Source organism: Pyrus communis, chromosome 14 (assembly GCF_041283825.1).
Source record: "Pyrus communis isolate YQ-2024b chromosome 14, ASM4128382v1, whole genome shotgun sequence".
Taxonomy (NCBI): Eukaryota; Viridiplantae; Streptophyta; class Magnoliopsida; order Rosales; family Rosaceae; genus Pyrus; species Pyrus communis.
The window spans coordinates 1,450,268-1,522,356 of record NC_142578.1 but is presented as its reverse complement, the minus strand read 5'-3'; the positions used below and the strand labels follow the sequence as shown (position 1 = coordinate 1,522,356).

Here is a 72,089-nt window from a genome sequence, read left to right as displayed (position 1 = left end):
ATTTCGAGTATCTCAACCCTGCGATTCGTCTTCTTCCTTATCTTGATCGCCACGTCCTGTGGGATAAATCTGCCACACACACTCACCCGGCACTCCTTCTTCTCTATCAAATGAGTCTCCAACTCTGAGCAACAAACTCAGTTTTTTTTAATGGATAATAATGGATTAGGGTGGTCGAGTTATACATAAGGCTTAGTAATTGGTCTACCATATATAGTAGCCATATTCTCTAAACCCACACAAAATAGTCAGAAACAACCAAGACATCAACAATCAAATTATATACATATTTGTGTACGAGTGTGACGAATTTTGGAGTTTTTTTTTTCTTTCTTCAATTGATATTACAACTTAATTCCCTCTAGCCAACTTTGCTAAGCCGAGTTTTGAGATTACAGAAAAGAACTGTTCTCACCTCGCATATCGAGAATTGCTCTCCTTACTTTTCTGTAACAACCACTGCAGTCCATATGGATTCGCATCAGCATGTAGCAGAACTAAACATGCATGATCAACATAAGATCACACAGATGGTAACTAAGTTTAGAAACTAATGAAGTTCTCACCCCCAAAATAAAAGGAAAATTAGGTTCACATCATTCTTTTTGTTATTCCATTGATTAAAATCCTATTCATTTTGAATTTTTGATCAAGGTCCTTGGGTATTAATAACATCATTAATTATTTGAATAATAAAATATTTTTATTTTTAAATATATTCCTTTAGTGTTAAATTACGTATATTTATATTTATGGCTAAATTTTTTTATCATATATTTTTATTTTTAGTTTGTACCTATTTTTAATATGCAAATATTTTTTAATTTGTACAAATTTTCTTTTCATTTTTAATTTGTACCCATATATTAGTTTCTTTTTGTGCCCTTATTTTTTAAAGTTTTATTTGTGTTTGTACCCATGTGTATACCGTCACGTGACATTGTATATTTAATCAATGATAGAAAAATTACATATGGTATATTTATGTTTTATGCCTAAACTTTGTATCATATATTTATATTTTTAGTTTGTACCCACTTTTAATTTGCAACATTTTTGTTTTTTAATTTGTAGTATTTTCTTTTTAGTTTTATTTTGTACCCATGTATTAATTTCTTTTAGAACCTATATTTTTAAAAATTCATTTGTACTCATATTTTTTAATCTTTTATCTGTACCCTAATTTGTTTATAATGTACTCATTCTTCTTTATTAATATACCACTTTGTTATATGTGAAATGTACCAATTTTTTTAACACTATGGATACATTCTTTTGCCATTTCTTATTTCTTATTTTTACATAGTTTTTATCCATTTATTCAATCAAAATGTTTGAATTTTTTTATTGTAACCGTTTCTAATAGTATTATAATGAGGGGTTTTCAATTTATAGGATTATAAATCTCATAAAATATCAAACAGTCAAAACTATAAAAATATAAATATTAATAGTAACATAATAAGGTGTACAAAGTCAAGTGACATTGATCAAACTTTGAATACTATTAAGGTTTTAATTAAAGAATGTTAAAGATTAGGGATCGCATTCAAAGTATCTCCAAAATAAATATCAATTGAAACGTTCCTTATCTGTCATTAAATCGTAATGAGAGAGAGAGAGAGAGAGAGAGAGAGAGAGAGAGATGTACTGTTGCTGCTGAATCCAAAACTGTCGAATGGACGACGAAAAATAGTGATATGAAAAGGTAATGATGCAATGTGATAATATAGAAAACGAAAAAGGATCAATCATCCATGAGCTGGTTATATTCATTCTATTGATTCATTAAGTCATGGCTGTTCATCTTGGAATCTGATTCTTCCCACGCAAAGATATTTATATGTGCGTGTGTGTGTATACATATATGCTGGCAATGTGGTTAGATTTTTTCATTATATTCTTGACTTCTTTGCATTGTTTTAGTACTTCTCACATGCACTAAGCTTAGAGCATAATTACTTTCTTGCTTTCAGAGGCGCAAATAATTATATATGCCATTAGAAAAGCATCACCTTTTTTTTTTTTTTTTTTAAGTACATCGACATTTTTACACTAGAGAGATGAAGTGTTCGGTTAAGTCACACAATGGGCAACTTAATTTGGTATCGAATTCATCATCCACGAGATTCAAACTTAAGACCTCTCACTTTCAAGTAAAGATGAATATCTTTATACCATAGTATTAAGTGGCAAAATCATCACCTTTCTGAATACACCTTTTTAACAAATGCATGGCAAATGCCTTAATCCAGGTGAAAATATGGAAAGTTAAGTTGACACTAATTGAGAACTTCTTTTTGCGATTTCCAATTGTCTCTTTACCGTTTTCTTGCCTTTGGAAATAAGGAAAGGCCAATATAAGAAATGGCTGTATAGGCTTGTTTTTCAACGTAATCATAATGATGCTTTTGAGTTATATCTAATTGTATGTTAAAAAATTCTAGGCTGCTTGTAGGGAACCTATTAATAATGGGAATCAAAGAATTAGTAGTTTTGTTTCCACCCAAAATGGAAATGGAAGGTTTATTATGAACTCATAATTATAATCTAAAGATCAAGTCGGTTTCATGATTATAAGTTCATATTATATAAGATTAGACTCAAAATATATACATATTCTAATTATGAGCAGCCGTATTGGAGCCTATTTTAATAGGTACCATACCATGTTTACCTATGAATCCTAAGCTGTTACATACCATTTAGGATTAAGAAAACATGTAACCATACCTTCTTTTTACATACGTATCTCGTTATTTAGGATAATCTACTTGGATGTTATTGAGTAATGTTACGCTTACTACATATTTGCACAATCATTTTGTACCCTCTTTTTAATAAAAGTAAGATGCACAGTAATACATATGAGTTATATCTTTATTTGAGAGATATTACAAATATACGGTAAGAATAATATTTCGATGTTATTATAGTAACACCACCTCAGCCAACATTACAGATATGTCGAATGTACCGCTCAGTTAATTTCTCCACTGTGGCTGCAGGCAAGTTGTTTGTGGCGGCAGCGACAACGTTCTGCCATTGCAAAATAGGAATTAAAGTTATGCTTACTGTTTGTTCTTTTAATCTATTGGGCCTGTCTACTTGTTCCAATTTGTTGTGGGCTCTTTACTTATAATGTTTATTGGGCTGGCTGACTTTACCTAAATGTACAATTTTTTTTTTAAAATCTAAAAAGTATTGGAAAAATGCGAAGGATATAATTATTTTTCTTAATTGATCGAATTGAGTTAATTTTGCCTTTTTTCCATGAAGAGGGTTTGTTTTATATGATTTGGAGTGGCGAAATATTAGCTTGCAAAGACATAAGCAAAATTTTGAGGTCAATTTACAAAGTTTATTTGGAAGTTACAATTGCCACTTCAATAAAATGATAATGTCATTTTCAATGTGTAATTTTTTTCTTAAGAATGTAAACTAACATTATTGAATTGTCAATAACAGTTTTTTTTTTTTTTGTTAATCTTTGAAGTTGAATGTACAAGTTAGTGTTGTACCTTTGGAAAAGAGAACAAGAAGTGCGTGTAGCAACTGACACTAAGACAGCAAGAAGTGCATGCAGAGAATAGCACACACCATACATGTAGAAGAAACTCATCACATCCAAAACATGCACAATTCATCTATTTAATTTACACCTTAATTGGTAACTTTCTAACTCTTCTACATAAGAACACAATAATGGCTTCCTCTAACAGCTGTCTGCTTCAAAATCATTTCGCCATTTCCTCTCTGACTCTACTCCTCTCTCTCATTTCCCTTCCGCCATCCGTCCTCTCACAAAACCCTACCATTGCGCAATGCACCACACAGCTTCTTCCGCTGGCCGCTTGTGCACCATTTGTGCAAGGCAGTGCCATGTCACCTGCACAATCATGCTGTGTCAACCTCAAGCTGCTATATAGCCAGCAGCCAGAGTGCCTTTGCCTTTTGCTCAATGGCACTACTTTGAGCGCCTTCCCTATTAACACAACTCGCGCTCTCCAGCTTCCCGTTGTTTGCAGCCTTCAAGTCGACATCTCTACTTGTCCAGGTAACTTCTGATTTCGAAGAAAAATAGGGATTTGTGACGATTCTGATCCAAATCTGTTCGCTGTTCTTTATTATTGTGTAATAATTTACATTAATTTATATTAATCTAATCTTTTTCAACGTTTTCGCTGCAGGGGTGCCTGTGCCTCGTAGTTCACCTAGTTCTCAAGATCCCACCCTTGGGAATAACACCAGCTCGTCTGCTGCTAATTCTACAATTGCTGGTACGCAAAAATAAAAATATCCAATTGTTACACTCCCTCTAATTACGTAATAATACCTCTTGAATTCTGACATGGTATTTTTTCGGATGTCAGCCACTCCAATGCCTCAAACGGCACCAATCCCCACCACGATGGGGTTGAGGTTTGGGAGAACTACAAATGCCGGTACCAAATTGAAGATGGGAAGTTATCTTGCAGTGGCTTTCGCCGTGGCAGGTTTTCCAGTGACCGGCGTTCTATTTTAAATATGATAATATTTATACCACCAGATTAATATATTGATGGCTTTTTATGTTGGGGTTAGAGATTTTACTAATTACTTAGGGCCGAGAATTTATTCCGTTACGGTTTTATAGATACCATCGAACTTCTATTGATTTGAATAAAAACAGTGGTGACTGTCAAATTATATATGGCCTCTCGGCTTACTTAGGTTTATGTTTCAGTGTCATGGAACCGTTTTTCGATGGTGCAAACCAGAGACGACAGACAGGCCTACAGTGAGGAGAGGTTAGGCCATGTTACCGGAAGTATACACCCGTGTGTACTGAGAGATGTAGACACACGTGTATACACCCAGTGACATGCACAAGTTTTCTCTACTTCAAACAGATAAATCCACAAAAAAGGCTATCTTTGACAATTTGCTAAACATCGTACAGGATACTAAAATGAAATTCAGAAAAACAGATGTTTAGACATGGCAAGTCACCTTACAAACAGAGATATTTACGTATGACAGAATGTTTGTTTTCCTAGGATTGTATCATGACATCATGTATTCAGATGCTTCAGATGTACGTAAGGTCATTTTATTAAGAAACTATTCCAAACTAGGAGCCACTTCAGTCGGGTTGGATTCGAAGACATCCTGGTTGGATGCCTCCGGTTCTTCCAAAAACTCCCGAGACTGAAACGAATCTTTGTAGACTGGAGTCTCCTTGAAATCAGTTGCTCCTTCATTGTAAGAAGTAGCAGCAACTAAGCAAGCAATAAGCTGGGAAATACAAAACAAACAAACGGGGGGTCAAACATTAGCCTTCAATTTGTAAATAACACAAGTGCGAGAGAAATTTACATAAAAATGGAATGTCACAATTACGGTATTTCAATTTATCATGTATTGCTGTGTATTTTAACTTATCCACATGACGGTGTATTGACTTAGAATACCATTATTTGTATGCAAGGGGATGCGGGGTATGTAGTATTCACTTATGAGCTAGACTTCCCTAGACTTGTTCATAAAACTTGACTAAACAGTTTTGGTAACCGTTATGATCTTCAAACTTGAACCGTCCATTTGGTCGATATATATGAACCGCTAAACGATTTTCAATCTAAATGTGTTTTTTTACTTGTGATTTAGTAAATGACAGGTTACGGTTGTGATATCAGTAAAGTGTTGTAAACACAATTTGGATGGACAACGAAGTACACTTTGAAATGCACTTAACTATTTATTTATTTATTTTATTTAAGAATCATTCTAGCAAAAGAATTAATCAAATTTCTAATCATTTAGTTGATTCATAAGCATTCATTAAAATCTGAATTATTACTGAAACCGTCGATAATTTGTTCGATACATCCGAATGACTGAACATAAACACCCAACGTAAATTAGGGATCAAAATTGATGAACGAATTAACAAAGAGCAGTGAACATACCGCAAAGCCAATACCAAAAGCCCACAAGTACTCCACAAAGAATCCAAGCCAATCCCATTTTTCACCTTCCCAGAAGCAAGGCTCATCCCCCGGAAGCTTAGGCAAGAAATACCCATCATCAACGTTTCCCACAACCCCACCACCTACGTTTTCAATCTCAGCCGTCCGTTGCGACCCCATCATGTCTTGTTCTTGGTCTCTGGTAGTTGTGGTGCTCTTCCTGTTCTTGCCGTCGGTCCTCCCAGTTCTGGAAGTAAACCTCTTGGCTGAAACCACGTAGAGGGCTCTTCTGGAGGAGGAAGGAAAGAGGAGGTGGCGTTGAAAGGAAAGGTTGGTGTAGGGGTACTGTCTGGTGGTGGTGGAGCTGCTGTAGAGGACTCTTGCTCCGCCAGTGGAACTTCCACTGTTGGCTATGGTAAGAGCCATGAGGGGAGGAGAGTGAGAGTCTCTGTGTTCGTAGCAGCACAAAGCTAAATGAGCAAGGTGGAAATATCTCTTCAGTATGTGTGGATGGGATGGGGAGATGCTAATGGAAGTTTTTCCATAAACTTGACCCGAATTGTTTCCATATTGGACCATCGGGTCCATCCTTTAATAAACTATTTACATCACATGAGCCCAAGCAGTGAAGTGGTGTTGTTTCTTTTCTCATATTTTTTTATTCAAACATATTTTACATTCGGATGTCGTAGATTATATAAGGATATTTTATGCTAAGAGGTAGGAGATTTGGTTTAAGTTGCATAATAATTCACTTACAAGTAAAAAGAAAATTTATTAGACTGTAATGTTACCGCCAACCAATTTTCTAGCTCTTATTTATGATAAAGAAAAATAAGTATTTCTAGTTATCCAAAATGATGAAGGTTGGAAGGTTTTTTTTGTATTTTCTATGAACAAAATATATTATCTATACTAAGGGATGGAGAGTAGGCTAAGCTTTACAGTGATCTAGCAATAAAATGTCAAAGACTTTGTATTTGATAGATAAACCCTTTAGCGTTTGTCTCTAACTACTACAGCTTAGTTGTATTAATTTTGATTTGTAAATGAGAAGTTTAAGGTTCGATTCTTGCCAAAAACGAATTCAAACCAAATTAATATGATTAGACCATTGTGATGTTTATCTCAAGTAAATCACCCTTCTTCCTATGGGAGGCAAATCTCCTTTATTTATATGTATATATTGTAGCCCTGAACCTGAACTTATAATTGGATCGGATGTTATTGGATTTTTAACTCAAAGTGAATGGCATTAAAATGTGCAGATAAAAAAAATCCTACTTATGAGTTACGACTTGACACATCCCGATCGAAATCAAGGCGTGCTGACCATCACGTGAGAGTGACGTAACCATGTGCACAATGCGGAAGCAATATTGATATAGAGAAATGCGAATAAATAAAAACCAAGTTACCGGCAATACTAGCTAAGAAAAGGTGCTAGTGCGAGATTAAGTGTGAAATACACAACCAGAGTATAAGTAACCTAGGTGCAGTCCAATAGGACAAGTACTAATTAAACAACACCCAAAGGTGATCCTACACTTGTGAATTCTGTCAGAACCTTCGCTGGAAACCTCGTAAGCCACCAATGATAACTCCTCTTAGAACCTGGAGAGGCGTAAAACATAAAGTGTGAGTGGGCAAAGACAAAGCTTTTCAAAACCATTACATTTCTCAAATGTTCTAACCCCTCGCCGTAAAACCTGTATAATTTCCCAGAAAATAGAATATATATATATATATATATATATATATATATTTGTATCTCAAAACCATGCTCAACAAGCTTTAATCATAAATATGTCATGCCAAATATCTCAATACGACAGAATAAGTAACTCAGGTAAAATAGATCAATGAGAAATAACATATCAGTCGGATCCACCTAAAGTGGCATGTACGACTGAACTTCTAGCTCATACATCATGCCTGCACATGAGTCGAAACCACCTATAGTGGTCTGTACGACAGGACTAGGTATAAATAAATACGCTTTAGTGCTACGATCACGTGAAGACTGTGCAAATAATCGCGGGTCACCTACGAGTCGGAACCACCTATAGTGGTCTGTACGACAGGACTGTGCACCTAACTTGGATCCAAGATGAGCATATGGTGGGGAGGTGAACATCATGTGAAGGACTGTGTCCTAACTTTGGGCGAGAGCATTAACACTGGGGTGCAGGTTTATGAGCTCTCAACACATCTCACGTAATCATCAATTTACATAAACAATCTACAACTCACCTAGTACTTACCTAAGTGTACACATCGTCAAATCATAAATATATGCAACTACTAATGCATAAGTAAAATAGGCATACACTTTGCATGACATTTCAACAAAATTCATTTAAATCGATTTTCTGGGAAAAATCTTAAGTATATAGGCATATGCGGAAAACCAAAAGCCCACTCACTGGTATGTGGAAAGGTCGTAACCCCCAAACCTCGATTGACTACACTCGTCCTGAGGATAGGTCTCACCTATATGCGAAACAACTATAAAAACGTTAATTTAAAGCACATAAACAAAACTAGCTAATAACTTCTCATACATTGCTCAAATGAGGTGTTTGAATATATCAACGTGATCTACTTAACACCACGAACATCCCCATATTTTTAGAAAAAATTTTCCGACCACTCATGCGCCGACCAAGGCACGGCCAGACGCGCCCCCACGTACGGCCATGTGCCTGACACGCCTAACAGAAAAGTTAACGCCGTAAGGAATATTCCGTCAACTTTGATGGAATATTCTCTTTTCTTCTCCGATGAACCACCGGCTGCCGTTGCTGTCGTCGGAAACTGGAAAAATATTCAAAACTTCATATCTCACTCAATTTTCAACCAAAATTCATGAAATTTTCATCAAAATGAAGCTTAGGATGAGGAGAACACATTCTTACCAATTTCAAGACCTACAATCCCCGAAATCTCGCCGGAGAACCCTCGATAATCCGACCAAAATTGAAACTCACCAAACTCAACTTCCCGACGTCCAAAACATCTATTTTTCTTCTCCGAGCTTCGTGAAGATGTTCTAAAGCTCCCTAGAAGCTTAAAAACTTCTAAAAAATTTACGATCACGATTGCATGAACAGTACCTAAATCGGAGCTCGCGAGAAACTAGGGTTTTTGAATGTTTCACGTCCAACCAAAGGTATGGATCGACTTCTGACCTTGCAAGGAGTTCAAAAACACCAACAACGATCTCGATCTGTGACTGGAAAGATTGGTTTGAGGTTTTTCCGTACAATTGTACCGAAATGGGAGAAAATCCGAGAGAGAGGGTCAACGGGAAAATGGTTTGTGTGTGTGTGATGTCCAGCTGAGTCACCAACCAAAAACAAATAAAAATAAAACCTAACTCCAAGTTCCTAATTGGTTCCCAAATGATAGGACTTAGCATAAATGGTCCACGTCCAAAGTAAAACCACACGACACCACAAACATTCAAGGGTACTTTAGGAATTTCACGCCATTGATACAAATATTTCGGGACGGGCTGTCACACAACTGACCTTAGATTTAGTTACCCTTTTTAGATTGATTTACTCTTAAAAAAGGGTAACCAAATCACCATGAATTTCACTACTAAATTATAGCTTAAATTTATTGTTATAAAAAAACCCAACAATTTGTGTGCATATCACCAAAAACGTTATCTTTCAAACACTTCGACGGCGACCAGTAAAGCTATTGGCTCTCTTCTGGATGAGAGAGGATCCTCATCGGATTCTTTTTGTGAGGATTTCGGGGATCCTCCGTTCATCGTACATTATGCTGTCAGTTTTCGTTAGGTATTGTTTATATTCAATTTTAAATAAAAATAAATTACAATGATTTCTGACTGCACGATATACAATGAACGAATATGATTTGAGGATCCTCGGGATCCTCACTCCTTCTAGATGGTCTTCATAACCCTTTATCCCTTTGATATGTAGCACATCTTACGTCTCATATGTCAAAACCAAATACCTATTAGAAACAATATGTGGCAAACTAATTACCACCTATTCCCTATTTCGTAATCTAAAATTGTAATTGATAACAAATATAATGTATATTTCGGCTAATGACATTTTAATTAATCAACAATGTAGCGATCACATTCCTTTAGACCATCTCTGACACATCCCGATCCGGAATGTCCACTAGGACCCCAAATCGAGCTGTGTTGGCCGACACCTGGAAGGTGACGAAGCCATAAAGTGTGATAGTGTATAAAATGTGAATAAATTTGAACCTAACAGTGTCTAAATACCAGAGTGCGCTACGAGTGGGAGCGAGCCCATTTCACACGCGATGTCAGAGCATAAGTAAAGTACAGTAATGTGGGTAAGAATCATACCCTTAAAAGTAGCCACCAATACTAAGATTAGCCATATATCCTTGTCGATACGAACTCAGCAGTTAAAACCTGAAGGGGGTACAAAACAAAAAGTGTGAGTAAACAGTAAAACCAAGCTTCCAAAAACTATTACATTTCTATCAGTAATAACCCTTCACTGTAATTCCCTTATCGTTTTCTATAGGACAGTACAACACACACACACACACATATATATATATATATATCCACCTATGCTAAAAAATGGCCAAAACCACGAGTATGCCATGTCTATAGACTCTACAATGCATTAACAAGTAGGCCAAATGAACTTAATCAATATAAAATGATACATCAGCCAGAATCACTTAACGTGACTCGTACGACTGTACTCATCTCATCAATCAATACTAACATATAAGTCAGGAGTCATCTCTAGTGACTTATACGACTTATCCATATCTCATCAAGTATCCCTGCACACGAGTCGGAACCACCTCTGGTGGTCTGTACGACAGGACTGGATGTAAATAAGTACGCTCAAGTGCTACGATCACGTGAAGACTGGGCAAATAATCGCGGGTCACCTACGAGTCGGAACCACCTATAATGGTTTGTACAACAGGCATGTGCACCTACCTTGAGTCCAAGGTGAGCGTAAGGTGCGGGAGGTGAACATCACGTGAAGGACTGTGCCCTGACCACGGGCTGGAGCACTAATACCGGGGTGCAGGTATCTATATCTCATCAATCAATACTAGCATACAAGTCGGGAGTTACCTATAATGACCTGTACGACTTAATCTATAGCTCATTAAACATCCCTGCACACGAGTCGGAACCACCTCTAATGGTCTGTACGACAGAACTGGGTGTAAATAAGTACGCTTAAGTGCTACGATCACGTGAAGACTAGGCGAATAATCGCGGGTCACCTACGAGTCGGAACCACCTATAGTGGTCTGTACGACAAGCCTGTGCATCTACCTTGAGTCCAAGGTGAGCGTAAGGTGCGGGAGGTGAACATCACGTGAAGGACTGTGCCCTGGCCACGAGCGGGAGCACTAACACCGGGGTGCAGGTTTATGAGCTCTCAATGCATCTCAATATAACATGTGCAACTCATGGCAACCAGTACGACAGTATCGGAGTTGCCTAACACATAAATGTAGTCATGCTATAACGCAATCGATTCAACTAATACCATAAACTCACCTGAACTTACCTGGGTGTCCTACATTCACATTTGCACTTGAAAGCATTCCCAATAATTATATGCAAGTAATATACATATGGATATACCATGATGCAATCTAATACTCAACCATGTCGTAGCATCTTCAATTATAAACAATAAGGTGTGAAGTGTACAATCAATAACGCCCTACTCCCGAACTACTTATTTTCAGGGATAATTATCCATGACAACCCAATTAACACTAATTTAACTAACTAATTCACAAAACTAAAACTTGCCCTTACCAATTTCCTTCGCATTACTCAATTTCTCAAATAAGGCTTTTGTCTCAATTATATTATGGCTGCATCTAACGTCTCGTTAGACTACTTACGTACCCTAAACATGGATCAAGCCATTCGTAGTTCATATAGTACTTCAAGCTTTCACAATAATTATATATGAAAGTAATATACCTAATCAATTTAAAAGTGTCGATAGAACTCTCAATAATATGTACGATAAAAAGGAAAATATCCACTCACCTGGAGTCCACGCTATGATTCTCTAGCGCACGAATCGAGGCGTCCTAAATGATTGGTCCTTGTGACCCATTATCAAATCACATCTCAGAACTCTTATCCGTAGAATACGTAATTCACATAAAACACAACCTCAATGACATTCTAAAATAGTTTGAGACCCATTGACCACAAATCAACAGTCGATCAAAGATCGACGGTAGGGTCTACAACCCTGTATAACTTGACCCGGAAGATCCGCATATCAGATTTCCAATCCGCAACTCCCAACGATCCACAATATGTTTCTAGAATAACATATTAAAGTTTCATTACGATCCAATGGTCAGATCTCCGCCAATTGCCTAAAACAAGTGGCCGTGAACATTTGTTTTACTAACTTACAAATCCAATTCAGGAAGATCCGTAAGTCCCGATCCATAAATTCCTATGATCTTTAAATATTACATATTATAATGTATCCAATTTTGGTGACGATCCAATGGTCGGATCGTCGATTCATATTTTTATCAAGTAACGTATCGTAACGAATTTAGGTTCCAACGATCAACCTACATCATTCAAATGACAAAACTGAATTCAAGACATTCGACATAGCCTAAAAATAGCATTGGCGGCTCACTGGCCACGCGCCGCCGCACGCGCCACTGCGGGTGGCGGTCGACTGCCCCGACTTGCCGAAAAATCCAACTATTTCCAAAAATTCTCAAACTTCACAAAAATGAAGATCTCAGTGAGTGGAGCAACTTTCATACCTGCCATGAAGTTCAAAAGTGGACGGAAGATGATCAATTTTTCCCATAAAGCTGGCGGGTGCCTAAAACTTCCCAATGTCGATTCGTCTTCTACAGTGGTCCAACGGGGTCAAGGTTGGTTGGGTTTTGCTCCTAGGATGATGGGCTACAAAGCCCAAGTGGTGGCATCGGCCATCACTTTGCCGATTTGCCGGAAAATCAAAAAGGGTGCTTGGAGCACCGTGAGAACCGCCAACTTTCGTGGCCTCAAACCGCCACATACTGTGGTTAATCAAGGTAGTTCTTGGGTGGGTTTTGTAGAGGGGAATGATAGCTTCAAGATGTTGGTGGTGGCATCGAAAAATTCCATCGGAGTTGGCCGGAATCGGCCTTGGAAAATGGGTGGTCACATAGGTCGAGCACGGGTGCACGGGAAGATTTCACATATTTTTTTTTTTCTTCTTTCTTTCTGATTGGCTGCAGGCTTTCCTCCTCTCTTCTAATTGGTTCCTTGTCCCTTTAATTTAATTGGTCTACTAATCTCACAAGGTGGGAATTCAAATATTTAAATAACCAATTTCAAACGTCCATAACCATACCGTTATAATCCGGACTCGCAAATGGCTTTCGCCTATGCGTTCACACCAACAAGTACTACGAGAATATGTTAAAAGAATAAGTCATACGTCTCTCTAGACGATGGTCAACATAAGTCAAAATCTTTATCTCTATGGCATTTTCGTAAATTCACGTTTTTAAAATAAAATAAAAACGTAAAATTTGGAACGGGTTGTCACAATCTCCAACCCTTGGGTTAAAACCTAAAATTTTTTGCCCAGAAAATTTGGGTTTTAACCCAGAAATAGCTTTTTTTCTCCAATCTTTTAGGCTAATTTTTTTCTCAAGGTAACTTTTTAAAAAGAAAACATTATGTAGACTATCCTAATTTAATTTTATGAACATTTTAACCATAAAATATTTAGATTCCGACAAATATTGAAAAATCACTAATGAAACTTGTGAAACACTATGAAAGAATATGAAACACATAAAAGAATTTTTTTTTTTTTTAATTACTTTAGCCGTTGGATTTAAATTTGGACCTTTAGATATTTTTTTTACCATTGGATTTCATCAAATTAGATCTTAACCGTTGGATTCAATGAATTTATAAATATAAAACTAAAAAAATATATACATATATGTTGTACCAACCCCACTAACCCAGGGGGAATCCTGGGCTAAATTTGGTGTCACATCCCGGCCCAGGCCCCATCGCATCCTGGGCTCGACTCCACCGTAGCACAATATTGTTCGCTTTGGGCCCCGACTATGCCCTCACAGTTTTGTTTCTGGGAACTCACACGAGAACTTCCAGTGGGTCACCCATCTTGAGATTGCTCTCGCACGAACTCGCTTAACTTCAAAATTCCGACGAACTCCGAAGCTAGTGAGTTCCCAAAAGGCCTCGTGCTAGGTAGAGATGTGAATGTACATATAAGGCATAGAGGATCCACTTCCCTTGACGATGTAGGATGTCATAATCCACCCCCCTTAGGGGCCCAACGTCCTCGTCAGCACACTTCTGACCAGGGATTGGCTCTGATACCAAATTGTCACATCCCGGGCTCGACTCCATTGTAGCACGATATTGTCCGCTTTGGGCCCCGACCACGCCCTCACGATTTTGTTTTTGGGAACTCACACGAGAACTTCTCAGTGGGTCACCCATCATAAAAGAATATGAAACACATGAAAGAATATGAAACACATAAAAGATTTTTTTTTTTATTACTTTAGCCGTTGGATTTGAATTTGGACCGTTAGATATTTTTTTTACTGTTGGATTTCATCAAATTAGATCTTAACCGTTTGCTTCAATGAATTTATAAATATAAGACTAAAAAATATATACATATATGGTGTACCAGCCTCACTAATCCAGGGAGAAATCTTGGGCTAAATTTGTCCTAGAAAAGAGTTTTGAGTTTTAACTCATATTTGACTCAAGAGTTTTAACTCATAATTGAAAATTTGCTATAAAATTAATTGGTAATACAAAGAGTAGTCAAACTATTTAACACATACAAGATTTTTGGGGTTTTTTTAACTTTAATCCTTCAAGAAGTTTGAAATTTAAAATAAACCTAGTGTTAGATTACATATTAATTATAATCACTTGATGTGTCCTTAATTCAAAATAATTAATGTACATTTTATTTAATGTCTCCCATTAAATATTTAAATTTATTAACATATAAAAATTTAAATTTATTAACATACACTATTTAATTTATTTTTTTGACCAAAAACGAGTTTTTTAATTTATTAATTTTATTTAACATTCTTCAAACTTGAAAGACTTAATTAATTTACCTAAATGTTAGTATCGAAATGTGTGTACCGCAATATATTATATTAAACTAATGTATTTAAATGTATGTACCGAAATATATGCACCAAAATGTATTATATTCAATTAATGTACCTAAATATGTGTACCGAAATGTATGCACTAAAATGTTAGTACCGAAATGTAATATATGAAATTAATGTACCTAAATGTTTATATCGAAATGTATGTACCGAAATGTGTGTACCTAAATATGTGTACCGAAATGTATTATAATGAATTTAATGTACATAAATGAAGAAGACAAAGTATATCGAAATATATTATATAACAAAAATTTGTTTATCTAAAAGTTTACAACAAAAATATTACGATAAATGAAATGAAAATGAAAATTATAATGAAATAAAATCAATACATTAAAAATTAAGAAGAAAAAGAGAAATAATTAAAATATAATTAAAATATAATTAATAAATGAGGTTATTAATGTATCAAGAAACTAAAATTAGATTTTGATCTTACTTATGGTTTTAATCTAAAAGTCATTTCTACCCAGGATTAAAATGAAGTTTTCTACAGATTTTTTTGTCCGATGTGAGATTCATTCTAAATAACTTATAATATTGTGACTGAATTATTTGGATAGAAAAACTTAAAGAAAACCATAATAAACTGATGTAAAAATCCAACATTTTGATTTCCATATATTTAATTTGTTCTTCTTTGATTTGTTGGCAAGCAACCAAAAGATATGAAATATATATCATCATTGTGTTTCAAAAGAATACTAACAGTTCATTGACAGAAACTTGCACTTCGATTCAATAATCATAACTTTATAAGTAAAGAATCATGAGTGTGGAATCCCTTAACCAGTCATTAAAAAGAAAATTACTGTTATCCACCATCTATTTTAACTTTTCATACACTTTTTATTAATTTTTATTTTTGATAATTTTCAATTTATTCGATTTAATGCTGGAATTGAAAAAAAATGTATGAAAGAGGTGTGTGAATAATACCGCATAATAAAATTACTAAAGCCACACGTATCTCATTTATGGAAATTGATATATAATCAACGACCTCCATTACTACTTTCATCTGCACTGTTTCAGTGATATGTGCCTTTCAGCTGTGTGCTGTGGAACAAAGAAATCATGAAAACGATAGCAAAACCATTAACTCTTCAAATCGAAGGATCTACCCGGCCACCATCCTTCCCTCCTGTTTTTGAATCACACACCATAAATTCTATGTTTCACAGTCAACCAATAAGTAATAATAAGCCATAATAACAGTGGCGGAACTAACATGGAAGTTTTGGTTGCACTTGACCCCAAAAACTTCAAAAACCACATGCATGTTCGTTTATATATCGTATTTGACCCTATAAACTAATAACCATATAGTCATGCTGATTCATGTAAACTAAGTTGTATGGCAATATGTCATTGGTTAGTCAATTGGATTGAGTTAGTTAGGAGGAAGTTGTTATAAAGGGTAATTGAGTCATTATGTAATGAGATATTAGCTATTATAAATAGCTGATGTAGCAGTCATTTGGCATTGGATTGTATTTCATTTACTCTTCGAAATATACGGAGCTCTCTTCTTCTTTATTCTTTCTACCATTGTTCTATACTCTGAGGGTATCATAGTTTCATAGGTTAACTAAATTACAACTTTCTCCTTCTACTTCTTCTATTTTCTTCTATCATATTTATCTTCATTTTTCTCTTCTAGTATGAAATACTTTAGTTGTAAAGCGTTGATAGTTTTCAACATCTCTATAGTATTCTGCATCGACAAGCATATCTACAAATAATAATCGTTGTTAACATATATTGGCACAAACTTTCAGCATAGGTTGACAGGAATTGACAGGTGTACTAAGTGCTCAACGAAATGATCCGATAAAATTTTTGTGTGGATATTATAATCCTATTATTTAAAAATTATGTCCACGCCACTCAATCAATAACATACCATTTTAGTATCAAAATCATTACAAATATATAACTTTCTGCATTCGTATGCAAACTAAGAACTCATCTAAAAAAATAATCCAAGTGGAGACTGAGGGTCACTCATGCGCAGTAAAGATTGAAACGATTTTTTGTTAAATTAAGATATTTTGATGAACATGTATAAACAAATTTTAAACCAGGTAACATCTTACAGAAACAAATGAAAATATTTTTTTTTTTTGTTCAATTCACAGTTTTCTTTTCCTTTACTTTGCTTTCTGTCGAGTTTTACAACCTATCATATGCACATCTGCATGTCTAACACGTAAAATGAAACAAAACCCCATTTTACGCATGCAGCGGTCTCCGGCATGCAGCCAGAAACGTTTCTACAAAGCCGAAAGGGACTCGGTTCGCCACGAAACATCCGCAACGCCGCCGCCCGGGTAATCAAACAAACCGTCTAAAGCCAGGTACTCCACCCCATCAATATAATTGTTATTAGCAAATTCAGAGTCGCCACCGATTCCGAAGTCGAACGAGTCGTAACTCGGAATCATGTCGTTCTCGAACCCTACCATGCCATCCAATTCAACGGCCTCGGAGCCACTCGTGGTGAAATCAGCAGCCTCGATTTTTCCCTCCTCACTTGCTCCATTGGTCGGTGGAAGACCAAGCTCGTCGTCAGAAGCTTCCAGAAGGTAACCAAGTTCCGGCTGCGTCGACTGGCCTGAAGCTGACGTGGCTTCAGATGCGGGAAATGCCGGAACTTGTATCTCTTCCTCGAAGCTCTTAATCACCGAGTCAAGGCCTTGAATCTCCGGGACGGCGTCAGAGTCGTCCAGGATGTTTAGTAGGTCGTCTTGTATCAGCTTGACCTCTGCCGAGCCCATCCCCAACTCGTCCGAGTCACCTCGGTCGGGAGTCTGAGTCAACGACTCGCCCGAGTTAACATCCAAGTTGTTCGATTCCTCTCCGGTGGTGCCCGACTCGTGGGAGCTGGCAACCGAGTTGCTCGAGTCAACTCGGACAAGTTTTGACAGGGGTTGGGTATGGTTGGTTTCTGAGGAGTCCGAGTTCTCCGAGTCATCTCGGGCTCGCTTCCTATTGCGGTTCCTGGTGTTATCCATTTTGTACACCAATGAGAAAATAGAAGAGTGGGTTTTGGGTTTGGTTCCAAAGGGGCACAAGCAAAACCCAAATCTAGAATTGTCTTTTCTGTATGGAGAGAGAGAGAGAGACACACCGAGTAAAAAAAGGTAGGGGTACAATATTAGGGTTTTGGGAGAAAAAGTGGTGGTAGGCAAGTACAATCAGTAAGGGGTTAGAGGTGGTATATATAGTTGGACAAGGAGGCAAATATTAGTTAAATGTTTTCTGTAGAGAAGGAAAGTTGTTTGGGAGATGGGAAAAAGATAGCGGGGGGGAGAGAAAAGTTGGGATGGTGGATGAGAAATGGAGAGAATTAGCAAATTCTTTGGGGACCTCAAGAAAGAAAAGAGGGTTGCAAAAAGCAAATGGTATTTTGAAAACTTGAAGAATGAGTGAGAGAGTTGAATTGTGGAAAGGATTTATATATAAATAATGGAGACGGAAATAAGGGATTGGATTTGGCATTCAAATTTAATAATGGAAGAAAACCGAGAGTTGCGGGCACCGCGAAGGAATGGAAGCCCCTCACGCAAGTCTTGCACTTTTTTTAAATAAAAAAAGTCACTTCTTTTATTCTTATTTATTTTGTCAACATATTTTTATGTTTGCCAACTTTTTGTTATATCTCCATCACAGAAGGTTGGTTACGAATTTTAGATTCATATTTTATTTGGTAAGTTTTGTATTCGAGTGGACACGGTGAATTATATGATGGTGATCAGAAAGACACGGAAAGACGATTTAAGTCTTCCGATTTTTAAAATGGTGAATTGTCAGTTACCAGCTGGTCCCTTGAAAGAACTTTTTATTAGCTCTACAAAAAAACTTTTTTAGGTATTTTTATTTTAATATATTTTCTGTTATGTAAATTAACTATATTTAATTAGGAAAACTAATGAAAGGGATTTGAAAACTTTGAATTTTAATGATAAGGACAAAATAAAGGGTAAATTGAATGGTACCATGATTGACTTTTTAGTGTAAAAATATGATTTTTCGTTAAAATTCCCTATTTAATTTTGAAATATGGGGTACGTTGAGGACCCACGGAGTTGGGTGAAATCATGTGTTTGGTTTTGATTTTTCATATTTTTGTTTAGGATTGGATGGGAATGGCGATGAGGATCTTTGGCTTAGCTGTCTTTGTTTGTTCTTGACGATTTCTTGCTTCCTTTTTTTTTTTAATTTTTTAATTATTTATTTTATTTGCGTAATGATAGTCTTGTTATAGTAAAACCTTCATCAAAATCAAGTGCTTTACTTGATAAGTTCTTTTTTTGAAGTCAAAATTCAAGAACACAATCAATGTTTAAACATTTTCATTAATTAACTGTTCACGCTGTCAATCAGTCAATGCCAATAGTTTTTGGGTTATTTTATCAATGGTTTTAAGATTACTATTGCTTAAGGAGAGTTTATCCTTTTATGTTATTCCATAATTTTGTTAGTACGTCTCTTATTTTGGTTGATAACAAGAAAATAATAGTTTTAAGATTACTATTGGTTAGGAGAGTTTATCCTTTTATGTTATTCCATAATTTTGTTAGTACTTCTCTTATTTTGGTTGATAACAAGATAAAACACACATGGATGTATGATAACTCTATTAAAAAACAACAAGAAAAAACAAATTTAGGTTAGTTATAAACGTATTCGTGTCATAGTCGTTTTAACGTATATAACACGATCGAAAAACTATTTATTTGAAAATGACGCACTTTAACACAATACTTATTTAACTCACACATGACGTATACAAATTCATACAAGTTATACAACACCATATAACTCATTTAAATTAAAGGTGAAACAATAGATTAAACTTGTTTTATTGAATGTGAACATTATTTATTGCGGGTAGTATTTTTCTATCATATTTTTTTTCGAGTAATATGTTTAATAATTAATTAGGTCATCTACATATATAAAACGAGAACGATAAAAAACGAAACATTTAAAATGCAACAAAAATGCCTCTTCTTTATTAAAGCTTTCGTAAAAGACAATTTAAATAATAAGAGACAAAATAATAATTCAAAACAGTTTAAATTTTGAGTGAAATTATACATTAAAAAATAAAAAGAAACCCACGTAGTGGATGGTCAATAGTGGCTTCATTTTTTTAATATTTGTTAATAACAAAATATAATTCAAGTATTAAATTTTGAAATCCAAAAAAGAATTTAATGTCAAAGTGCCAATTGCTACACAGGTATGCGTGTGGCAAGAGGTTATATGAACCCTAATTGTATTCGTGTTGACAAACATTCAATCCGTGAACAAGAATTCCACCCTTAAAACAATCATCTCCCATTCCAACTTTCTCTCTGAAAAGAAAAACGTCGAAAAAATCTAGGATTCTAAAAACAAAAAATTGATAAACCTGAATTGAGAAGCGACTTCTTCAACATCTGCATAAAATTGGGGTATTTATACCTCTTTTCAGTGTCTTTAAATTTGGCAACGATCCTCTCTTTATAGTATTTCGTTTCGTTAAATAAAGAATATGGAAGAATGATACATTAGAATGCAAATTACCAAAACTAGAGCTTTAACCTAAATTTGATTTAGTGCCAACTTTTAAATGCAATTTTAAAAAACAAAAAGACTGAATAGTAAATCTCAAAATAAAGAATGTGGAAGAATGATATATTTGCTTTTTTTTTAGGAACTGTTATTATCACTTCAAAATTTTCGTTTGACACTCATCATAAGTTTTTTTTTTTTTTTTTTCCTAATTATAGAATGTTTAAAGTGCAAAATGAGATTTTTAGAATTCCAACAACAATTCCCTTCTTTTTTTTGTTTTTAATTTGAGTCAGTTTAGCAAAATAAAAAGGACCGTTGATGTCTACGTTATTCCTCTATTTAAATCTACAAAATGCAATTTGTGAATTGGGAAATGCTGGTCCTTCTTTATTAGCACTTCAATCTAAAATTTGACTATGTTAATCCCACTGTTTTTATTCTTTGTAAACTTAAATTTAATTAAAGTTTTAATGTGCTAGTTGAATACACGTTATATAAGTAGAAATGAGAATATAAGTTAAGAAGGTTTAGCACTCTTCTTGTGAATAATCTGCTTCTAACTGTAAACTGTCACCTTATATGTATGTTGGATTAGAGAGTTTCAAATACCAACTAATTTTAGTTTTAATACATAAAAACACTTTTTTTAAGAAGATTAGTAATGAAATATTTAAGCACTACAAAGTTAACCATTTTTTAAGAAGATTAATAATGAACTATTTGATCACTACACAAATAACATGTTATTTTTAGTATTATATTTTAGTGGTATTTCTTTTCACTTATAAGTAAGATATCTTATGTTTAATTATTAACAAAAGCGAATTTGAACCACATTATTGCTAATCCATTGTGAGACTAAGGCTACCCCCTCTTTTTTAATATAAATAATATCGTTTGTTAAAAAAAATGCACAAATAACATTACGTAGTCAATCAACATAATTGAGATTTTTCATTATGCTCGAAATACAAACACATCATTCTATATCATTATATAAATAGAAGGATATTTCAAAAAAAAATACTTATCTACTTATATAATAACATATTACGTACCGCTCTGATATCGTGACTAAAGATATAAAGTAATAACTGATAAGTATGAATAGGCTGAATCCGTGAGTATTCATTTCCTTCATGAGAAAAATCAAAAACTTGCTAAACGTTGAAATCGAGAAAAAGAAAAGGGTAAGGCTGACGTAATTTTGAAAAACTAAGTAAAATGAAAATTAATAAAAAGAATTTAAAAATTTTGAATTTTAATAATAATAACAAAATAAAAAATAAAATAAATACTACCAAGATTAGCTTTAATGTAAAAATATAAAATTTTTCGTTAAAATCCTCTTCAACAAGACGAAAAACACGTCTTCACCATCACACATTGCATCTGCCAACACGTCTGTACGTGATAGATCTCAAATCCATACCAAACCAGTTGGCCAGCCGACTCCGAAGCCGACTCATCTAAACGGCGCTGACAACATGAGAAACAAAAGAAAAGCTTCTTTTGCGGCTCTCGAGAAAATCCCCGACAAAGTCCGAGTCAGCTTCTGCGGCTACAAAGCATGCACATCGCAGCATCATCTAAATCCGCGGCACGTATTACGAGAACCACTACGTCCGCCATCGCCACTCGACCCGACCGACCTACCACCGCCTTTTACAGTCTTTTATTAAAGCGTCGGAGCCTCCGGCGACTGGGGCGTCGGCGTGGCCGCGCGTCGAAAGTGACACGTTTAGCGTTGTCATTTTATATTCATTTTATGGGGGGCGGCGGCGGCGTGGGTTTCAAGAAGTTAGGGGTGGCGTGACGCCGTGGGCAAAATAATTATCTGCGTAATCTGGTGGTTATGTTATATTTAGAAAATTTTAGGAATATCTAATTTGGTTGATGGAGATCTTTCCATGTCATGGATGAGGCCGCATCATGCGCCACACCAACCATTTGAAGATAAGGATTTGAAATTTGAAAGATGACCCGGTATTCATTCTATTTTGTGATGTATTTCACATCAACTTTCGATTTTTAATTTGAATTGAATTAGGGTAAGAGTACTCCGTACGTCTTCAAAAATTGAAAGAAACGTTCGGCTCACTCACAGCCATAAGAATGATATTATTTACAGGGAGTTCGAGTTACTAAAATTCAACTTATTTCCCGCACAATTAACACAATTATTTAACACACGTATTAACTTTTTTTGCTAAATATTAATTGTATCTATAGTTGGAATATGTAATTACGTGTGTCAGTTTTGTGTATGGCTCTTAATTACTTATTTTATATATGAATTGTTAAAATATGTTGTTATCTTAAATTGCGATATTTATAAATACTTAAATCTCGACAACTGAAAAACTATGGACTAAATGCAAGTGGTCTTTGATCACAGTGGTAAAAAGGAGTTCAGCTCTTTGTATAACGGCGTGAGTTTAAACTTCGTCGGTGACTAATTTATACCTAATATAACAAAATCTTTGACAAAAAAGAAAAGCTACGAACTAAACAGAAAGTTTGGCAAAAGCTCAAAATCATTCAACATCCTTGAAAATAATACCAGCGACATGTACATTTCTTCATTATTAAATAAGATTGGAATCTTCATCCGGAATTTTGTTAAAAGTCACAATGGAATACTCAAATAAAACATTAAAATGAAATTACACGTAACATGCAATTGTTCTTGACACTTCATCTCGAGTTTCAATGTATCTCCCTCTCTCTTTAACATAAACTAATAGAGAATATAATCAGGTTGCCATGCAACCAAATTTCGAACAGACAGAGCCTGCTGCTATACCAAGCTAGCTAATTAATAATGAAAAAGCTCAAACATTAGTAGAGAGGTAAACGTACAGTGGGTCACCGTAGCAATCTGGCAGAAGAAACTGGAATTGATAAGTTTGTAGTACCAAAGTCACATGCCCTAACAGTTACTATGTTATGAATTATGATGGTCCTGTCCTGAAGGAAGAGGAGGACGACACGTACTTGTTGCACGGCACTGCATCTGCATGGACCCAATTCTTCATCTTTTGCAGAGAAGCCAGGTCCTTGGGATGAAGCAAAAGATAAAGAATTGGGTCCATGCAGATGCAGTGCCGTGCAACAAGAACGTGTGGTCCTCCTCATCGGAAAGCCATCCCAAAACCCTACTTCTTCTTCCACTTGCAACAACCCAACCATGCACATCTGCAATTCCACATCACACTGAATATATAAATGTAAGATCCAGAAGCAATATCTACCCCAACAAAAAAAAAATCAAGGGTCTCGACGTTGCCATGTGGCACTAGTTTTAGCCTCTGTATTATAAAAGGTGTGATAATCGATGGATCAGTGCAATTTGCAAGTCAAGATACACAGTTTGCATCGTATTGAACTGATGTGAGTGGAATGAAATGGAGTGGAACCAATTTGCTGTTGGATTGTACTATATTACATGTTCGAAAGGATTATTGTATGGATATTTCTGGTAGCACTGTATTGTTCGCGAGAGAGATCATGGATGCCATTCTCTGTTTAAGAAATAGGTAGTACATAAGTTTTAAGGAAACTTTAACGAAAAATTTCAGGTAATGTTCACTTTAACGAAAAATCACATTTTTACTTTAAAAAGTCAATTTTAGTACTATTCACTCTATCCTTTATTTTGTTATTTTTATTAAAACTCAAAGTTTTCAAGCCCTTTGCAAGGTATACTAGTATTCTTTCCCATTTCACCATCCACTCGATCAAACCTAACTATTTTACCTTTCTCGTGGTAAAATAGTTGAAAGATTATTAGGAAAAAGGTATTAGTAAATTCTTGTCCTGGGCGGCGAGGTCTACCATATTAAATTAAGAGTAATGCTAGGAAAACTAAATTTGAAGACTAAATGATGTGTTACCAATATGAATAATCATGTTTACCAACCTTTAAGTAATAAAATAATCAACTTTCATGTTTTTTAGTTTTCAAAACTTTCTCTACAAATTTAATCGCTTTAGCATTACCCTTAAATTAATGTTGCTTAAAGTTATCAATTAGAATATTACCATTGGGGTTTCTTTATTTTCGTTCCGCTTTCTTTATCCAGGGAGAAAGGAAAAATATTGTCTGATAAGTCGTAATTTTAACTTTGGATGAATACTTACGAGGGAGGTAATTAACAGGTCTTAGACAACACACTTAAATAATTGGAGAACTAAAGTATCACTTTGACAAATTCAGGTGATTGTAATATGTATGATTCTAGTGCAGTCTTAGCTTTTTAGTTGTAACTGTATTACTTAGAGAATAAAGATTTTATCTCAATTATTAGTATAAATAAATGCACAAAACATGAGAAATATGAGATACAGAATTTCTCAAGTCCTACACTCCCTTCTCTGACCAATTTTCCTCACTAGATTCGTACTACAATAGATCCTTTAATTTTTAACAAACATACGTCATTCTTCAACCTTTTATTTTCCAAAAAATTCAATCTCATCAAGGAGTTGAGTGCTAGGTTTGGTAACCTAGCTTGTAGTCGACGCATTCACAAAGTCTAAAATGGCCAAAGACTTTTGCGACTGCAATTTGAAAAGACTTTTTGTTTTTTCTTTCTTTGAGAAAATGGATTTTTGACAAAAACTACATGAATTTAATAAAAAAAAGTGACAAATTAGTAATGACTTATCTTGTGTAGTTTCATTTTAATTATATCTATTTTTTTTATTTATTTATAAAAATCTTATACATATTATGATGTGCATTGTAGTAAGATACAATCGTTGACATACAAGATTGAGTGATCTGCAGTAGGCCAAACACTCGTCACTCTAAAATTTCAATATGGTATGAATGGTATCTTTGATTCGGTCTAAATTAGGTATGTACCTTGCATGCCTTGCTCGAATTATTATTGTGTGGTTTATATGTCTAATTGTTCAGACATTTTGTAATAAAACCCTCATACATGTCGTACTATGCAGGTGATGAGATGCAAGTTAGAAGACAGTATAATGCAATTAGTATTGGACTGATGATTCATCAGTCTTTATGAAATTTTGGAAACTTTTTACATGCAAGCTCTTGATAAGTTTGCACTTCAGGAAAAAAAAAAACTTTCTAACCAAACATTTTATAAAAACTCCTTTGTATAACTCTTGAAATGTTTTGTTTATTTATAGATTGTTCAGGGATTTTTTTTTTTCTAATTTACTAATATAAAAATTAGGTACTAATTAAGTACTGTTGTCAGTCATAACTTATGTGATTAATTTGTTTCGCTTTCGAAAGTTAGAGGGAATCGCATCCAACTTTGAAAAATGAAAAATGCTGGAGGAAGCAATTGAGCTCTGGACCATTCAATCTCTCTCATTTGTCTCAATGTCCCTATTTGAAAGGCAGCTAATGAAAGAATAATCCTGATATCCAACTTTGAAGTTTTGCTTGGTGAGAACATCAAGGTTGCATATTATATGCGCAAGAATTTTCGGGAGACGTTTGGTATTGAAATTTTGGGAGGACAATTCCCAAATATCTTAGACGTCCTTGTTAGATGATGGATAACGTCTCATATGTGCTAAATACAAATGGGATAATCATCTTTTGACTGTTTAATCCTATCCATACCCCAGAAAAGAAATGCTCATTACCAAATTCAATGGTTCTTTCTATGATTGCATCTAACTATTACTTTATCCTTGAAAAACAATACCAAAAACATAGACATATGGAATTTGGAAGGGCCTCTCTCCCGATCATCTTCTAGGTCAAAAGCACATCAACGTTATCTATCTGGTTTTTGTCAAGTAGCAAAATGCATAATGACTAGATAATAATAAAACTTTAAAGAGCGAATCAACATTCCGCTACTAATCATACTAATATTAACTTAACTATTTGTGCAATCTAATTATGATGGACATGGGACCCAATACTTCATATATCATACTTCGGATAAGTGTATTTACACTTAAATGAGCTTGAAGTGTTGGAGTTGAAGAGAATACTAAAGTAACCAATAGTTAAAAGTTAGATAGGAAAATTACTAGTTATAGTGTGGTAAATGTTTTTACCTTTCCCTTAGTCGGTAAGTTTTCACTTTCCTTAGAATGTAAGTATATATATATTTGCGATTTATCATTTGGAGTAATGAGAAAGTTTTATTTTTCTCAATAGAAGTTAAATACTAAAGTCCAATCCTAATTGATTTACATATTTGTATTGCGGAATAAATTAAGGTTTGAGTATTAGTCAGTGAGCTATTCCTTGTGCCTTAAGGAAGAGCGAAAGCCCAGATTACTTCCTATTGGCTAATTTTATGTGGAATACAATTCCTTGGGCTTTAGTATTCTAATTATATGCGCATTAGGATTTCTAGAATCTGTTAGTGGGTATAGAATTCTTGAGCGTGATGCTTATATTAATTTTAGGTCCCTATGCATGTTGCTAAGAACCAGAACCTTAAACTCCACATCAGTTCCTTGTGTAAGAACCAGCAGTGCGTAGAAGTACTTCAAGCTGTTCCATTTTCTAGTTTGTTCATCTAGTAATTCATCATGCCGTCTTCTCCAAATAAGTAAGGTTATGTGTTTTGATTAGCATAAAACAGAATTCAAGTTTACGTGAAGATCGGTGGAATTATCCACACCAAACCTCACAAAGCTAACGACAATAGCATCCGATTTCCCTTTATTTATCAGCTAATCTTGATTTTCATTTTTCTGAGTTAAATAGCTCCATGTACTCCGCGGAGCATGGAAGTCCTAAAACAAGAGGCATACATGTTAAACAACAAATCAATGGGGATTCTTTTCAAAAAGAAAGAAAAAAGAGTATTCCTCTGCATGGTGATTGATGCACAATCCATAAACACAAAGTGCCGGTAATTTAAGTCTCAGCTCAATCAAATTGAACATAAGACATCATTCTTATTAATAACAGAACAACAGGCCAAAATAATTTGACAAAACTTGAGGATATTTTTTGTCATTTTATCCTTATTTAATGAAGGTGTTTCAGGGAAGGAACAAAATTATTAATGGTGGCAAATTTATGGACTACTTTTATCGATTTTAAATCTCAATGACCAAAGTAAAGAATTATGACAATCTCATAACCATTTTGACTAAAAAATCTTCTATTAAGATGACGTGCTAATATGGGTTTGAATCTAATAACATGCACGGGGAGAGAGTCGATGGATAGGGATGGCCGGGCTGCAGCCTACCTCACTAAGAATCCAACAAAAATCTTATTAATGCAACGCTAGGGTTAGGTTTTGACTCGAAATTATGGACAATGTTACTAAAATTTGCCGAGTTTTAAGGGTTTTGATTCTTTTCGTTTTTCCTCCCAACTAAAATTTCGGTTGTTAGGACATGGGTCAACGTCAACAAGACCATATACCCAAAATGGTTGTCTGGACCTTGTCTTTGTAGTCGTCCATCAAATCATTTGCCTGATAGTAGTTACGCTAAATTATTGAAGTCTAGCTATATGTGGAATTTAGAAAAGAGCAAAACTTAGCCATCAAGGTTTGAAAGGAAGTTCTCATTTGCCTGATAATAGTTGCGCTCAATTCTTAAAGTCTAGCTATATGTGGAATTTAGAAAAATGCAATACTTAGCTATCAAGGTTTGGAAGAAAGTTCTCTTTAAAATTCTTGAAGAGATGTTTTTTATAAAATGCTTTATAATATGAACTTCCAATCGTAAGCACAAAGTTATGTAAAGATCATCTTTATAAAAAATAAATTCAAATTACAATCGTTTGAGCAACTAATGTAGCAAATAGATAAAAGATTCGAAATACCTTTACCTATTCCGATAATCTATTTTTATACAATTTGATGATTAACAATCTCATATTTTACTGATTTTTTTACATAATTAATCTTTATAGTTGCAATCATAAGCATGAAATTCTATGATTTTACCATAAAAGAACTTCCTTCAAAACCTTGGGTCATACCGTCGTAGCCGAGTACATGTTAAAAAGCCCGTTTATAGTTTAATAGAAAAGAGTTAGTCTACCTATCATTACTCAATTAATGAAATGATCCCATTACTAATTACTTCATTTGCGTGTTTGTTCATCCTCTTCTAACTTGTAAGTATATGCCTGTAATTGTCACTAGCTTGCCTTAAACACGCAATTGTAAGTCAAGTCTCGTTAGAAATTAGAACCGTTCCAATATTTCCAAGCTTCTAGATTTTATAAAGGATCATCTTCCTCTCCTATATATGATAAATAAATTAACATAATGAATTTTGAATTTGTCTCAAATTCAAGTTCATTTGTTGAAACTTGTCCCATTTCTTAGAATATTTATATCTCTCTTGATTTAGGGAATATGTTGTGTAAGATATATCTCCTTTGATTTACATCCAGGAAATGTTGGGTATTGGGTGGGGGGGTTTCATAAATACAGCATGTGGTGCGCAAAATCTTTTAGACGGAATAACATGCATCATGGCATTTCATTGAGCCCTGGTAAATCTGAGGTCATTTGTCAAGTCATATTGCAGGCATGTGATAAATGCCAATAGCTTTCGAGCGAGCATGTGGACTAATGTCAACATATGTCAAGTGAGCCTAATGAAAGATGCTCATAGTAACGCATATAAAGGCACGAGGTTAATAGCTACCCATCCCTAGTGCCCATAGAGGCAATTCGTGGAGCAGTTGAAGAGAAATGTTTAAGCACATCTCCGATTTTCAAAAGGCACCACCCAGCTCTTTTGTGGAAGATTTCTAAGCTGGGGGAGGGGTCAGCTGACCCACCTTGCTCTAAGGTGGATTCGCCCTTGTATACATCTTTGATCACTTGAAATTTTCATGCTTGATGAGATATGCATTTAGAAGAAGTTATACATATTTCTTGTTACATCGAAGATTCTCTTTTTGGTATTCGTTTGCGAAAAGACGAGCATTTATTTTACAACTGCACTTGCAAGAAACCTATGTGTCTACACTTACATTCAGCTTGTAAAGGGAATCAGAATCCAATCAATTTCTGCCTCTATATATCGCCTCACTTCACCCTCCTACAAGCTGGTTTGGTATTGCTATGCTTTGAAAAAAAACTGCTTCTGCTGTGCTGTGAGATTAAGCAGCTGTGAAATAAAGTAGCAGAGTGTTTGGTAAACTTTTTTGTAAAAGTGCTTTTGAAAAGAAAAAAAGCAGTATTATAGTGTTTGGTAAACTTTTATGTAAATCAGATGTGAAAAAAAACTAGTTTTTCAAAGCTGGGTTTTGCAACTTCTTGTTTTTGGCTTTTTTTCATCCAAAACTGTGAAAAAAAGCTGAAGCTGAATGTTTACCAAACACAAAAACAGCTCCCAGCTTTTTTTGATACCAGCTTTTTTCAGAATCACCTCAGTACCAAACCAGGCCTACGTCCGCTCTTTACCTAAAGCCTAAAGGCTTGTTTATCCCATAAATGGAATATATATAGCGGAGCATATATATAATTGCTTTTGCTACATTGGCCTTTTGAATTTGCGAGATCAGAGATGCTAAATTTGCCAAGGGCAGTTTCTAAGTACCTACCTTAATTAGTATACACTAATAGACTTGGTGACTTACGGATGCAGATGCTTCAAGCATTTTCAATATTTGTTCTTAGAACATAAACACTTGATTGGAATCTTTTAGTGTTTGATTCTTAAGCCCAAACCTAAAAAAAATTCCAACTTTTCAATTATTTATTTTCTTTTGATTTGAACATTAGTCTACACATAATTAATCAAAACTATTAAGAAAAAGATTCTAACTTGAATTCATAAAGTGAGCACAGTGTTCTAACCAATTGAATTAAGCTTATGTCAATGATAATTGATGTGGCCTTGCTTGTCAGCGATGGTTAGATGTGGTCTCACTTGTGGGCAATGACATTACATGTGCCTAATTTAGGTTTGTTGTGTCTGTCGTATTTGTGGCAGATCTAAACTTGTGTGCTTATGCTAGTGTTGTAGTACTTGTGATAGCCAATTAGGAGAATATTTTTATGCTTGTTTGTACGAATTATCTCCAAATCATTGAATTAGTCACTGAAAAATAACCCATGCTTGTTCTTGTTTGTTAATGAAATCACTATCATTTGAAGTTAAAAGAAAAGCTCATGTCTACACTCAATTATTTATAAACTTGTTTTGATAACTCTAATCAGTTCAGTTCCTTCTAATATTGGTTGAGATTAGTGATCAGCATAACAAAATGGCGACTCAAACTTAATCAATCTTCATCAATCACTCCGACCCATGCATTCGGTTTTCTAAGCAAAGATATATTCAATTTACTACTAATTGGCAATGTTAAACTGTTAAAGGATTCCTAATTGCACATTCCTCGTTGTATCATGATTTCCTTATTATCTTCAACTAAATTAATTGCCATATATTACATATTCTTTCATTATTTTTATTGTTTCTTTATACATTGACTGTACTTGGTTTTTATTATTCTGATTCCTTGCCTCATTGTCAGAAGAAATTTACTAATTAGGTCCTATTTGTAAAATGAAGACGGTTTGAATACATGGATCGAAGACCTATAAATACTTTAATTAGAGTATGCGATTTTGAGACGAAGGCTCATAGAAAAAAAGGTAGAGGAGACTTTGAAGCAAACTATTAGAAAAGATATAGAGTACTTGGAGTTGAAGCTAACAGAGGATTTGGCGTAAAACCGAGCGTAATAACGTTCTAAGATTCATTCAGTGGATCCCACTTAATGGGATAGGGCTTGATTGTTGTAAGACCTATATGTCGCATGGCAATTAACATGGTATATGGCTGTAAATGTGGATTAGGCTAGTAAGTATGCTTATCCTTTTGTACTAAAGTTTGAATTTTCCTCACGATATATTGGTAGTTTAAAATATTTTCTCTTTAATAAACGCTCGTTCGTAAATTTTAGTTATGATTATAATATGTTTTGGCCATTTTATCGAAATTGGCTTTTAGTGGCCTTTTCAAGTTTGATTCTGAATTTAACCCCAAATTAAAATTGGCTGTTTGAGGTTCATACCTAGCTCTTGCTACGTGTCGGTGTTGCCAATGTCAAGCGTGAAAATCTACGTATAGAGCAAGGGACACTTTACCACTCAAACATTTTCATTTGCCATACCCCTATATATCGTCCAAAAACATAAAAAAGAAAGGAAAAAACAAATATCGCCGCTCTATTAATGTTATTGCATGAGTTTGATTTAATTTATTCATTATACAAAATTTAAAATTTAAATTCATCTAACGACAATTAATGAATTGATGAACATCACCTCACCACCATTTACAGGCGATTAGCAAAAATGCACTCGAAATCATTGGGATGTGCATGAAGCTTTTTCTGTTCTTGAATCCAATCAAACTGACAAAACCCGTAAAGCAAGATAAATAATTTGGTTTGAATATATTAATTCTGCTGTTAGTGCTCAATACTAAACAAGTTGGTCATCCTCGATGCAAAAATATCTTGAAAAGTGCTAAAAAGACTTTCTCAAAGTGAGCTCTTCATGGACAACTCATAAATGGCCACCCATTCAACCTGGAAAAATAGAAATTTAGAAGGCTTTTTAGCCAAAATGATCTTTGAGATTTGCATAACACATCATTTTGGTTCATGAAATTGAAAATCAATAGAAATAATCCTTGAGATTGTTCACCATCCATTATTTTGGTCATTCCGTTCGGAAGTTTGAGCAATTTTCAAATCTTCGTAACTCAAAAAATTCTTAACCAAATTGGACCCATAATATATCAAAATGAAAATAGGAAAGTGCAAAACAAGATTATACCTATTTGGAAGCCCAATGGTTGACGGAGATGGCCGGAAAATAGCCTGAAAGGTGACTGGTCTGCGGTAAAACTAGAAAATTCGCCAAAAATTGGGTAAACTTTAAATGTTCATAACTTATTCAATGCTCAACGAAATCAAGTGATTCAAAAACTAAAATCATACTTATCAACGAGTCGAAGAGAATGGTACCTTAATAGATGGCTAATTCACCGTGGTTTTTTCTGAAAAATGGTTCGAAAGTGGCTAACTTGAGACCAAGACAGCCACTTTCGATCCGTTTTTCGGCCAAACCACGACGAGTTAGCCATCAAGAAAGGTACCATTCTCTTCGTCTTGTCCAGAAGTATGATTTTCGTTTTTTAATCACTCGATTTCATTGAGTATTGAAGAAGTTATGAACGTTTAAAGTTAACCTAGTTTCCGGCGAGTTTTCTAGTTTTCCCGTGGACCAGTCACCTTTCAGGCTATTTTTCGGCCATCTCCAGCAACCATTGGGCTTGCCAATAGGTATAATCTTGTTCTACATTTTCCTATCTTCATTATATATTATGGGTCAAATTTGGTTAAGAAAAGATTAAGTTACGAAGCGTGCCCAAACTTTCAGCCAAGAACTCTAGGAGACATAACAGAGTTTTTAACGGAAGAACCAAAATAATGGATGGTGGACAATCTTAGGGACCATTTCTATTGATTTTCAATTTCAATGACCAAAATGATGTGTTATGCAAATCTCAGGGATCATTTTGATTAAAAAGTCAATTTAAAAACAGTGACGCTTCAAAGTTCGACAACAAATATGAAGACTAGACTCAACTTTCCTTTTAACTTTTCACACACACGTTTTTAATAATTAAAAGATAAAAAATGAAGAAATTAAATAAGAGTATTTGAGAAGTTAAAATAATGGGTTTTTTTTTATTCTTTAGATAAACTAAAAACTGTTAAGAGTCAAATTCGTCAAGTGCTACCAAAACCGGATTGAGATTTACTAATACACCAGTTCTTAATCCCTCGGACGTCGAGATGCGATGTTATTACAATTCAACTACTAGTATCTTGACATTTCGGATTGTAAATAAGTTTTTTTACGAATGAACTACCACTATCTTCACATTTCGATTGTAAATAAGTTTTTTTACAATATATGTAAATTAGTTTATTTGGTCAAAAGCAATTTGCTCGTACATACTCTTACATTTTGTTTACACGTCTTATTTTTTGTTTGGTCAGATAGAAATATGAATATGATTGCTGCAAAAATGGATCAAAATTCAAAAGGTGATGACTACTGCTCACTCTTCTTCGATAATTGATATAATTTTGTGATGATAAATTCCATAATTTAAGAATTACGCATGTGGATGGATGAAGACAGCCAGCTGCTATCTCAACTTCGAACGTATCATCTACTAAGATAAAATCAACACACCAGAAAAAATTAACAGAAAATAAATCAGGATCTGAGTTAAAATAAAATTAAAAGGTGATTTCATCTTTAATTGCAACACTAAAATAGATTAATTGCCAGCAAACAAAAAAGTTGCGTGGTGGAAGAGAAAGTCGAAATTAGAAATTAAATAAATAAAAAGTCGATCACAGATAATAAAGGCCAGCTGACGAACAAAGACAACCTTTGCTTTTAGTAACAACATATTTAAAAAAAAAAAAAAAAATTAGAAAAAAGTAAAAAAAAAAAAAATAAAACCCCGGGAACGAAGCTTTTGGGTAAAAAGCCGGCCGGAGTTCCATGTCCGGCACGTGCATGCATGAACTTACAACGGTCAGAAGAAGAACCAACCTGCAGGCAAAAACCACATACGGCGTCGCACAGCACATACACAACTACATAGGTGCCTCGTTCAAGTCTAAAACCCCATTAATCTCCTCCTCATCAGCTTCATTAATATTAATCTCTTCATCATCTTCCACCACCTGGACATGATCTGCCGCCGCCGCTTCCACAACAAACTGCTCCGTCGACTCCAACGCAGCTCTACAATTACCATTTTGTCCCTTGACACCAACCCCGCCAGCTTTCTCAAAGTACTTGATCGCAGCCTGCATCCTCCTCACTATTGCAAAAAACTCCTCCACCTCCTCGTCCGCCGTGGCCACGTCACCGGCAACCCCCTTCTCCTCCTCCCGCTGCTGCTGCTGCTTTTGATGCACCTTCTTCGCTCTCCTCCCATGACACTTGTCAATTTCTTCATCTGTCTCTACCCTTTTTCTTCTCTCCATTTTTTCACTCATTCCCACTAATTATAATTACCAACTAATCACAATTTATGAACTCCTTAAACCACTTTCTTTGTGATTTGCGTGTTTATTAATGTAGCTTTCGTTGGAGCAATTTAATAGAACGGCCGGGTAGCTGTTGTCTCTCAAGATTCTTTCTTTGTTGGTTGGGTGATCATGATCGTGACTTTTCTGTCAATCCCATGTTATTTTATTGTACTTTGATTATTTTCAACCGTTGGATGCGCATAGGCCCTTGATGTCATTCCATTGCGTAATGCTGACCGACGCACCAATTGTTTTACCATTACGACCGCATCTATCCTACGAGCGCACCACAGTACACAATTCATTGTTTAGCGGTGTTTATCTCTCTTTCAGGGCATGTATTGTGAGTAATACATACTCGTATAACTGTTCGACTTCATTAAATGAAATTATATGAACGTTTCAAAAAGATTCGGTTCAATAAAATTAGAGAAGCGTTATGGAGATTTTCAAAAGTGATTCTTTAAAGATTCTTCACCATGTTATTATTGTAACATAATTTTCGTGCTAACATTATAAAATAATATGTTAAAAATATGAGGTGATGAAGAGTTTTATTTTAAGAGAATCTCTTTAGCATTTTTCAAAAACTTACTTGGCGAAGGAAAGAGCAGTCCAACTCTTATAAAATTCACTTAAGGTTCCTAACTTCCTGATTCGAGGCGCATTTTCACATTCTCACAAATAGCTACAATTAACGTTGTTGACTCACTGTGTAATTATCTTTCATTCCCTTATATGGTTTGCTCACAATTTATCAGAAAATAACTACTAGAACTATTCTAATTTCTAACTCATCTACCTTTACTCACATGTATGTATGTAGGCACACGAATATGGAAAGTACTAACTGGTGAGCTGTTTATATACTTATTTTTCGATTTGGCCAAATAAAAAATTATCACATGTTTTTTTTTTAAGTTAAAAAAAAATTAAATAACATGTTTATTATTTCTTAAAACAATAAAATGTGTTATAATATCATGAACAAAATAAAAAAAAAGTAAATAATTACCAATGAATATCTAAGTATTATTCGACGAAGGTATAACTCATCTTGTTTGCAATACTATTTGAAAAATTATAAGCAACGTATGTGGTCGGACAACGAAGAGATCAAATCTTCTGCATTTATTATCACAAAATTAGTATGTATTAAATAATAATTGAAGCTACAGAAAGACCACACCAATTATAAGTGAAAAAGATTTGATATCGACAACTAGCTAGGAATGGAGCAATTTTTCAGAGTGCTGGGTACACCAAAAAATTTTGGTGTACCCTCACTCATAATGGTGGACCCTACCCTCACTTATTTTTCAATAAAAAAATAAAATCAAATTCTAATGAGTGAGGGTACACCAAAATTTTTTGGTGTACCCGGCACTCCTAAAAATTTCTCCTAGGAATGAGACGCGTGAAGATGGTTGGGGACGGTGGACGGACAAAGCAAACTTATGTGGTCTCCTTCCTGGATGGTGCAGGTGGGCTAAAACATGATCCACAGCTTGTAAGTCAACATTTTAATCAATGAAAATGTATTTGGCATTTTGGCGTCGCTATGGTACTCCGTACGACCAAAATAATATCATGCACCAGCACCTGTTCATGCCGCGTGATTGAGTTTGATTGATTGATGGAAACTCAAAAGCAACCAACCAAACCCCTCTTTTCCCTTCGCTTTAGAATCAAGCAGATAGTGCTTTGTGGGGTCCTATTGTCGTTGATCATGGTGGTGTGGTTATGTGATTCATTAATCTAATCGTTCACATTGATCAACAAATATACAATCATTCATAGTTGAATCGAGAAAAATAGAATTTAAATTTCAAGGCGTGGTAGGTGAGTTCTTCTTTAATAATTTTCTTTTGAAAGTTACGGACAATCCGCTCGTTTGAGAATTTGGAAGACTCATAGAGGTATTTCAGCCTTATCTTGATGACTATCGTATAATTCATCAGTACTAGAAATCGAATTCAAAACGTGCAATGTGAAATACGGATCTAAAATTCATTTACAACCACTGAATCATTTTGTGGTGATTTTTACAATGATGACCTCTCCTAAGTAAATTCCATTTTTGTAAAATATACCTAATTTTGTTTTCAAAAAAAATATTTTTATCTCAAGTAAACACATTACTCTATATTATAGATAAAAAGTTTTAGAATACATCGGAGTTTGAATATATTGACACATGCCCAAAAGTCTATTGAAATAAGATGGCACAATTAAATTAAAAATTAAACATAATATAGATACAAAACCTCTGTCCGACACATAATGTCACTATCACATATAAATTTAGGATAAAATTATAACATTCTCATGGTGAGGTTTCATAACACTGTTATTTTGGCGTTTTAAATCTTCATATCTAGACATTTGTTTTATTTTTAGAAATGTTAAGAAGATTCTCTCAAAGCGGAACTTTCTACCATCTTATAATTTAACATCAATTCTTGTATAATTATAAAATATTTTGATGCATGTAATTATAAAATATTATATCAAAAATATAAGTCAATAGAAAATTCATAAAATTTCACTTTTAAAAATATTCTTAGCATTTCTCTTATAACTGTATTGAATAACAACAGATGCTTAGGACACCAAAGTGTTAGGTGTCAATATTCTCGATTTATGTGAGTCCTCCGATGCCCGCTAAGCGTTCGATTGAATTATTAAACGTCGCGGACTAGCGGGGCCATTGAGAAAAGATTGCCATGACTAGATCTTCGACACCTTCCTCCTACTATGATACCAGTTGCCATAAAGCAACTTGTTCAATTCAGGTCTATCCTAGCAGCCCTTTGAATGTTTGCTTCATGAGAGTAATTTATATGTCAGGGTATATTATTATTGGAACATCTTAATGATACAATATTATTTATTAAAGAAAAATTTGTTCATGTCCTTGTATCAGTTATATGAGACATTACAATTATAACGTACACGTGTTATATAAGTCATTCTTCATCGATCAAAAGAGAGGTGGAGCATACCGCACTAAAAAACAATAGCAGAAAGGACACTACTTTATTTGGAGGCAGATTCTCCGCCCTCCACATTCCCGTGCCATCCTGTTTTGTGTGATCACGGTTAAAGCATGTTAACATTTTATATTATTTTTTATAAAAATAATAAGATAAAAATAAATAATAATAATATAAAATATTGACGTAACTTAACTGTGATCATATAAAAAAAAAGACGCATAAAGCGGGAGGGCAGAGAATATGCCTCGACTTTATTTACCTCCTATTTTCTTTTCCCTTGGGCCATGAATATAAAGAAATTAGTGACATAGAAATAAGACTGCCTGTGGTGATGTCAAATCATCAGCGGTAAGAGACGCAAGTATTGAAATATGCATGTCCATGAGCATGCATGTATAATATCATGTTAATTTCAAAGCTTGTGTTAATCACACGCCACAAGCTAGAGAAAATTTTAATTATGATCGGAACACGGATGATACATCACGTATTTTTATGTAAGTGATGGAAAATTTTATTTTTTAAGTTATTAATTTTTTAACACACATATTTTATCATTTGTATAATAATATATGATGTACCACTCCATGTACCGATCACATTGAAAAATCTCTCCAAAAACTGTTGAAAAAACCTCACTGTGAAAATTTTGCCTCAACAATTTTAGCTTTACCATTCCTTTTCTTTAATCCACCCCACCTGCCAAAAACAAACAAAAAAACTCTAGAGCCTTCGACTCCATCATCACACTGTTATCGGTGACCGATTGTAAGATCCTCACTTCCTCAGCTTTTCCCTAATGAGCTTATGTCGAAACAAGTTTAGCAAGTTGTTGGGAGATGGTGCGAAAGTGCACGAGAAGAGCTTTAGGATGCGTTTATTGCATTGAATTAACTTAAATTAGATTAATTTTAGAAATTAAGCTGAATTAACTTAGATTAGATTAAAATAGACTAATTTAATGAAACGTTTAGTAGAATACCGGACTAAAAAAACAGAATAGTTAACTAATATAATATTATACTATTTAATGCACATCTAATAATATTTTATTATTAGTTCAATAATTTTTTATTTTTTATTCAAGTTTTTTCTGTTTGTTTTCTAGTGTCTAGAACTCTCAACATCTCTCTGGACTCTCCTGGGAGTTCTTTCTTTTCTTCCTCGTAAGTGCCATCCCACGGTACTCCTTTTTTTCCATTTTTTTCCTGCAAAACGATATCCTTCAAAGTGATTTTTCATGCAAAATTGTCCCTAAAGCTATTGTCTCCTCTGTCTCTCCATTTCTCTTCGTACCAAAGTCACTCTCTCCCTTTCTCTATCCATTTATTGGGATTTTTCTGGGACTTATCAAGAATAAGGAAGAATTTTTACATGGGGATTGTTGTTGTTTTTGTTTTTCTATTTTTTTGGTGTTGAGATTTAGACAATGCGTGGGGCTGGGTTTCAGATCTGGGAAATGGCCTGGCAAACGGAGTTGCCCAGAAGCATGCTTGCAGACTTGCAGCGTTCATAAAAGCGTGCGATCGTCAGGTTTGGAGACGGAATTAGCTAAGACCGGCCAACCCTTGTTTTAGTCTAGGCGAGTGAGAGTTAGTCTCATTAAAAGCAATCCTGGTTGCTAATAAATATGAGACTGGACTAACGGTTAGTTTAGTCCAGTCCAGTTCAGCGAGGAATGGTGAAGAGAAACAAACACATCCTTAGGTTCTTGTGAACAGTTTCTATGAGTGCATCAAATGGATTGAATTGAAGAAACGTAATTATAGCAAAGAAGATGGACAACGAAAAACCAAAAAGCGATTGCTTGAGTAATTAGGAATAATGTGATGAGTGGCACACAATTTCAATTCATATACTTGAAAACAACAATACATGCAGGAGAATATGGCTTCCTCAATTATAATATCAAGGAAGCGCTCTTGTCTTCGGTTGATCAGAAAGAAAGCCACCGGCGACGGTAGGGTGGGTGGTTGTGGGAGTTTTTGGGTTTTGAGAGGTGAAGTGTATTCAATGAAAGAATTGATAAAACTAAAATTGTTGACATAAATTTTAATTGTGAAGTGTTTTCAACTATTTGCGAAAAATAACCCTAATTTGAATAATAATAGATACAAAGTTCATTACTAGACATAATCAACCGAAGTCTATTGACTATAAGTAACTAAAATAACTTAAAAAACGATTCAGTCAAATGAATCTTTTACTGTTCTTGTACTTCTTTGTTTAAAAAGGCGAATCTCTTAAATAAATAATAAAGACAATTACAAATTTGAGTGGTGGGTGGATACAAAGCCTCCTCTTCTTTTTAATTAAATTGTTATTCGTCCTTGTTCAGAAAAATAATATTGTTATTCGTCAAATAGAAAGTTGAATTTTTGGGCAGTTTCAAACAGTTGAATCGATGGTGAATGTGAAACTTGATTGAGACGTTTAGAAATGATGTTCAAATCTGCTTCTTAATTAATTTAGTCTTTTGCCTAAATTGCCATAGTTTCTCGAAAGGTGGACTACTGACCAAAGAACTTTTTCTGCCGGTGTCTTTGAAGTTAATTTGTTGCACCGACAACTCACGAAACCAAGACTCTCAGCCTTAATTAATTAACAATCCTAGCTAAAGTAAAAAATAATAGATGAGACTAATTCATGAAGATACCAAAGAAAGCAACGAAGAGGCTGCGGGTCTGCGGTACCTGTTTTAGTGTCTCGTTTATGTGTTCTTCTTAGTTGGTTGACATGTGTCCATTTATTTAACTTAAAAATCAACGCTGTTAACTCTCAATCTATTAAAATACAAAACTTAAAATAAAATAAAAGATAAAAATACACAAGCATAAACTCCTCCCGTCTGTGCACTACCCCATATTGTTAATTTTCAATCTGAATGAGACACAAACGAGACATCAAAATAAGGACAGCAAACCCGCAACCAACAAGGAGGGATGAGTATCCTCACATTCTATCCGTTCATTGTACATTATGCAGTCAGTTTTCATTAGATATTGTTTATGTTTAATTTTAACTAAAAACTTCAAAATGATTTTTGGCATGATGTATGATGAACGGATAGAATGTGAGGATCCTAAAGGGAATCCGGATGGGATTTAAATCCAATGAGGAGCAAGGAACATGCACGTAATTGCATGGAAATGCATATATATTGCAATATTTACGTTTCTTAGTGATGATGAGTTGACATCACTCTAAAAATCTTCGCTTTTATTAGGCTATCTTCAACCCAAGAATGAGAAATCTTAAAATTTAGCTTTGTATTTTTAACAATTCATATATACGTATGAGGTTAATCAGTTCAGTCCTCTAACGATAAGGGACCTATCATTTCCACCCTCAACTCTATAATTTGTTAAAATTTTGTATTTCTCTGAATGTGTTTTTTCTTTGCTAACAATTTTGGAATTAGTTTTTGTATAATCTATCTTGTATTTTTTTTTTTTTTTTTGTTTTTTTTTACAAACATTGTCATGTAAAAAATTCAAATTCCGAAAAATGGAACTTTTGGTAGTCAAATATGAGAAAATTGTTTTTTTTTGTTTTATTAGTAAACAAATGGATGGAGATTTATAGAGTTTTGGTGTGAGATATGATTTTCATTAATTAATAATACTGTTGTGATTGTTGGATTCAAATTTGAGCTGTTGAATCTTTATTATTATCAGGAGGCGTGACAAATATTGTAGGACAACAGCTCGCCAATCTCAACTTGTTGTGAGCCCGCCCACAGCAAATTCTTCGTCCCTGTTACTTCTAACGCGCGAGCCCGCCAATCCCCCCTTCATGTGTTGCTACAGCTTGTTGGCCCTCTTCCCACTTGCACTTCTTATTCATATGGGGTGGATGCAAGACCCAAATACCCAAATACCCAACCACCCCACCACCACCCCCCCCCCCCCCCCCCCCCTCTTCTCCCAAAAAAACCCAAATTCATATTTTTCTCATCGAAAATACATTTCTTGGTGACGACCCAAAATCTGAGTTTTTTTTTTTCCACCTCCGGGTTTCCTCTTCTTCCCTCACAATTCTTCTGGTACATAACCATGCTTAAAATCTTAGTTTGGAATTACAATCTGGGAATTAGCAATTAATCATTTTCATTCGTTTTTCTGGGGCTAGGTAAGCAAAGAGAATGACACACAAGCTTACATCCAGATGGGCCTATGGATATAGTTACTTTATCACATGCAATAATCTTAACAACGAACAAAAAATTGTCAAGAATTCATGCCCTACATATAATACATTATAAACTTTTGAACTTTGTCACATCTTATTCAATGCGTTATTAAGATTACATCATAAGTCAATTTTTAACATGCGTGTCACATCATCATTCTAACTGAACTTTAAACGGAATTGCACGGCGAATGCAACATCGATCGATATGGAGAGCAAAATCTAATAGTTCCGCAACCCCGAAGGACCACCTGCGATGTAACTAGTTCGCTACTTTATCAACTTTCTTTAGCCTCTGCCTAATTTATATGGAAGCATCACTAAGTTTGGCACATCAATTAAATGTAGATAAAAAAAAAGGTATGAATCTCAAGAGCGAAAAACAAAGGATGTAAAGCAGAAGACCGTTCACCCGAAGGCCGCGCTGGCATTTTCACATTGGTGTTACATTTTCGGTTAGCGTTTTGCTTCCCTACAGAAAAACCAATGCCAAATTTAGTCGTAATCTTTAGGATCTCAAAACAAATACAGCTATGCCACTAATTCCTCAAGTGACTTTATTTGAACCGGGTTGGACCTCTCCTAGCGTAATAGCATATCTTGATGGCATGCTGCCCTTTCACTTGGAGTTAGTAGTCTGGTGGTGGAAGGTGATTCGAAGATTCTCATTGATGCAATTAACGGGACATGTTTTACTCTTAGCATCTCACTACCTTGGTATTCAATATTCAGAGGACTGCTTGCAACTTCCAGAATATAATATTTCAGTCACATGTATTGAGAAGCTAATTTTGTTGCTGATGCGTTAGCTAGAACTAAACACCTGTGTTAGAGTAACATTAGCAATTCCTAAACAAAACGTCTGAGTCTGTAATGTTTTAGATTAGTACATGTTTCAATTGTAATTGCGTATGTCTCTCGTGCTTTCGATCACAAAAATAATAAGCGTTTCAAGAGATCCACTCAGGTAAGTTTGTCATGCATATACATGTATATTACATATAGTTAGGTTTGTTTTGGTTCAAATTCATTTAGTTTTTGGCTGCATACGAACTGATTAATTTGGTTATTTTAGTTTGGACTTAACTAACAACCCATTTGGTTGTTGTGGCTAATTGGAAGATATTGTTAGCTAAATAAGTTTTATCTGATTAAAACTTGGAGCTTATTTGATGTCTATCACATGCTGAGAAAAACGTGGTGATAATCTGGAATTAGTTTGCTAGTCATATTTCTTCCTTTTTCATCTTAATCTTCTAGAGTTTTTAAGTCGTGTTGACTTCTCCTACTGCAGCCTATTTATAGATGCATTAGATTAGGGTTTTATCTGCTGCTGCCGCATGCTTTTCAATTGCGGTCATATATATGCACTTGTAAAAGAGATTTTTGCAGCTTCCTTATTATGTTAGTCGGCAGCCATGCATTAGGAAGAAAAGAAAATCATATTTTCTTCATTGTTTTTTCAGAGTATTGCTGCAAGCGTTAGGTTTTTTACAAGTCATCATCATATCATAATTTTTGCTGTTGCATGTATTAGAACATGCGTTTGGGTTTTGGTTTTTGCTGCATGTTTTAGAATACATATATATTCTTATATATTGCTAGCTGCATGCTCAGAAGGCATGTATTGTAGTTTGCATTTGATGCAGCACCATGCACTGAAAGCATCGTCATTCATATAACAGCAGAAAGTTTGTTTTCCATGTCGGTCAGCAGCCTGTGTTTTTAAAAGAAAAATCATATTTTTCCCGTGAGGTTTATGATAGAAAAATCAGTTTGTATCCGCGTGTGTTTCTTTTAAAGAAAAATTTAGTTTTGTTCACCGATTTTTCATTGTGCTTTAATCGAAATCAATTACGAAAATGTGCCTTGATTGATTTTTAAATTTATTTCATTTCATTCATTCTGCATGATCGTGTTAGTATCCTGCAAAGTTCGAGGCGGCAATGATTGACGGCCGCATTAGTGTTGTGCCACATCCACTCGAAGGTTGAAGAGAGATCGAGTAGCAAAGCGCAAAGACAAAGCTGCTAGTTAGTATGCATGTCTAGTTGATGAGTTTTGTAAGTCTTTTTGTATTTGTTGACCCTAAAAACTACCAAGCCTACGTGACGAGCAGACCGAGTAATTAATAAGCTAACTAAGTCATTTGGTTGTGTGCGGAGCGTGCCAACTCGTCGACCGAGCTCGACAAAGGAGTAAAATGTGTTGATGTTGTGTTAGGCGCGTTGCTGACTTCTTGATCTTGTGATTGCGGCCGAGGAAGGAACACGTCTCGGCTTTCGGGTTCTAAAGCCATAAGATAAGGCTGCTAGTTCTGCGAAGTTCAATATCAAATTTGGCTTTCAATATGTCGAATGTAATAACCTGTAACACCTCACTTCCCCGAGAAGGCTAATGAGATGACCTCTGCCAATAAGGATTTGAAAATCCTTATCGACCGAGACTTGGATAGATAACCAGTCGGTCTCGACGCAGTGCTATTTATCCAAACTAAAGGTGCTCCACGGTTGGCTGATTCTACGGCAACAGTGTTGTTTATCCAAACTGAAGATGTTCGTCAGTTGCCTTCACAATGCTGTTTATCCAAATTGAAGATGTGTCGGCGGGAAAAAGAAAATAAAAATCTCAAGGTTGTTGAGAGGTTTTGCATAGAGCGAGAGTTTGCGAAGGGCAATTTGTGTGTTGAATTGGAGGGGCCCTAGATGTTGCCTGCAACTCTGTATTTATCATTATTCTAAAAATCCCTACCTAGGCGCTAGGTGGTTGGTCACTGCCCTGATTAATACCTAGGCATTTGAAAATTAAGAAAGGGCCCATAGACCTACTGAGGCGCCTACCTAGGCACCCGCCTAGGCATCGACTCACTTAGACAGAAAATAGATAACTTTCATTTTGCATTTTAACTTTTCAATAAATTGTAAGAGACTTGTCGAATACTTAAATGAACACACATTATATGCTTGTTCCCCATGTTTTCATTATGTCCCAATACTTAATAATATATGTGTCATTCTATTTTGTAGTTTATGATGAAATTATATATATTTTAAGGATAAACATACACTTATTTACATGAAATATAATGAATTTAGTTAAATCCGCCTAGTCCGCCTAGACCCCGCCTAGCCGCATAGGCGCTAGGCCCCAGCTCGCCGCCCAACTAACGCTTAATGTCTTTTAGAACCTTGGTATTTAGAGGCTTATAGCATCCATACTTTTTGCTTGGCACGACATGATATTTCTTAGAGTCCAGTTGCAACTCTAATTCGCGGGCCTTAAATTGATTCGTGTCAGAAGCCAAAGCATATTCTTCACATTACTGTTTGTGACTTTTCAAACAAGATAAAAACCTATCTAGGCTTATCACATCACATCAGAAGCCTAGCCCACCTAGGCTTCTTACCTCATCATCAAAACTCCATCAGTAGCTTTGCTTTATCCCATTAAGTTGTCATTCATAACCAAGACTCCCAATGCAAACTATAAAGCTTTCTTTCCCACGACACATGTGCAACCATGCTTGCAATTTAATTACAATATCAGCTAATCACTTGAGATGCCATCTACCATCAAATACCACTTTGCATAGGAGTCCTAATTATGTATGTGTCACGTGGCCAACGCAATACCACATATGCAAAACATATCCCCAATATCTTTGCATGCCGTTATCTGATACCATACCTTAATGCATATCCCCATATTCCATCATCATTCAAATCAATTGGGATTTAGACAAATATTAGGTTCAAATACTTTAATATATTACTAAGAGATAACATTATGATTAAAATCACAATAGTATTTCTCAATAATAATTGAAAATTATTTCAACCATTTTGTCCTTCAATGGTCTAAAATTCTGCTTATTCAACGACCTCTATTGCTGGGGCTAATAATGTAAAATCGAGTCCAAGCAATATTTGTTTTTCTCTTAGTGTTTTTTGGCTTGGGAGCCCGAGTATCTTCCTAGTAGTGGGTTTTGTCTCGTTAAATCATGCATCTTGTGTGCACATTTTATTTATTGTTTTTAACTGCATACTTTTAAGATTAAAAGCATACCACAAAGTAGCACACAAATGTCCTATTGATTTTCCTTATTAACACTAAGATTTGTCAAATGTAGCATATGAAAATAAGGGTCTTTTTGGCAGAAGATTGTTTTATCTAACTACTTAAAATGTCACAAAAACTGTGTTGCTGTCCTTACTGACCAGTCACCGAAAAATAATTATTAGACTGACTTACACTTATCTAAAGTCTACAAAATTTATATGAAGACACTAGACACATAGAGCTACACTTATACAAATTTTTGGGATTTTTGGAGTTGATTTGCTATTTAAATTAAATCGAACAAAAACAGATTTTAAGTAGTTCGGAAATTAAGAAAAACGAGTTAAGAGAATTGTTATCCACCACCAAATAATCATGCAAACATGTTATGTTTCATTCAAATTCCTTTCATTTTCGGATGAAGATGCTCAAGTTGGCTCAATGTTAGAACTCAACTTATTACTCTTTCTTATGTAGTATGTTAAGAGAATGACGTTTTCAACTTAACTTAGTCCCTAACATGCAATCTAGAATGGTGTGTTCATAGATTTAACAAGTAGAAATCATTAAGAATGAAAAGAGTTTGAGTCATCACAAGGCATCGTAAGTACTAGCGTTGTCTTGGTTATCCTATAAATTGATTCACATGTTAATCGCAATTAACAAGTACTACTCTAGAACATATGTAGGTCCTCATTCGACAAGGGCATGCACACAAAATTCATAGCATTAGAATCCTAGATATGCTTACTAAGTATGCATCCGTAGAAAACACATAAAGAATTCATCAATGAGACAAGTAGTGAACCAATTTTCATCCATTCATAAAAGTAATTCAAACGAAATGTCATAACAAAATTGCAATCATATTCGGGGCTTCAAAACAGCCCCTAACTACTAAAAATTAGTTACACATAATTCTCAAATTAAACCAAAAGAAAGACATGAGTTTGAGAAGATAAAACCGAAAGAAGAGAATGCCAAGATTTCCTCCTTCCTTTCCTTCCTTCCCTAACGCAGCAGCCTTCTTTTTTCCTTGCTTTTCTTCCTTTTTTTTCTATCTTTTTTTTTTCCACTTTTTTTTTCCCTCTTTACTTGACAAATCCTACAAAACACAAAAACAAAGTAAATAGCTCAAAAATATAAGGAACTAACTAAGAAAAGACAAGTGAATTTGATGTAAAATATATATAGATATGAGCTTATCACGTACACTTGATATGTGTTGTGAATGCGGAAATTAAATTAAAATTGAATTGAATTTTTAAATCGGAACTTATTCACCCCCTTCTAGGTTAAACTAATACCCATCCTGTAACTTTCAATTCTCATGAGTGTCTCTCTTGGCGGTACACTTCTCCCTTGTGAGGCTCGTGCTGCTTGGTCTTGAGACATTTGTTGTAATTCTTGCCCTAGGGGCTTCTCTTTGTAACTGTTCTACTTCTTGACGCTGTGAACATTGACGCAATGGTCAAGTACCAGCTCATTAGGGACAAGTTCAGGACATAAGAAACAACGCTGGACATCTTCACTGGGTATAGGTTACCACCCTATATGCAATATGTAATGACTTTCACTATCCTCACTTCCACCACCACCACCTTACTACGACCATCTCCACTTCTATCACTATCTTTCTATGACCATGCCCAAAATACTTACCACCACCACCATGATTGTCATGACCTAAACCGATACCCCAACAGGCCATCACCATTGTAGCACAACGTCCTACCGCCACTATTCTATTGTCGTTGTTGCCACCACCACAGCTGCCTCGTGGCCACGGTGGCGACCACATAACTTTACCACTCTTGAAAAATCTTTTTGAGCCTACTTTGCAATAGAAAATGGCACCCAACAGCTAGAACTAGAACTAAAATTACAAAACGCTTCTGCTTTTTCAAAAACAAAAAAATTCAACTTAAAGTACTATCTTCAAGAATTGCCCAACAAGTATCTTTTTCAAAAACACTTCAAATGTATGTTTCAATTTGAAGCACTTTTAACATTTTCCAATTGATATTTGAAACATTCTGATTCAATTCATTTATCATGAGCATTATTCTACTTCACGTATCTCTCAAATGTATCATGACACATATGAAATCCAAGGAAAATACTAGTTCCATTTCAGAATCTGCAATCCATAATAAGTGATCTCATTCCTACTCCTTACTTTCTCCCCTCAATTCACAACTTCCCCTGTTCCAAACAAGTAAACACGTGGAAATTGAAATACAGTGGTAAAAGATAACACTTATTTTTTCAGAAGTGAAGATAACACTTTGGTTTATTTAAAAAGAAAACTAATGAAAATGGCTAAAAAACTTTTAGTTTTAACGATAAAGATAAAATAAATGGTAAAATGAATAGTACCATGAAATTTTAATTGAACCCATATAATCTCTTTTTACACCCAACTTAAATTTTAAATGTTAATTATATTTTTTTTATCCTAGTACATAATTACTATCAAGTACAAGATAAATTTAATAATACAATTAAAGTTATCAATAAACCCAAACAAACACCAAAGCGCAAACAAATCAACAACAACAACAATGTGAGATGCCATAGTGCTGAGATCGTCCAGGAGAGATGCCATTGTGCTGAGGTCAAACAAATCAAATGATATGCAGGAGAGATGCCATAGTGCTGAGATCGTCCAGGAAATATATCATAGTATATTCCCTATGATATATCGGGTGGAACAACCATGAATCGTTTAAGTTGAAAATGCCAAGGGCTTGGAAATCTTGGGTCTGTGGGAGCTTTGAAGAGAATAATTATCTCTTTGATCCAACTCACCATCACAAACATATATGATATATCCTCCTACCTTTATTTTGATCCTTGCATGCAAGCGGTAAATCATACTAAAAGATATGAAGTTTCATCCAACAAAATACATCCTAAAGATAAATATTCATCCGTAAAAGTAGTTGGTTAAATCCTCTACATAATTGATAGATAGTCACAACTAGAGAGACGACTTCAACTTAAACCAAAGCAGGAAGAAAAATCAGAATAAAGAAACAATAGCATTTAGAATTCAGATTCAGACCATTTGAAACAAACCAAAAAACCCTTAAACTAGTGCGACAAGCTCTTTTGCAATATGATTGCAAGGACGATCATATTGTTTGGATTAAGAATTTGTCCACTTTTTCGTGGTCCTAACTTGAAATGGACTTCTCTTTGCAAATTTTGGGTTTTTATTTCTAAATGAGTGTACAGATAAATCTACAAATTGAATTGGGCTTGTGAGGGTAATTTAGATAGTAAATATGAGTTTAAAGAGATTGATAGTTTAATTAAAGTTGATATGGGTGAAAAGAGTAAGTTGGTTGTAGAAAGATATTATATGAATTTAAATAAAATTTCCTTTAACTTTTTAATATAAAAATGTGGTTTTCCGTTAAAATAAACAGTATCATCAACTTTTCGTTAAATTTTCAATTTAAACTTGAAATACCCAAAACAATCTTAAAACTAGCGTTTAAAATGACAAAACAATCCTTTATTATTGGTGGAGGCCCCACTTTTGTGCTACTGTAGGGAAAAGGCTGAATTGTAATTGTGACGCAAAACTGAAGCAGACACATGCTGTTTCCCAAATTCGTCGTCCTCTTCTCTCCCTCTTAAATGGCTCTTCCCCCAAATTACCATTTCAGTCCCTCCAAAAAAAAAAAAACAGAGGGTGGGACTGAGGAGAGAGAAAGTAGAGGGAGAGAGGCTGGGGCTCGTGTGTGTTCTTCTTCAGAGATAACACCAAGAAAGCAGAATCATCACACCACCTTGAGTAAGAATCAAGCTTTCCCATTACCATTTTGGTTCCATCGAATTTCTTTTGATTTTTCGTAGATTTTATCTCCCTTTCCTGTAAAGTTCTTGAGGCTTTCTTTTGGGTAACAAAAAAGTTTGAATTTTCTCGGCCGTTGATTCCAAATCTTCTGCTTGTTTTTTATTCTGGGATCTTTTTCTGATCTGGGTTTCCGATTTCTTGTGTTATTTCCCCAGATTCTCTCCTGTTTTGCTCTCTGCTTGCATAAATTAAGTTTTTTTTTCGAGAAAACAGAGGAGGTTGGCACAGAAGATTTATGTCGTCTAGATTTTGTCTATCGACTGGAGCTCCGAAGAAGCTCTGGAAATCTTATCAGTCTCTCTTTTGCATGCACGAACAGATTTCATCTGTTTTTGGCATGCCATTAAGATCACAAAGGTATGTGGGTTTTATTTACTAATTATTAATTTATTACTCTAGTGTTTAATATTATGTGTTTTCAATTTTCAATTTTTATGATATTTAATGTACGAAAGAACATCAATATTTGTGCTTCGTGGAATTTTGTTTGATGGGTTTTTTGTTTTAGGGGTTTTTGATGGGTTTAAGGTCTTTGATTTGTTGTCATTTTTGTTTGCGTTGATGAACTTTGTGCAGGAGTTGTTCTGGAGTGAAGTGCTTTGAGGCTTTCAGATACAATTTTCGATTTCAGTTTCGATTTCTGGACTCGGGTTTTTGAGGGTTTTGGGTTTTTCTTGATATTTTGAGAGAATTTTTGTTTTCTTTTTCTTGTTTTTGGGTATAGGGGGTTTAGGGGTTTGAGTTCAAAATGCCGGGGATGAAAACCGTAGTCTTGAATCAACATGTGAGCTGGAACAAATTGAAGAAAAAGCAACCTACCATGGAAGAGAATGCAGGTTACATGAAGAGAATTCGGATTATATACAATGATCCTGATGCCACCGACTATTCGAGTGAAGATGGTGAGGAGTATGATATTGAGGGAAATCTATTTCAGCATTGTAAGCGCTTTGTCTCGGAGATTTTGGTTGTGGAAACGGAATGTGAATCATCTGCAGGGACCAATGGAGGCAAAATTGGTCATAGGATGGGCTTTGATGACTCTAAGAAATGTAATAGAGTGCTCCCTAAGGGAGTTCGACGTAGAAAATGGGGAAAATATGCAGCGGAGATTCAAGATCCTTTCCAAGGGATTCGAAAATGGCTTGGCACTTTTAATACAGCAGAGGAGGCTGCCGCTGCTTATCAGCAAAAGAAGCGTGAGTTTGAAACAATACAGTCACAGCAAAAGATTAAGAGCCGCTGCAGAAACATTCAATTATCAGATACGCATGAGTTTGAGAGTTCGAAATTAATGGAGGGAGCCAAGCATGAGCTTCAGGGCGTTCCTTCATCAGAGGAGAGTCAGGATTCATCGTTTTGCCATCCGTCACCATCATCTGTGCTTGAAATATCTGGTTCAGCTTCGCTTAGTTTTGAACTCGAAAAGTTGAAAGAAGAATCTTGTGTGGAAGTTTCTGGGGGAGAAGGCGCTGTGCAGCAACCAGTTTTTGAAGAAGAGGAATCCATTCCAATGTTACCACCATTAGATGTCGAACAGTTGAATTTGGGATGCAAGGACAATTACGTGTTTTCTAGCTTGGACCAGTTCTTTGATGGCATGTGTGGTATTGTTGATGATGGTACGACAGACATAGTTGATTATCCCGTTTGCAACGATAAAAAAGGCGAGGTTATATGTCTTCCCCCACTCGACTCAGATTTTGGTCAGCAGGATTTCTCTTGGATTGATCAGAAACCAGAACAGGTTATGTCCATGAAGTTTTGTAGTTAGGAATTACCAGTAGTTTATCTAGTACATGTTGCACAATAAAAAGCTCAAGAAATGTTTGAGCAGCAGGTGTTTGAGGTTATCGTTTCCTATGTTCGGAGAGAGTTCTTGGGTTTTCATTGTGCTTTTCGGGGCCGTCCCAAGATTTTTCCAACTCTCATGACTTAGAGTGGTAATATGTGTGAGTAAGCTATTATATATTGAACCTTTGTTTCCTCCTTTTCATTTTGTATTAAGTTAGTAACGACGAATCATCTGTGTCAAACTATGATTTGATTCGTCAAATTATGATTTTCAGGTAAGTAGGAATGACTTCGGGATCATTGTCGATTCTCAGATGTAAAAAGTTGCTTTGCTAAATGTTTAAGCGAAAGACAACTTGGCAGACAAGAATCATGTAACATAGGAAGAGACAAAAACAGTGGGTTAGGATTAGTGTATAGTGTGTGTCTGAGGAGGCGTGTTGTTGAAGGATAATTAAGGGCTACTAATATGGCCTGGAAAGGCGGCTAATTGAGGTTAAGCTGTCACTTTCAATTGATAAAAACTTTTGAGTCCACATGCTTAACCATCCATGATTTCGCCGGCACGGTTCGATTTCGATGGGTCCGAAGCCACATTCAATAATATAAAGATGACCAAGTAAATTATGATATGTATAGAGGTTCCAAAGGGTTCATTTAAAAATATTTTTAAAATGACTAAAAACGGTATTAGAGAAAAATTGTGTTTCAAAATTGCTTGAATTGCTTCCTCAAATATCAGTTATGTGCTTCTTGTAGGAAGTATTTCAATTGTTTTTGAGAATTCACTTGTATTTTTACTAAAGATTGATTCTAAAAACATTTTCACCAACACTCTATTCAACCATTTTAAAAGCACTTCGAAACGAACCATTTAAACTTGTACGGAACAAAACGTAAGTACCCTCCCTGGGTCCCAGCTTGAGTAGGAACTTCAGTACTGCTGCTATCATCTACCAAAAGCCAGTTCACATACAACGGCAAGATGATCGCTGCCCCAATGCTGTAAAGCAAAACCGAAACTTAGGAGAATTACACAATCCCTTGCTAACTCATCACACTTACAAGTTTTCAGGTCAATATCTATGAGTATTTCACTTGTTATTTATCGATCTCTTCACTTTTCTACTGTATTGAACACAGTGAAGAAGCTTATGATGCTCTCTAACTCAAATAATTATTTTAATTCTCCTTTAAAGCAGGCTATGTAACTGATAAAGCATAAATAATTATGTTAATTCTCCTAATTGATAAAAATAAAAAATAAAAAATTCTCCTAATTAATCCTGTAATCGCATATATATCTTTACCTCCATCAGCATCACCATGTTCTTATCCACCCATGGAAATGGGTGCTTATACAGGAACGAGAACACACGGCCCCAATATCCCTAATCACAGCAGATTGCTTACTCAATCTTCATACTACATCTTGTTGGTAGCCCTTGCCCTCTACTTTTTCTTGTGATAAAATTAATCAATGCCGGTTCTAAAGGTTCCCCATGTAAACTTCTTATTCTTTTGATTGATGTTCTGCAATTAGAGGCTCAATCCAACCAAAGAAATGACACAAAATGTCAAAAGCAGCAACATTTGCAATGTAATAGGCTTCTCCCCCCTTTCATTCGTGTCGTTTTAACTTGTAACCTAATAGTCACATTTGTTTGGAACATTCTCAGGCTCCTTAAGTTTCCACGCAAATGTCAAATTCTGTTTGTGCAGACTACCACGGATCATAATTACCCTAATCTGCCCACTCATGTTAGCAGCTAAAATGTGTCAACGGAATTATGCTCACAAGTCAGAAATCTACACGAGCTCAACCCATTATAAATTGGTATGGGTTGGGGTCGCTGAGCTATCCCACTAGGAAAACTTACACATACTATTTCAGTCCAAACTCTATCCAAAATGTCCAATGATTATCTGATCATCACATCGACTGCTTCTTCTTCATGAGGAAATATGGCTTGTAACTGTGTGTATTAGCCACCGCCATTAGTATTAGTATTTTTCTTATCACATGTCACATAATAGAGGAATACTAGTGCGACATAATATCAGAGATTGTACCACAAAAATCTGCCCCTTTTCATAGCACAATTTCAAACTCAATATTGCTTCTTTTTATTTATTTATTTGTTTAATTTAATTTGAGTTTTGCTCTTTTAACCAAGCCTGAGTTGTTATAATCAACATACCAAACGTAATACAGACCACATTAGGGACTGAATCAGTCCCAAATACCCACAACATGGACTGTTTGTATCAGTGTGTAGTGACTGTTTTCGTTGTTGTGTGAGTAGTTTTAATCAAATAGCCCATTAGACCAAACTGTTTGACAATTAAGTCTAAATTGTTCCTGCAGTGTGTTAGAGACAGCACGCAAATCTCCACCATGAACATATGTATGTGGAGTTCAGTTCCCTCACCAGTACTGGCCATTCGTTCTTGTCCCAAGCCAAAAGCTAGCTAACGTGGCACCTATCTTTTCTTAGAGCACACAGATGTCGAAAGCGAATTCGATCCCACTATTTCATCAGTTGCCTAGATTTCAAGCCATCATGGTCAAATTGACAATAACATTGTACTACGATTATTATTGTTCTTGGACATGATTTATGTATCACGTATGGATGATAAACTTGCAGGATAGTTTGTTTAATACATGTCGAACCCATCACTCTTCTTCCCTCGTGATATCAATACCAATCTTTCATAATTATGCTCTCTTAAACTCAATTTATAGGGTTTAGTGGCCGCAATTTGAGTTCTAGAGAATTGAGGCTCAAGTTGAATTTTAAAAGATTAAATGAGACTTGAGTTCAGTTTCAGCTTTTATAAAGAGTACGAAAACCATAGACGCTACAATAACAAAGTTTGGATCTGGCATGGGCAGTTTTTTTTTATGGTTTTGTACAACTTTGGCAGCATTCTAGCCCATACCAAGATTGGTTTTTTGCACAGAAATTTAATGAAATTTCGTCCTGGCTTTACGCACCAACTGTAAACTTGTCTTGATTAGCAATTTTTCAGCTGAATATTGAAAAGAAAAAAATTTATCTTCTTATTACCAAATAATCACACACAATTAGCAAATGTGGATGTGTCCATATTACCATTCAATTGTTTTGCACTTGTGCGTGTGAGACATTCCCAAGGCGTCCTAGTCAATCAACTTGCTGCTAACGATTGTGGGCGGTGACACAATAGAGATATTTTTCATTGTGCCCGGAATATCGGATGATACACCACGTGTCATTATAAAAATAGTGGAATATGTGTCAAAAGGTTAATAACTTAAAAAATAAAATTTCTTATATAAAAACACGTGGTATACCACTCGTGTTTCGGTCATAATGAAAAATTTCTTGACACAATAAGATGGATTCAATTCACGATCAAGTGGTTGGTTTTGGGTAATACTTTGGAATTTATCTCTTGATTTGTAATTTGGAGTTCTCATAGCCCACTCGTTAGTGCTAAAGCTGCTCCTTAGCGCTCATAGCCGCTCATTAGTGCTAAAATTACTCTTTAATTCGTAGTTGTACTATTACTGTTTTTATCTCAGATTCGTTTACCAACATAAGTAATGAGCAACACAACTGAATTTAGCAGATGGTCCCGCAGAAAATTCATCATCTGGAGCAGAATCACATTCACATAGTGGTTTAGGGTGAAAGTGAGAGATGGGAGCCACAAGAGAGTTGAAAGAAACCCTAAAGAGGGGGGGGGGGGACCAAAAACGAGTTTTTAAAGGTCTTCATATGAATTAATGAAATTATAGAAACAAACCAACAAAATATTCTTTCTCATTTTTCTCCCATAAAACACAGTACATAAAAAACACAAAAGAGGGCAATTGTGGCCTTCCCTAACCCTAGTTTGGTCCCACATGGATCCCCCAATTTGACTTGCAGCCAATAAGAGTTCAGAGAAAAAGATGAAGCTCAGAAGCTTAGCCAATGAGCAGTGATATACTACCTCCTTGTGGGTCCCGAGAAGCTTTAGCAACATCCTCTCCTCTTTTCCTAATGTAGCAAAGCACCACAACAACAGCAGGGGCATGAAGGTAAGAGTAAAAGCTGGATCTTCCTTTTACTCTCACACTCTTCTCCCAGTCCCCACGCTATAATTATTGAACCATTTGGGCCCCTAAATAAATATGTGAAGCCACCTTAATATTCCTTGTTCATGAGTTGTGACTACTTACAACAAAAGCACTTTGTTCACCTCAACATTCCTCCTGAGTTCAGTTGTGACTTATAACAAAAGCACTTGTTCATCGGTTTGATTCTTGCTAATTTTATCAAACACTTTGCAGTTTGCTGCTGCTGCTGCTGCTGCTGCAATATGATCACTGATAAGAAAGCTGCGAATGCAATGGGAGGCAACACAGCTCGAGCTTGCGATAGCTGTTTGGTGAAACGGGCACGATGGTTTTGTGCTGCTGATGATGCTTTTCTTTGCCAAAGATGCGATGCCTCGGTGCACTCGGCGAACCAGTTAGCAAGCAGACACGAAAGGGTTCGGCTCCAAGGTTCATCTTTCAAGGCCAATGAGCCGATGCAGCTGACTGCAGACCAAGCTACACCGGCTTGGCACAGGGGGTTCAAGCGCAAGGCACGAACCCCTCGCCACAACAAGAAGCCTGGATTCGCAATCAAAGAGGAGCAAGAGAAAGAAGGGTTACACCCTCCTCTACCTTTTGTTCCGGAAATTGGGTGCGAAGAAGCAAATTTAATGGAGGATGAGGAAAATGAAGATCTAGAGCAGCTTCTTTATAGGGTTCCAATTTACGACCCTTTTGCAGCCAAGCTTTGCAATATTTCATCAACTGATCAAGTTGAGAACAATACTGATGCTATTAATCTCGATGATGAAGAGATTGAGATCAGAAATATGGGAGATAATCATGAAGGAGTACAGGATGACTTGGACAAACTGGGAGGGTTTCTACCGACGGATATGGAGCTCGCGGAGTTTGCTGCTGATGTGGAGAACCTCCTTGGAGGGGGACTAGATGAGGATTGTAGTGACATCAAAGGAGTCCTGGGGCTATTGGACGATGGTAAAGAAGTGAAGGTTGAAGAGGAAGTTGAAGGGATGGAATTTAATCCTTCTATCTTGGATTGGAACTTGGATTACGATAAGTCATCAGCTGTACCGGTACAAATGGGAAGTGAGGACAAGGAGGAAGAGGAGAAGCTAGTCCTGCTCACGGGGGTGAAGAGGAAGAAGATATGTTTGAGGCTAGATTATGAGACAGTCATCACTGCCTGGGCAAGTCAAGGCTCTCCGTGGACGAACGGAACTCGACCGGAACTCAACCCTGACGACGTCTGGCTAGACTGCATGGTAACGATACTACTCTCTCACTCTCTCTCTCTCTCTCTCTCTCTCTCTCTCTCTCTCTCTCTCTCTCTCTCTCAAGCATACTCATTTGAATCACTCAGGTGTACTCTTCTGCATGTGATTACTGTCAACTGAATACTGAAAAGAGTTAAAAAAATCATGTGCATATGATTACATTATATTCAATGATTCATAATTGCATATCAAATCCACTAGACATTTTTAATTAACTCTGTGTGGATGATTGCCTATATAATTATAATCTATCTACCTTGTGTTACTTAAGTAAGACTATTATTAAGCTAGCAAAATTTTTACAAAACCTAATTAGGTTTTTTTTTTCCTTTCGTTAAAAAATTAGGGTTATGTATTATGTGGTTATTGCAGGGTATGTGGCCTACAGGAATTCCTCAACCACATGGAGATACTGCAGGATGTGTAAGTGGAAGAGGCGATGACCGGGGAAGAGAAGCAAGAGTTTCGAGGTACAGAGAGAAACGAAGGACACGATTGTTTTCGAAGAAGATAAGATACGAAGTTAGGAAGCTGAACGCGGAGAAGCGGCCTAGAATGAAAGGTCGGTTCGTTAAGAGGACAACGTCCAGCTTTGGTGGGGTGGGAAGTAGTAGTAGTAATGCTCCTGCGGCTGCATTTCCCTACCTCATGATCAATAAATAACAGTACGTAGCTGTAGTTCTCGTGATGATTTTCATGAACATCCCAATTTTGCTTGTTTAATTTCATGGCAAAATTGGACTGACGTTGATGTATATATGCAATGTGCCAGAAATATAAGGCCTGCATTTGTAGAATAAATGAAGTAAGTTGGTAGCTTATAACTAACACAGTTAGGGTTGGTTTGGTATTACTATGCTTTGAAAAAAAAATGATTTTGTTGTACTGTGAGAATAAGGCCTGGTTTGGTACTGAGGTGATTCTGAAAAAAGCTAGTATCAAAAAAAGCTAGGAGCTATTTTTGTGTTTGGTAAACATTCAGCTTCAGTTTTTTTTCACAGTTTTGGGTGAAAAAAAGCCAAAAACAAGAAGATGCAAAACTCAGCTTTGAAAAACTGGTTTTTTTTCACATCTGTTTTACATAAAAGTTTACCAAAGACTATAATACTGCTTTTTTTTTTTTCTTTTCAAAAGCACTTTTACAAAAAAGTTTACCAAACACTCTGCTGCTTTATTTCACAGCTGCTTATTCTTACAGCACAGTAAAAGCAGCTTTTTTTTCAAAGCACAACAATACCAAACCAGCCCTAAGCCCTAGTTTGGTACTGAGGTGATTCTGAAAAAAGTGGCTATCAAAAAAAGTTAGGAGCTTTTTTATGTTTGGTAAACATTCAGCTTCAGTTTTTTTTCACAGTTTTGGGTGAAAAAAAGCCAAAAACACAAAGCTGCAAAACCCAGCTTTGAAAACCCAGCTTTTTTTCATATCTGTTTTACATAAAAGTTTATCAAACACTATAATACTGTTTTTTTTTTTCTTTTTTTTCAAAAGCACTTTCACAAAAAAGTTTACCAAACATTTTGCTGCTTTATTTCATAGCTGCTTATTCTCACAGCACAGCAGAAACAATTTTTTTTCAAAGCACAGTAATACCAAACCAGCCCTAAGCAGCTGTGAAATAAAGCAGCAAAGTGTTTGGTAAACTTTCTTTTGTAAAAAAACAATATTATAGTGTTTGATAAACGTTTTTGTAAAACAGATGTGAAAAAAAGATGGTTTTTCAAAGTTGAGTTTTGTAGCTTTGTGTTTTTGGCTTTTTCACCCAAAACTGTGAAAAAAAAGCTGAAGCTGAATGTTTACCAAACATAAAAAAGCTCTCAGTTTTTTTTATAGCCACTTTTTTCAGAATCACCTTAGTACCAAACAGTGGCGAAGCTACGTAGGGGCAAGGAGGGGCGGCCACCCCTCCGGTCGTCGGAAATCAACACTGAAATTGAGGAACCGCCCCTCTGGTTCGTCTTTACTCGTCGGAGAATCTGGTTCTGTAACGACTGCATTGCTCTGTGTGGGGCTGCTAGGGTTTTTTTTTTTTTTTTTTTTTAAATACCTAAGTCATACGATGTCGTTTTGGACCTGGGTTTAAAATTAATTTGAAACGACGTCATTTTATTGAATAAAAGCTTGAAACTTCGCTTCCTTCTTGGGTTGCAAACTTGGAAGCGTGTCTGTATCTTTCTATTTCTCAGACATTCCCTGTCTTTTTTCCTCTCTCTCTTGGATTGTTTACTTAGTCTATGGCATTTTTTCTGCATCCCAAATCAGCTGTGATCAAGTAGATCAGAATCCATTGGGGGCGGTGCAGACATTGCTTATTTTGTATTTTGTATTTTGTATTTTATGTTTTATTAATTTTTCCTTTGGCTAAAATGCAGTACATAATTAAAATGAGAAACATTTACTCTTTTATATTTCGCCCCTCCTTCTGGTAATTTCTGGCTTCGCCATTGGTACCAAACTAAGGCTTAATCCTTCTCTTTCACTACTAATAACTAGCTAGTCCTGGAAATCCGAAGCTTCACTGAACAAGATCAGAAGAGCTCTCTCTCTCTCTCTCTCTCTCTCTCTCTCTTATACTTAGAAAAACACAATAACCAATATAACTTTGAAAATATGTGTGCTAATTTATGTATGTATAGCTAACAATTTGTTGGCAATAGCTACTAGAGTTGAGTAACAACATTCATGTTTTCTAAATGTACAGAAGAGTGAAATTTTTGAAATCCCCCTTGAACTTATACGTACTTAACTTCTTATTACCCTTTCGTGGGTTGTACATGCCTTCATCTAATGAAAATTTGGATGGAATGTGAAGAAAATAGAAGGTATGGGGAAATTGGCTACAAACATTAATTTGAGTCCGTAATTTACTAAAAGAAAAGTTAAGAGTAAATCAGAAGGCAAATACAAGTTCATGGAGTATTTTGACAATTTACTTAACGGACTCCTGGGTTGATAATGATATTTTAGTTTACTTCTCTACATCACATTTAATCAAATTGGCAATTGAAAGTTGATTATTAGAATGCCTAAATGTGAGCGTTCAACCAAAAACGAAGTCGTAACGGTTACAGAGATACAAAAATATCTTTCAAACACGACATAGATAATACACGTACAATCATAATATCATATATATCTTTGTTGTTATGAATATGATGGTACAATATATATATATATATATATATGTATGTATGTATGTATGTATATATTGATAAGTCAATTTCGTGGATAAGTACCCTAAAAAGCTTTTGTGCACAGCCATCACATAAGTTGAAATAGAAATCACGATTCAGAAACCAAGTCACAGTATATTTTTTTTATCCACGTTTTTGGGAGCACGGTTAAATTTTGATTCATTTTACTGGCAAAAGTTCAATTTGAAGAGAGAAAAGGGAAAAAAAAGATGGACAAAACCTGGCCAAGTTGATCAACAGATTCCAGCATTGGGTGACATTCACCACTGTAAATTCCATGCAGTTGCTAATTGGTAGATTCAGTTAACGCAAATAAATGTCTTGGAATAAGAATTAGGGTTTCTTCCTACTAGCTAAGCAATACCAATAAGAAGACGATCTTTTTTGTCAGATATTTGCATCAGTAGAGTCTTGTGGAAAAAGAAAAAACGTGGTTGTGTTTCTCACGAGAGAAGGAGAAAGTGATAATGCACGTGGGTGAGGACCACCAAACAAAAACCCTAAGCCCCATTCTATTTATACTGATTTGGTTCTGAATTATTACATGGATATAAATGAATGAATGAACTTTTTTTTTTTTGTTTTTGTTTTTTTTTTTAAATTCAGTCCTTAAACTGGCAATTATGGTTGTGGTAGTAGCAGTGGCGGGTATGGTTGTGGTGGTAGTGGTTTAGTAGTATTGTGGTGGTGGTGACAACCAAAAAAGTGTAAATAAAAAACTAAAATAAGATAATACATAAAGGAAACCACTGCTCTAAAAATCACCGCTTAGTGTTGGCTCTCGATTAATTCTTAAGAGTTTGAAAATTAATAAAGGGCACCTAAGCTTTCTCAGGTGTCCGACTAGGCGCCCACTTCGCCTGCTTAGACCCGTATAGGTCATGACTCTTACTTAGATAGAAAATAGAAAACTTTTATTTTGCATTTTATTTTTATTCAATAAATTGTAAGAGACTAGTTGAATACTTGAATGAACACCTTGGTCCCCATATTTTTAACATGTTCTATTACCTTATTCTATATGTCATTTTATTTTATATAATACAATTAGTATTTTTTTTTAAGTATAAATAAACACTTATTTATAGAATATATATACTTAAATCCACCTAGTCCGCCTCAGTCCTGCCAAGCCGCCTAATCACTAGGCACCAACTCACTACCCGACTAGCACTTTATGTCTTTTAAAACCTTGGAGAAAACTATGGAGTACTTGCAGTGGAGTTACCAACCATAGATGACCAATTGGGCTTGGAGTTGGACCCACTCTAGTGAAAGCCCAATGGAAATATCTTAAGCAGCGTTCAACTCCATTACCATTTTAGTATAGTAAAACTTCTATAAAGTTATAAAGTTGTGACCAAATCGAATTTATAACTAGGGATGTTATTATATTAATAAAAGTGTCGTTAAAAATTATTATTTGTTGACTTATTTACCCTTAATAAATGCTAGTGTTTTCTAAATAGAATTTCTTGGGCGCCAAGTATTTTATTTTGTACGTACAAGCTCTAGCATCAACTCTAAAAACTAAAGCATTGTCCCAAACTAGTTTAGATAAATATTATAGTTCATCTTAAACTTTTTTGTGATATTGCATTTTTTTTTGTTTACTGATTGACAATCATTATATGGAGACGTGTTTCATTAATTAAGATGAGATAAAGAAAAGTTATAACTTATTCTAATATGGAACAGGAATATTTTTTTTATGATTTTAAGAAGGCTATTCGTTTATTGAGCTTCTTTCAAAGCAATCAACCACCAATCCTTTTCTCAAGTCAAGTAATATAAAAAATAAATACAAAATCAACACAATTATTATAATTTTGCATACATGGGATGCGATGTGAACTACTAATATAGTTTAAAATACAGCTTATTATCAAGATTTTAGACTAATTTTATGTAAAATTAATCCAAAATTTCCATTACGTCTTCTTCTTACACGTCTTCCATAATATTTTTATAGTTGATTATATGCCTTATATTGACATCGACAAGTACACGAAGGTTTGTGTATATATACATACAGGTTCTTTATGCAATGAGATTTCATTTTATTATTATTTTTAAATAAGGATTAATTGTGGGATTCATTTTACATTGAATTTCAACAATCCGAACTGTTTATTTTGTAAGTTTCTATTCATAGATCATGCTTGTAAAAATTCAATTCAATCTGAAACCATTTGCCTATTTAATTATCATGATGAAATTTCATTGTGTCTTATAGAACAAAGTGTTCATTAATTTCTTTGAACTCAATTAGATGTCTTAAATATTTCCGATTTGGCTAATATTTTGCAAAGATAATCTATGAGGTGCAACCTGAAAAATAGACGGTTTGGATTATTGAAGTTCGATGTGGTGTGTGCCCCACAACTAATTATGTATATGTAAGATGTAGAATTATGGCTCGTTTGGAAGTACTTTTAAAATGACTAAAATCGCTTTGGGAAAAATGTTTTTGAAACCAATCTTTTGTAAAAGTCCAAGTGAACCCTTAAAAAAAAAAAAAATTAAGTATTTTTTGCAAGAAACACATATCTAGTCCTTCTTCTAAAAAGCAACTAAAGTATTTTTAAAACTCAAAATCAATTTCACTAAAAACGTTTCGAGTTATTTTAAAAAGACTTCTAAATGAAACCTTATATAACTTGAATATTAACTAGCTAATCAATTTGTTAAGAGCGATCATACAACAAAGTCACTTTGTTAAGAGTCTAGATGAATACTTTGGATTCTGCTCCCACTCAAGGACATGGGGTAGCTTATTCTTAACGAAAATTAAGAGACATAACTAAGTAGAAAGTATATAAAGTCAAAAGAAAGTGTGAAGATCACTTCCGATTCTATAAGTTTCTCTTTAAAAATAACCCTGATTCAATATGTCATATCTAGACCTTCCAGTGCCATTAGTAAACGTTGAAAAGAAATCTTGTATAATTGTTCGGTTCATTGGTTGTCTTGCCGTGCCGTGCCTGAAGAAGGTTAAGATGACAAGACAGCCACCATGATGTAAAACCAGTTTTTATATTTATTTCTTCCTTCGTTTTTTTTTTTTTTTTTTTTTTTTAATACGAGCATGCAACAAAAATGTTATCATGTAATCTTCAAAATGTAATTTCTAAATTACGTTTTTATAACATATGATCAGTGTAGAATGATTCATTTAGAATGTCAATAACAAAGCAACGAGGTGCATAAGTGTCCTTGCTCTTACTTGAAGATATATTTGTTGAGGACAAAACCTATCACTCCTCAATACGTTATTATGCATCATAGTTAAGAATATTCCCATACTGTCATCATCATCGGGAGTTAAAAATTCATTGTGTACCATACAAGGAAGAGAGAGAGAGAGAGAGAGAGAGAGAGAGAGAGAGAGAGAGAGAGAGAGGAGTCATTTTCTAGCATTGAGAGAGAAGAGAGCGAGGGGAAGAGCTAGATTACTTGCAATATAAGTGATCGATCTTGAGGAGCCGATATCGATATGTGAATATGATGGATCGACGGAGAGGGAACTCCCTTCGGGCCAATTCAGAGGGCTGAGGAGTGGCTAGAGCTGTCATCTCATGCATTTGGCTACTCCCCTTATATTTCCCAACCCTAGTAGCGTGCTGTGCTGCCTGCGCAGCTGTAGAACTCAATTTAGCTGTTGCATTGGAGATGATCGATATACTGAGTATAAACGGTTTGGCCCGGTGCACGGTGTGGGAGCAACTCCTTCCGCGCTTGGTCCGCCCATTGGACTGAAGGGAGCTCCGGCCACCACCGGCTTCATCACGCCAAAATTAACAGAGTCAAGTGCATGATTTTCTTTTCTTTCTGTTGTCTGCTTTAAAGACCAACCATTCTCATCCTTGTCATATTCTCGTCGCTGATAATCGTTGGATGTTCCTTATACTATCTTAATTTTCATTAAGGTTTGATTAATCTGCTTGACAGGAAAGAAGAAAATAAAGTTGGAGACCTGGAGCTAGCGGGGATGATGTGGTTTTACTCGACAGAAGAACGTGTGCTCCGGATGAAATTGAAAACTTTTCGGGTTTTCCGATTTTCTTCTTCCGATCACCCTGCATGTTAAACTACCAACACTTTCAAGTACTTGGCAATTGTCGGGTTACAACCTTCGAGTTGAGAGGAGCAACAACTGCGGAAAGGACCGCAATAAAAACACAAATTGTAATGCTTTAGAGAATTAGCAACTGTTTTTCCTTGACACTTGAGTGTGCTCAAGATTTATGATCCATCATTCATACATATCAAAAAACAAGAAACTTATTCTTTTCTATCTAGGCAGAGGCCTAGTTGAAATCAAGATTTTTGGAAGCTAACAAGCGAGTTAATCTACTGAAAAGTCGAAGCCTGAATTCTGGGCCGAAAACTGTAACAACAAAGAAGAGATGAGACTGGTTTTACAAAGTCTAGAGATAAAAACAGACAACGAAATCGTGATGCTGTGATCCCCAACTTCCCTCCAATTTCTGCATTTCACTGCAGCCCAAACTTACTCACCTGCATGAAGAAAACATAATAAGTAAACCAATTATAACTGCCGACCTCTTCATTCACATACAACACCGAACATATCACACCACAGAAATTTTGGACTCCAAGTCGAGCAACAAATTTCACAATTCGTGTTAAATCTGCACGAAGAGTGATGCAAGCAAAGCTCAGTATTCATGTCATTCAACAAATTCGACTTAAATGTTCAAAACAAAATGAAGGTTCATAGCAAGATTGCACAAGTAACCTTCTTTAGCTCCATAACTCAACTCCAAACTCAAAATCAAATGAGTAGATTGAGAGACTTGAAGATCATACCACCCACAGGCCTGTACACCAGAATGCATATATACACAATATTCTCGTGCTTTGTGCTTTCTCAAGTTGAACCATTACTGATTTGTTTACCATAACTCTGTTTCCAAAAGTTACCGTAGACCCTACCAAATTAAAGATGATAAGCATTCCAAGTTGAAGACTTTCAACTTGCTCAAGACCTTTCAATGAACCGTCCAAAAACTTAGATGCGGAAAAATAGACATTATATACGAAGAATCATGAAGGAAAAATGCCCCAAACGCAATAAAGGAAGTTGCAGGGGTAAAACCCGGAAGTTTGTAGATTCATGTCTTTGGTTTTATGGTCCAAGTGTTCTCATGTTTATTATCTGAATCGAACTATCGCTAGGTAGCAAAGATCCATCAGAATTGGATTGACCATTCTATCAATTCTCAAAAACTAAAACTGTTAAGCATTTGTTCCTGCTGACAGTCTCGTTTCGATCCAAGTGTTCTCATGTTTCCTAGCGTTTTCTGTTTGAATAGAACTCCAACCTAAAACCCTAAATCATATGCCTCACCAGAATCAAAAAACGAAAACCCGGGTCATAATTCGCAGCAGAAACGAGCAAATGGAATCGAAAAGCCCCGAACTTGATTAAAATTACACTCCAAAAACTGAAATTTCAAATCCAAACAAAAAAAATTGCAATCATATTATCAAATTGGCAGCTCAAAACACAAGAAACAAGTACCTGAAACCGATCACTCGGACTCCACCGGCTCCGGCTTCGGACCTGAAATTCCCAAAAACAAAATCAAAATGTCAATTAATTAAGAAAACTGGCAAATGACGGGAAAGGATAGGGTACGCTGGCGGACCATGGAACTCGTAAGGACGGTGGTCCTTCCCCCAACCGATGCCTCGAGTGGACTCGAGGTACTGGTGGACGAGGTGGCGGCACTTCTGGAGGTGGTTGACGCCTTCGATGCGGTAGCACCAACGGAGTTTCTCCCTGATGATCTTGGCCTTCTCGATGTCAATCCACTTCTCCCGCACCAAGTGCTCCCTCATCTCCAGCATCGCCACCGGGTCCTTGTACGGATTAGCCGGATCGAAGTCGTCCGGCGGCGACTCGTCGAAGTCCACCGCTCCCTTCTTCCGCCCCATTTTTCTCGCGCAGTTTTGGATTGCTCACTCTCTCTCCGTTTTGGCTTCGATTTTCGCAGTTTCGCAGCTCGTTGCTGTCTGCAGCTGCTTCAGGTTGTTGAGCTTTTGGGTTTTTGGGCTCACGATTCGTGAGGCTCTAGTTTTGGGCTCATCTCCATTGATAAAGCACTAGGCCTATTAGATTGACGAGAAAAATAGTATTTTCTCAATTCGATTTTGGCCATCCATTTTTTGCTACTTAGTAGTGCGGACTACTTGGAAGTGCATTTTCATGTTAGTGATTCTCACACTCTATTTTCATCTCTAAGCACTATTTGAGCTTGAGCGCAAGTGATTTGGTATACTTCATTGACCAACTCGTCTAACATGCATCTGCCTAATTAAGAGAGAGGGAAAAAATAGAGTGCAAAAGAAGAAACGATAGTGACAATCAATATCCGTTTCCTCTTCTAATAGGCTTTGAATTCGTGTGATTGCTCGAGAGCAACTTAAAATATTATTCACATCCATCTTTGATGTTTGTGATACACAAAATGTTATGGGAAAAGGATACTCTTCGGATCCTTTTTGTGGGGATCTGGAAATCAATCAATCATGTCCGTTCATCGTACATCGTGCGGTCAGAAATCATTTTAAATTTTAAATTTTAAATTGAATAGAAATAGTACCTAACGAAAACTGATCGCACGATTTATGATAAGCGGACATAATTGATTGATCCCCGAATCCCCACAAGGAGTATCCGAAGTGGATCCTTTTCCAATGTTATGGTCGGAGCCCTTTATTTAGAATCCAAGTGCTTGACTTGACAATTGTCATGATCAGTTCAGTCCTAACTTGATCAAAGGGGCAGGGTGAGGTTGAACAGGGTAAGCGAGGTTCGTTCTCACTTCTACTCACTCAAATTACAGACCTTAAATTTTATTCGATACGAAAATTGAAGGATATCTGTCTAATATTACTGGAAAACTCTGCAGTTATTTAAATAATTATATTAGTTTTTTGGTTTTATTAAGAGAAGTAAAGAGCAAAAATTAAGTTATATCCTGCTGAGAATAAGTACTCTACTGTTAAAGTTGAATCATGGTATATGAAAATATGTTACCAAACAAAAATTGTAAGATTTAATTTATCTTTTCATGGATTATTACAATCAAATCTCGGATATGCCTAATTAGGGTTTTTTCTTTCATAAACGATACGATATTTACAAAGCATTATTAGATTACATTCATAACAAAGCAACACCACACCACACTACACCACAATGACACAACTAGTTAGATATCAAATTTATCAAAAGTGTATGCTGTCATAGCATCCATATGGAGACAACCACAACAATCAGAAGAAAAAGGCAGATAGACTGAGGTCTCAATCACTTCAGCCTCATGGAATTAAGGTCTACTAGAAGCATTATTAGATTGACTATTTAATCACGTAACGAATACACTGCAAAAAGTAAGCACAAGAAAATTCTACCCTGCCAGAAAGTGCCCTACAACAGCTTGTACGCCGAACCTCTTTTAATTGGTTAAAAGATCTTTACCCGACGAAATGTTCATTTTGCAGAGGGAATTTGGTCAACATTTAGGGTTTACATATTACGAGATGGAAAGTATTCGTAGGGTAAACTTTTATTCATCGAGCAAGATTTTGGCACCAAGAAGAAAAAAAATGACGGGCAATACTTTGAGGTTTAAGGGATGAACTCCTAGTTCTACAAAATGTATTTTTGGTAAAAATCTTCTTATAATCCATGTCAAAAAATTCAAAAACAAGGATATAATTAATCTAAACCTAAATCTAAAGGTATTTGAACCTAAATAAAGTAACGTAGGAAAAAAATTCAATGGACAAAAAAAAAAGGAAGAAAAAAAAGAAAATGACACATCGGTACTTCGTTACCGATCTTCCTTGAATAGTATCAACGATTTAAAAGCTAAATTTAAAAATTACTTTTATATTTTTCAACTTTAAAAATCAAAGAAAAATAGTTTCGGGACCTAATATACAGTAGGATCACATCCAAAGTTCTTGCAATATTTTCCTTAACTCTAATGCAAAATATTTCCTAAAGCTATAAATTTTAATTTTTTCACAAAAAAAAACTGTGAGTTATAATCCACGTTTTCCAATTGATTTTGAGAACTTTTACTGTGACAGCCCGTCACGAATTATTTTTATCGATGGTGTGAAATTACTAAAGTACCCTTGAACATTTGTGGCGTTGTGTGGTTTAAGTTTTGGTTGTGGACCAATATGTTAAGTCCCTAATATTTTGGAACCAATTAGGAACTTAGACTTAGGTTTTTTTTCTTGTTTTTGGTTGGTTGCAAATTGGACCACACACACACACCCAAACCTCTCCGTTGACTCTCTCTCTCATTCTCTCGGATTTCATCCATTTTACGTACAAGTCATACGGACACCACCCAAACCATTCCATTTCTTCACGAATCGAGGTCGAGGAGGATGTTTTTATGTTCCTTGCAAGCTCAGGAACTCATCTACACTATTATCTGGGCGTGAAGCCTTCATTTTCCCGAGAAACCATAATCTCTAATTTGAGCACTGTTCATGCAATCGTAAATGTGAAGTTTTGAGGAGATTTTAAGCTGCTAGGAAGCTTTAGAACATCTTCATGAAGCTCGGAGAAGAAAAACGAAGTGTTTTGGACGTCGGGAAATTGAGTTTGGCGAGTTTCAAGTTTGGCCAGATTATCGAGGCTTCTCCGGCGAGATCCCATAGATTTCAGGGCTTGAAATTGGTAAGGTTTTGTTCTTCTCGTTGTAATCTTTAATTTGAGACAAATTTCATGGAATTTGGTTGAGAAATGGAAGAGATATGAAGTTTTAAAGTTTTTCCAATTTTCCGGTGACAGCGACGGTCTGGCGAACCAAGGAAGAAGATGATGGAATATTCTATCGGCGTTAGGTAACTTTAACGGCATATGCTACTTTTTAACGGAATATTCCATTACGGCGTTAATGATTTCGTCAGGTGCCTGCGCATGGGGGTGCGTCTGGCCGTGCCTTGGCCGGCATGTGAGGGCGCTTGGGGTCATGAAATTTTTTTCTAAAAATATGGGGATGTTCGTGGTGTTAAGTAGATCACGTTGGTATATTCAAACACCTCATTTGAGAAATGTATGAGACGTTATTAGCTAGTTTTGTTTATGTGCTTTAAATTAACGTTCATATAGTTGTTTCGCATGTAGGTGAGACCTATCCTCAAGACGAGCGCAGTCAATCGAGACTTGAGGGCTATAAACCTTCCACATACCAGTGAGTGGGCTTTTGTTTTTCCGTATATACCTATATACTTGAGATTTTTCCCATAAAATTGATTTAAATGAAATTATGTTTGAAATGCCATGCCTATTGATTTATGCTTAGACTATGAATTTGTATGATATGTGCATATTGTGATTTGACGCGGTGGACGCTCAGGTAAGTACCAGGTGAGTTGTAGATTGTTTATGTGAATTGATGATTATGTGAGATGTGTTGAGAGCTCATAAACCTGCACTTCGGTTTTAGTGTTCCCGCCCAGAGTTAGGGCACAGTCCTTCATGTGATGTTCACTTCCCGTACCATATGCTCATCTTGGATCCAAGTTAGGTGCACAGTCCTGTCGTACAGACCACTATAGGTGGTTCCGACTCGTAGGTAACCCACGATTATTCGCACAGTTTTTACGTGATCGTATCACTTGAGCGTATTTATTTATACCCAGTCCTATCGTACAGACCACTTTAGTTGGTTCCGACTCGTGTGCAGGTATATTTGTTGAGATGTGGATTTGAGCCATACAGGTCACGTTAGGTGACTCCAGCTAGATGGATGAGCTCTAGATTCAGTCGTACAGGTCACGTTAGGTGACTCTGGCTGACATATCATTTGCATTGATTTATATCACTTGGCTTACATATTTTATTGCTGAAATATTCGACATGGCATATATGTGAATTTTGTTATTTTGAGCATGGTTGTGGTATAGATATGTATATATTTTCTGGGAAATTATACAGGTTTTACGACGAGGGGTTACAATCTTTGATAAATGAAATGGTTTTGAAAAGCTTTGTTTTTGCCGACTCACACTTTCTGTTTTGCGCCCCTTCAGGTTCTAGTTAGGAGTGCTTTTTGGTGGCTTGTGAGGAATCCACGGCAGCTCTGACAGATTATCACCATTGTATGGTCACCTTTGGGTGTTGTATAATTAGTATTTGTTCTTGCTGGACTGCACTTAGGCTACTTATCCTCTGATTGTGAATTCACACTTATTTTCGTCTTGCACCTTATCTTATATAGTGCTCTAGTTAGTTGGATTTTATTTATTCGCATTTCTTATATCAATATTGCTTCCGCACTGTGCACATGGCTACATCACCTTCGCGTAACGGCCAGCACGTCTTGATTTCGGTTGGGGTGTGTCATTTACAAGATTCATTATTAGCTAAAAAATGAGTCATTATAGTCGCACCACATGTTTTCTAAAATTAATTTAAAGTTGAAAAATAGAAAGAAAAAAAATGTAAGCTAGGAGTGGGGCCCCCAAAAGAGATTTGTAGGTGTGGAAAATTTTAGGAATATCCTAAATTAATTTTATTAAACTTGTGGTGCAACTAGAATGACTCAAATTTTGGGTTATATTGAATCTTGTAAAAATCCTCAAAATTCATTGGAAAACATGGGTTATATAGCTCACAGTTGTGCAAAAAAAAATTGAAATTTTTAGTTGTAGGAAATATTTTGCATATGAGTTAACGAAAATGTTGCAAGATCTTTGGATGTGATCTTACCGTTTATTAGGTCTCGAAACTTTTTTTTATTAATTTTTAAAGTTGAAAAAAAAAAAATATAAACTAATAGCGAGGCCCCCAAAAAGATTTGTAGGTGTCAAAAATCTTTGGAATGTCCTAAATTAATTTTAGAAAACATGTGGTGCAATTAGAATGACTCAACTTTGGCTTATAATGAATCTTGTAAAAGTTCTCAAAATCGATTGGAAAACATGGGTTATAACTCACAATTTATGTAAAAAAATTGAAAATTTTAATTTTAGGAATATTTTGTGTCGGCATTGACAAACATGTTGCAAGACCCTTGGATGTGATTTTATCCTTTATTAGGTCCCGGAACTATTTTTCATTGATTTTTAAAGTTGAAAATAGAAAAAATAATGAAAGCTAATAGCGGGGGCCCCAAAGAGATTGGTAGGTGAACAAAATCTTGAGAATGTCCTGAATTAATTTTAGGAAACATGTGGCACAAATAAAACGACTCTAACTTTGGTTTATAACGAATGTTGTAAAAATTCTCAAAATTGATTGAAAAAATGTGGGTTATAACTCACAATTTTTGTAAAAAAAAAACTGAGATTTTTAGCTTTAGGAAATATTTGCGTTGGATTTAAGGAAAATATTGCAAGAACTTTGGACGTGATCCTACCGTTTATTAAGTTCCCAAACTATTTTTTACTGATTTTTAAAGTTGAAAAATAGAAAAATATCTATAAATTTAGGTTTTAAATCGTTGATTTCAAGTGTTTAAATATGAATTATAATAGATTTTGCACGGAAAAATATATTTTGAAGAATATGAATATGATAGTTTGTTGTTATGATAAGAGATAAAAAAAAATAAAAAAAAATAGAGAAGGAGTGATATGTATGAAGCTAGCGACTTTTCCTGCTTAAAGCCGCTAACATGCTAGCGATATCTTTCGAAGAGGGTCAGTAGCGAAGTACCGATTCTATCTTCTTTTTTTTTTTTTTTTTTTTTTTTTTTCCATTGAATTTTTTTTCTTCCTACATTATTTTATTT

At 35.4% G+C, this 72,089-nt stretch overlaps 6 protein-coding genes across 6 annotated transcripts; 3 read left to right on the top strand and 3 right to left on the bottom strand.

Moving 5' to 3' along the window:
• The first annotated feature begins 3,684 nt into the window (after positions 1–3,684).
• On the top strand, positions 3,685–4,693 carry LOC137712666 (non-specific lipid transfer protein GPI-anchored 10-like). The gene is made up of 3 exons (XM_068451793.2): positions 3,685–4,057; positions 4,191–4,280; positions 4,374–4,693. The coding sequence occupies exons 1-3, from the start codon at positions 3,706–3,708 to the stop codon at positions 4,523–4,525; spliced, it is 594 nt and encodes a 197-aa protein (XP_068307894.2). The 5' UTR covers positions 3,685–3,705; the 3' UTR covers positions 4,526–4,693.
• Positions 4,694–4,897: 204 nt separating this feature from the next.
• LOC137713398 (uncharacterized) lies at positions 4,898–6,481 on the bottom strand. The gene is made up of 2 exons (XM_068452689.2): positions 5,952–6,481; positions 4,898–5,277 (listed from the first exon to the last, which is right to left on the bottom strand). Exons 1-2 carry the CDS (start codon positions 6,375–6,377, stop codon positions 5,104–5,106), a joined length of 600 nt encoding a protein of 199 aa, XP_068308790.1. The 5' UTR covers positions 6,378–6,481; the 3' UTR covers positions 4,898–5,103.
• Positions 6,482–17,283: 10,802 nt separating this feature from the next.
• On the bottom strand, positions 17,284–18,629 carry LOC137712414 (uncharacterized). Its single transcript, XM_068451494.2, has one exon. The coding sequence runs from the start codon at positions 18,203–18,205 to the stop codon at positions 17,465–17,467; it is 741 nt and encodes a 246-aa protein (XP_068307595.1). The 5' UTR covers positions 18,206–18,629; the 3' UTR covers positions 17,284–17,464.
• Positions 18,630–50,557: 31,928 nt separating this feature from the next.
• On the top strand, positions 50,558–51,928 carry LOC137713676 (uncharacterized). The gene has a single exon (XM_088683668.1). It carries the CDS (start codon positions 50,687–50,689, stop codon positions 51,710–51,712), a length of 1,026 nt encoding a protein of 341 aa, XP_088539794.1. The 5' UTR covers positions 50,558–50,686; the 3' UTR covers positions 51,713–51,928.
• Positions 51,929–55,792: 3,864 nt separating this feature from the next.
• LOC137713933 (zinc finger protein CONSTANS-LIKE 6) lies at positions 55,793–57,930 on the top strand. Its single transcript, XM_068453294.2, has 2 exons — positions 55,793–57,090; positions 57,475–57,930. The coding sequence occupies exons 1-2, from the start codon at positions 56,086–56,088 to the stop codon at positions 57,763–57,765; spliced, it is 1,296 nt and encodes a 431-aa protein (XP_068309395.2). The 5' UTR covers positions 55,793–56,085; the 3' UTR covers positions 57,766–57,930.
• A 6,540-nt stretch (positions 57,931–64,470) lies between these two features.
• Positions 64,471–66,434, bottom strand: LOC137712944 (NADH dehydrogenase [ubiquinone] 1 beta subcomplex subunit 10-B). Its single transcript, XM_068452151.2, has 3 exons — positions 65,970–66,434; positions 65,843–65,884; positions 64,471–64,815 (listed from the first exon to the last, which is right to left on the bottom strand). The coding sequence occupies exons 1-2, from the start codon at positions 66,256–66,258 to the stop codon at positions 65,853–65,855; spliced, it is 321 nt and encodes a 106-aa protein (XP_068308252.1). The 5' UTR covers positions 66,259–66,434; the 3' UTR covers positions 64,471–64,815; positions 65,843–65,852.
• Between the last annotated feature and the right edge of the window lie 5,655 nt (positions 66,435–72,089).

Bases quoted from the DNA above. Each gene is read 5' to 3' on its own strand.
- LOC137713676 (XM_088683668.1), top strand. From the start codon at position 50,687: ATGCCGGGGATGAAAACCGTAGTCTTGAATCAACATGTGAGCTGGAAC.
- LOC137712944 (XM_068452151.2), bottom strand. From the start codon at position 66,258: ATGGGGCGGAAGAAGGGAGCGGTGGACTTCGACGAGTCGCCGCCGGAC. The intron at 65,885-65,969 runs GTCCGCCAGCGT...TGGGAATTTCAG, and splicing joins CCGTCCTTACGAGTTCCATG to GTCCGAAGCCGGAGCCGGTG.
- LOC137712414 (XM_068451494.2), bottom strand. From the start codon at position 18,205: ATGGATAACACCAGGAACCGCAATAGGAAGCGAGCCCGAGATGACTCG.
- LOC137713398 (XM_068452689.2), bottom strand. From the start codon at position 6,377: ATGGCTCTTACCATAGCCAACAGTGGAAGTTCCACTGGCGGAGCAAGA. The intron at 5,278-5,951 runs GTATGTTCACTG...TGTATTTCCCAG, and splicing joins CTTTTGGTATTGGCTTTGCG to CTTATTGCTTGCTTAGTTGC.
- LOC137712666 (XM_068451793.2), top strand. From the start codon at position 3,706: ATGGCTTCCTCTAACAGCTGTCTGCTTCAAAATCATTTCGCCATTTCC. The intron at 4,058-4,190 runs GTAACTTCTGAT...TTTTCGCTGCAG, and splicing joins CGACATCTCTACTTGTCCAG to GGGTGCCTGTGCCTCGTAGT. The intron at 4,281-4,373 runs GTACGCAAAAAT...TTCGGATGTCAG, and splicing joins TGCTAATTCTACAATTGCTG to CCACTCCAATGCCTCAAACG.
- LOC137713933 (XM_068453294.2), top strand. From the start codon at position 56,086: ATGATCACTGATAAGAAAGCTGCGAATGCAATGGGAGGCAACACAGCT. The intron at 57,091-57,474 runs GTAACGATACTA...TGGTTATTGCAG, and splicing joins ACGTCTGGCTAGACTGCATG to GGTATGTGGCCTACAGGAAT.